The following is a 72,089-nucleotide window of genomic DNA, read 5'->3' as shown; positions in this document are numbered from 1 at the left end:
TTATACCCAGAAGGATACTGACATCTTTTATTGATCATAAAAAAAAAAAAAAGTCTTCGGCCAAAAGAAAAACATCAAAAATGTTGGAAAACATTCTTACGATTGCAAAGTTCTCATTTTTAGCATATCAAAGTTTCAACAAGTTGTCTGCGATGCGATTTTAACATAATAAGACAGTTTGTTGGCATAAAGTTTGACCAAAACTTTGAGACAGTGGTTATGAAAAGCAGAGATGTCCATGTCATGAAATATTTAGGGCAGTGAGAGATTTGCTACAACAGAGGCCACATTTCAACCAAAGAGTAGGGAAAACTATTTAAGAACTAGGAACTATTACAGAAGAGCTAAATGCTTTTTGGTGGAAGGTTCAACAGTCTACAAATTTGTTCATTAGTCATTTTGTTGAAGCATGGTGATGGGATGGATGTGTTCCTGTTTGATGGAGATCACAGTGAGGAGCAGGATCTTTGAAACAGCTTTTGTTCCTCAGTGTGTGGTCACCTCAGCCGGTGACACGTTACAAAATGATGGTGCTTGAACTTTTCTTAATACCTGACTTTCCCAGAGCAGCGGTTCCTGCTCGCAGCGTAACCCCCAACAGGCCGTCAGAAGTGCCGAGCAGATGGAAAAAATAGCTGTCACGCAGGGGCCCACCGCTCTCCGTCTGCATCTGCTCTCAGGAGACGGCCAGCTGTGGACGCCGTGTGAGAAGTTGAAAGGAAACCTCAGCCGCCTGGCGAATCTCACACCATTACTCAGGATGAATCAAAAGAGGAACACTTCAGTCGGACAAAAGGAAAAGCAGAGAGGAAGACAGGGTGGACGAAAAAGTGAAACCAGCTGTCTGGACGTGCCTCATCACTTCACCGCCGGGCTGCGGCGCATGCTCGTAGCCGCGTTAGCTCAGCTGCTATCAAACGCTCAATTTATCTTTGCAGGAATATCAGAGATGTTTTTTTTCTCCTTCCCTCTGAGGGACAAAGTCTGAGTGAGGCGGCGCTCTCTACTCGCGCCTTTAAAATATATATGAGGTGTACCTCGCGCAGACAACAAAGGCCTCGTCTAATTCTTTCCTTTCCTGAGGGGTTAGCGAACACACTGTGCCCACATCAAGCCTCCAGACGAACACCCACACCCCCACTGCGCTGTACAGGTGCGACTTTAAAAGACTTCTCAGTCAAGGACGCCGTCAGTAAAAAAAAATCCCCTCCTCGTCTCTGCCCTCATGTTTTCCCACATCTTTCCAGCACTTTCTTTTCCTCGCTGTGATCAGGTCAGGGGAATATTCTGTTGCATGTGATGCCAGAGAGCTCCAAACGCTGACGTTTGATTTCTGAGGAAGAAGATTTACTTTGAGTCAAAGAAAAAGACCTTCAGCAAACATGTGCTCAGTGAAAGTGCTCTTTCTAAACGACTCTTTCCTTCCGCTGCAGTTGAAGGTTTAAAGGTTTATCTTATCAGGTCTTATATAACTTCAGGGTAACTCAGAGCAGCTTTGAAGGCTCTCTGACACCTTTGGCCTGAGCTCTTGGAGCAGATCCTCTGGTTAACACTTCTTTTCTCTTTCAAGACAACTTTTTCCAGGATGCAAAAAGACAAAAGTGACAACAATCAAACTTTGTAAGATCAGAAAAAAATCCACTCTGGAGGTCATTTTAAAAAGTTTTCGTTTAGGCCGGCTTAAACACTGTTTCTATGTAAGCCTTTTTGAGCCTTTCTGTGAAAGGTGCTATACAAATAAACCTTACTTTCTTATGTACAACAGCTGACAACATTGATTTGCAAAAAACCACAACGTAAGTGAAAAGAGGTTAGTTATCCTAACGGACACAGAAAAGTTGTGAAAGCTATGATATATATGGTATGGCTGTTACCCAGGGGCTGCATAAGGGGTGAGCCAAATAGTCCCAGGCCCACCCACTTTTTCACAAGCCTGCCCTAAACTTTTCCTAAAATTTTCTGTCTTCATCAATTAATTTATGTTTTATTTGATTTCATTTAATTAATACTATTTTATTTTATTCTATTTTATTTTTTTAATTTAATTTAATTTAATTTAATTTAATTTTTTGTTGTTTTATTTTAATTCAATTTATTTTATACAATTTGTAGTATTGCCCTTTGATTTTATTTTTCTGTTTTATTTATTTTATTTAACTTTGTTTTAATTTAATTTATCTTATTAAGTTTTGTATTATTTTAATTTGATTTAATTTATTTTTATTTTATTTTTATTTATTTTATTTTATTTTATATTTTATTTTATTTTTTTCATTTGGTTCAAAAGTAATATTGAATAATTTTGTCATTTTACACTAAATTTGTTTTTGTTGGCTGCCCTGTCTTTAGAGAATGAGCTTTATTTTATATATTTTTTGTTTTATTTTAACTTAATCTAATTCAATTTAATTTAATTTGATTTAATTTGATTTTGATGGGTTCAAAAGGAATATTGAATAATTTTGTCTTTTTACTAAATGTGGGCATCTTCCATCTATTAGAAAACAAAACTCAACATTAAACCATATATTTTATGTGCCAGGCTGATTTTGGGGAAGACTGGAGATTTTTGTCTTTGTTTGGTGAACGAAAGCGCTATTCTTTGGCCAACACCATGAAGTGCAGCAGAGGTAGGTCTGATGGTTGCACTGATGCATCATAGAATACAATCAAATATTAAAAGATCAAAAGGCATCCAAATCTGCTCTAAAACAGTATCTGTATCTTTAAAGTAATCGTTTTATAACTTTTGTCATTTGAAGCCCACCCAGAATCGGTCTGGCCCACCTCGAACTGAAATCCTGGCTCTGTCCCTGCCGTCACCTTGTGATTATCTTCATAGTACTTATATTCCTTTTATTACTGTTTACTGTTATTTATCACAGCTGAAGTTTCAAAAAAAAAAAAGTCACGTCCTACCAGAGCTCATCTACCAACTCCAGCCTCACCAAGCAGAGCTAACGTAACCTGGCCCTTTATTTTATCGACTCTCAGTGGATTCTGATCACGTCAGTTTGAATTGAGGATCAAAACCAGGAAAATATATAAAAGTGAGACAATAATAAAGTCTTCACCGTGCCTTTATGTAAAAGCACATCATGAATTCAACCCTGTCAACACCTGCACATGTCATCAGCTGATCGCACTTTCCCTCATGTGTGTGTTTTCTCCTTTGGACTTTGTGACGTCCTCTCCTCTATCTGCAATCGCAGTCGTCCGGATGCAATTAAAACAGCAATAAACAGCTCGATTAGCAGGAACTGTAGCTCGTCATGCTAAAGGTTGCTGCTCTGTGGTGACTCTGCACCAGACGAGTTGATCTAGTGTTGACCCTGATTGCTCTGTAAAAACTGATAAGGGTATCTGACATCCTGAGGAAGAACACTCCATAAACACTCTACGAGTTTACGGGCAATAAAAGAAGGGAGAAAAGTTGCAGAGGTCACGAATCGAAGGAAATAAAAGAGTTTGTGATTTCAGATTTGCTATTCTGAGCATTTTAAGACTTCTTTTTGCTAGTTTGGGTAAAGTTTCAGCTTATTTTCCTTAAATAACTCCAGAAATGCTCCTTTAACGACCTTTTAAACATTTAATCTCCTTTAAGTGTAAATGCTTCCTCGTTTCCTCTTTGATAATCCTCCAATCCATCATTTCCCAGACTTTCAGACCCCTGAAAAAGGAAAAGCCAGCTAGCCTTGAATGCTAATGAGACGGGCTAATCAATGGTCAGCCATTATTCAGGCAGAGGTCGCGCTCCCTGCAGAGGAAGTGCACCGCTATCATCAATCTGCTCACATGGGCCCGCATGAGAAAGGAGCTGGAGGTCGTGGGCGGGGTTAAAAGTTTAGTGCACTGTAGGTGCCAAACAGTACATTCACTGCCTTCACACCCCGACACCACCACCATCTACATGTCAATGGACCCTGCATGTTGACTTGGTATGTTCCACTTCCACAGCGGCCCACTGAGGAGCCCGCGTCATTTATCATCTCCTCTTTGTCATCCTCCTCTTTCTCACTTTTTACCAACTTGTCTGTCTGATTCAGGAGGGAGGGCGGTCTGCAGGCAGAGGAGTGGGTGCTGCGGGTGGAGGGCTGAAGGAGGAGGAGGAGGAGGAAGAGGAGGAGGAGGGGGACACATTGAGTTTGCCAAGTCAGGCAGAACGATCGACAGGAAGCGAGGCAGGAAGGAAGACGAGACTCTCCCCATGAAGTGCCATTGTTTGTGTGACGTGACTTGAAGCAGCCAAAAGTGACTGGTGGTTGGTGGTGGGCTCCTCCGCGGCTCTGACCCACTTCTCAGAGGGGCCACAAAAGAGCCGGCCTGCAGAGGGGACGTACAAAAGAGGAGCTCTGTTTCTACTTTTCAAATGGTTCAAATGGTTCAATACCAACTTTGGGAAATCCAAACACTCTTTTCTTTCCTCCATGGGAATTTAAAAGTTATCTTTACTTTTGAGGAACTTCAGATGAATGAATTCTACTTGTTGATTTAGAAACATGATGCAACAGAGTGTTTGTGTCTTCACTAACTGTTTAACAACTTTTCACACGTCGGTTCTTGCTCTTTGTTCCAGCTGTGATGATTGTGAGGGAACTTTAATCCAGGGTTTGGGAAAAAGATAAAAAGATAAAATCTAAGGATCAACATTAAAAATGACCTATGGCTGCTGTTTTAGTTCAGTCATGGGACCCCAGTCGATTCCCATTACCTATGAACGAACATGAGGCCCACTTTTCCAGAAATTTTGCCAAATTTCAGAAGTTCTCCCCAATTTTATTTTATTTGATTTAATTTGATTTAATTTATTTTTTGTTATTGATTTCATTTAAAGGGACAATGCAGATAAACCAACATTTCTGTAAATATACCATAGTAAGTGAGACACAGTACAAACAGGAAGCAGCATGAAGTGAATGTTAAAAGCATGACATAAAAAATGGACTGATTAAAAAAAAAAAAAAAAAAAGAAAAAAAGAAAAAAGGGAAATAAAAAATAAATTAACGAGTAAAGAAATATATAAATTCATAAATAAATTAATCCATCAAAAAAAATACCTAAAAATAGGTAAATCAAACAAAATAAGCCAAAAATAAATAAAATGTTAAAAAACCAGGGAAATAAAAAATAAATTAACAAGTAAAAAATAATAAATAAATTAACCCATTCAACATAAATTAATACGTAAAAATAAAAATAGATTAATAAAACAAAATTAGCCCAAAAAAAATGAAAAAAATAATTCAATGATTTTTTTACATTTATGTTACACCTTCACCTGTGATGTACTTACAAATTTTTCCCTTTTCAAACCATTTTTAATTAATTCAACAGTAAAAGAAAAATTAATACAAGAGAGCCATAACTCCTCTGTAAACTAACACTATCAAATACCTCATGGAGTCTACAAAGTGTCTAAAACCAGTGATCTTATGTACTTGCCTGTTTCCACTTTAAAGCTCCTGTGAGGAACTTTGGGCTGTTTTTATTTGGGCGCCCCCCTGTGGACAAATAACATCTTATCCTCTTTCTTGGAAATCTGCAGTATTTGTAGCATTTTAATCTCTCCATGCTTTATTTTAGTATACAAATGCCCTGTGTAACTCCTAGAGATGAAAAATGTCTGAATGTGTCTTTTTCCCAGTTATTTTACTGAATCTCTGCTTCTGCACAAAGTGTCAGACATAAACACAAACCACAGAAACGTCTCTTCATGCTGATGTCCTGGTTTGCTCTTATAGCTTTTATAAAGACTCAAAACACAATATCAGCTGTTTTTTATAAACCACTAAAAAAACTCCTCACAGGAGCTTTAAGTGCGTCCCAGATCTACTTTCGAATCACATTTTTCAGTGTATATGAAGAAAGAAGCTGGGTCGTTTTTTGATTTCATGCAGTTTACAGGTCTATTGAAGCACCAGTGAGAACGTTAACATTTTACTCGCTTAATTCCTTTTGAATTTGGTAAAAATATGTTTGCAAACCCCCTGATTTCTTGTCTTTATACAAGAAACAAAACAAACACTTTTTTTTTCCCTCATAGGCAGATTTATATGCCCACCTCAGGCTTCATTTTGGTCTTAAAATATCTTTAAAAAAAAATAATAAAAAATAAAATCTGGACTTGCCAGGTGAATGTGGCTGCAATTTAAGTTGTTAGTTGCAATATAAACTTTTACAAAAAATTAGACAAACTCTTGACAAACACAGGTAAACAAAAACCTTACATTTAAAAAAGGATGTTTTACTTTTTTTGTTTTCCAATAAATATCATTAATTAAATTAAATAAATGAATTAAATAAATAAATACAAAATTAATTTAATTTAAAAAGGAAATTAAAAACAAACTAAGACAATGTTTAAAAAAACTGTAATATTTTTATTTGCTTTTTTCTGAATTGATTTAATTTCTTTGAATATCCTATACAAAAAAAATACACATAAAATAAAAAAAAAAATCAATTTTATTTTTCCTGCGAATTTACATTTATGAACATAGAATATTCCCATAATGAGAATATTTATAATGAACTATATTTCCTCAGTTAATTACTTAAAAGGACCCAAAACAACAGGTTTTTCACACTTCTTCAGTGTTTTTTTATTTATTTTTTTTAGAAATAAAATCAAATTTTTCGTCAGAAATCCTTCACAGCTGGAGAAAACAAAACTCCAAATCCAGCCTTTGTAGTCTGCAGCCCCTGAACTGGGACACAGCTCTGTATCTGTGAATTTCCAGGGAAGTTTCAAATAAATGTCAAGTTTTGTGCTGGTGCATCCAATACTTCACTCAGAATTTCAAATAAACCCGACCAAATGTTTTGCATGTTCTCTTTTTGTAGAAAATCTTTCCTTATCTCATCTTTTCTCTCGTCCTCTCACTTTTTTTTGTTCCTCAGGTTTGGGAAAGTTGAGACAGTTCACCTGAACTACAGCAGGAAAGATGAACTCTCCATCTGCTCACCAGTCCACCTTCTGGAAGCTTCTCCAGCTTCTGTCAAGATCTTGGCTTCGTCTTCCTCCCCGACTGAAGATCAGCCAGATAACATTACCTCCCGACCAATCAGAGGCCCGGATCCCTACCTCATCCCACAGGTAGGCTTTCCAGCAGACGAGCCAGTGGAAGAGCGATGCTTTTATTTGTAGCCAACCAATCAGAGGGCAGAGTTGTGATCCAGAGCGAGAACAGGGCCAACCTGTGTTTGGTGGAGTGTGTTGAGGTAATGTTGAGTCCGGGTGGCATGTCAGCGTTCAGCGTGCTGATACGAGCTGAGCCTCCAAGCTGTGGCGCTTCCTTTGTTTGTTCTTGTTTCTGTTTGCTTCAGATGTTTGAAATGCAGGGAGGATGTTTCTGTAAAGCTGGTTTCTGAGACTTCAGCGCCACGTGAACATATCTTAAGTTATTTCTGTAGTTTGAGAGTTTTCTTTCTCCTTTCAGGCGACCTTTCTGTGTTAATTTCAGCTCATTTAGAGTCTCACGGTGAAGCAGTTTAACCATCAGATCTTTTATCTCTACAAACATCCACTTCCCCGCGCTCGCCTGAACTTTCTCTGCCCCTCGCATCGTCCAGAGCGGAGCGCCCTCTCCATCTGGAGCCTCAGCGGTGTCTAACACTTCATAAAAACTTTCTGCTAATATTATTTGACCCCGGCCGCTCTTGCGAAACACTAACCCAGGCAGTTTGCTGTTAAATATTGGACTCTGGTCTTCAGAACTGAAGCGTTGGCCCCCCTCCTTCATCCCCTTTGGTCCCTTCACCACCTCCACCACCTTCCTCCTCCTCCTCCTCTCGCTCTGTGTCCGAACAGACGGCCTGTGTTTGTTTCCCCTCTGGTCTTTCCTGATTGCGCGACCAGGCAGATTCCGGTCGTCTCTAATCTAGCAGCAACCAAATTAACGAGAAAACCCATTTGACACACATGCTTCCACTTTTCTGTTTGTTTCCTCCCCCTGAAGTCTGCTTCATTCGTACAATTTCGCCTTCATTAGGCTGCATTTCAAGCTGCAGGGCACAGGTAATGCAAAGCACCCCCCCCCTCCCGCCCCGCCTCGTCACATGTAGGCTTTGGTTGCTAGGAAGTGGAAGAGCCTCAATTGCAGCCATTTCCTCGCCAGTGCACCGAGAGGTCCTATTACAGCGGTTAGGTCAGGGCAATTGGTGTCATTACAGGCAGCCAACTTCCCTCCACCAAAGTAATGAATTAGCCAGAGCTATTTGGGCTGTATGATTGCAGTTGCCAGGGGAGATGAGTATGAAGTGGGGGGATAATTATGGTATGTATCCCTGAGCGGATGTGTGCCGTGTGGGCCAGCCACGGGGGCGGTTTCCCCCACTTGTGTAATGGCTTAATGTAGCTGCTGACAGGCGGCGGCGCAGCATGGAAAGGTGCTACTGTGCTCTGCTCGTGGACTGTGACGGGCATCCCCGACCACGCCAAGTCGTTTCCTTTTAATACTCTTTTTTATTGAATTTCTAATTTTATAAACATAAACGTTTCATACAAGAAAATGAGTAGATGAAAATGAAAAGGCAACAAGAGACGGATAAAGAAAAGCAGATCCCTGGTTCTCCTGAACTTTTCTAGTTTTTGATCAAGGTCATGAGTCAGTTCTCAAGAGGAACAAGGCCAGAGATCTGTGAGATCCACATGTCGACTGTCGAGACCTGAGGGGAGCCCCTTTCAGAAAGTTTGAATGCGGTCACATGACCAAAACTAGACAAACTCTCAGAGAGCGCAGACCTCCACCAAGCATATTGTGATTAGTCCGACTTTAATGTTATACTCCCTCTCAGCAGACTGTCTGCTACAATTTGGTGTTAGTTGCAGGTTTGTATGATAATTTGTTACCTGACAGTGTTGAAAATGATGATGACCCAGTACATATTTCATATTGCCAGGATCTGGATCGTACTTTTACATCTGTCAGAAATCATGCTGACCTTGTCTTGTATTGTTTTACAAAGCAATCTGACCATTTATGGAGTTATATACACATATGGTGAAAACAGCCTTATCTCACAATGTTAAAGAATCCTTAAAAAAAAAAGTCCTACATCCAAACGGTGATCCGGATCACCTCCAAAATTTAATCACTACTTCTTTATCCCATTTGGAACATTTCCTGAAAATTTCATCAAGATCCATTTGTTACATTTTGAGCTATGTTGTTCAAAGATAAACAGACAAACTCTTCCAAAAACATAACGTCCTTGGTGGAGGTAACATTTTCTGGAGGGGACCAGGTGTGTTGTAGGCAGTGTTGATTTTGTCAGTGAAGACTATTACTAAAAATGTTTGTCAACAAACCTTTTTCACAGATGAAAAGAATAAAACAAACTACACAAAAAGTCAGACATGATGACGAAGACTGTGACAAAAACATAATAGAGACGTTCATCTACAAAAAAAGACAAGACAAGGCACGCAGTGGCTCTGGGTGATGTCGCTGTCCCTGGGCCGCCTACATCGGCGGCTCTTTTTTCCCCACATACGCAATCACCCAATACCTTGACAACACATCCGTGCACACGCTCACACAGCAGTGCTTGTCAGAGAATCATGAGAACGAGTACAAACCATAAATTTTTTTTTTAAAAAGGAAGTCATCTTGCTTGGCTAAATGTGAGGTTGCCACAAAAACTGCTCCCCCTGGTGGCTGGCTGCAGCATAGGTCAAAAAATCCATCTCCCCAGTCATGCCAGATGGGCTGTGGTCAAACTTAAAAAAATTAATACACCTAGCAGAAAAGTTTCTCACGTCTGATTGTTGTGGTGGTTTGAAGATATCATTTGGCTGTCTTGTATTGAAGTCCCCTTTTTTTCTGAAAAGTCTCGTTTTCATTAGTTATAAGAGGTTAAAAACGAGGCTTTATGTCACGTTTAACGATGATTGACAGCTGACGTTCTTGAGTATTTTTTTCAGGGATTTTAAAACATGTTGGGAGGTAGAGTCAAGAAGAGATTAGACTCTAGAAAAGAAAAAAAAAAAACTATTTTTGGCACAAAGCTCCACTCTGATTCTCATATAGTCTCTACTGCACAGACTCTGGCTGCCAATAGTGGCGCCTGTGATGGGGGAATTTTGGCTTCAAATGGTAAATAATGGTTTACATTGGTAAACGGTAAAGCCACGCTGTCCACTCTATATCCAGTCTATGGTACAAACACAAAAATATGGACCAGAAAAAGAGCAAGGGTAGAGCTGAAAAGGCGAGAAATAACAGAAGAAAAGCACCAGACGCCAACACGTGACAAACTTTGGGACTTTTTCATCAAGACGAACTGAGAGATGAAATAGAAACTCCAACAACGCTACCTCAAACCACCTCCCACTTTACATTGTCTCTGACTGAAATCTGATGGTATTTGGTCGACTAAAACTAGACTAAGACTGAAAGACTTAAGACTAGACTGAGACCAAAACTCTTATAGTAATGAGTCGACTAAAACTAAATAGTGTGTTATTCAAAAGGCTAAGAATGAATCTGAATTTGCTGTCAAAATCAACACTGGTAGTAGGCTTGGTGAAAAAATGTCACCTCCAGATCACGCTAACGGATCAGAATAAAGCAGTGGATTATCGATCTTGGAAGATTTTGCCAGAAGTATGGTGTTTTCCAGCTCTGACAATCTCAAGAGAGACCCTGTGAAATGACGCATTTGGAGATACTTATAAAAATCTTTGTGGGGAAAATTAACATCATGACCACGCCAACCTGTTTTAACCCCACGGCCCATTTACTGCGAACGACTCGGCCCTGACGTCCAAGAGCCGATCCCACACCCAACGGCTCACCAGGGAAGAATAAAGCTGATTGAAAATAATTGTTTACAGGAGGGTTTTAAGATCATTTGTATGCTAATGGAGTGTAACTTTATATTATCAGAGCTCAGGCTTCATTAAGAGCCCCAGGTCTTTACAAGCTGTGGAGACAGGCAAGGAAACCATTAACTCCTGGAACACTGATAAATTACCCCGTAATAAAACAATAGTGAACTCTGATTGCACGGCCCATTCATAAAACGAGCTGAAAACAATAACCAGGAGGTGCTGTTTAATTCACACCAACGACTCCTGGAGGGGGGCGAGCCCTGCAATAAAAGAATCAATGATAAAAACAAAGTTTATTAGCTTTAAAACAGATGAAACAGACACAAACCGAATAAACAAGTTTGGCTAATTGGTTAGAGAAAACAGGCAGGCCAAAAATCCTGTGGTGAAATGTGTGTGTGCCATGCTCGGTGGTGGTTTCAGGGCAGCGTTTGGTGTGTGTGTGTGTGTGTGTGTGAGTGTGTGAGGGGTGAGGTGGGGGGTGGATGTTTTCTCAATGGGAAGTCGAGCGCTGCAATAGGAACCCTGCCAAAAAAAGGCTTCGACAAACAAAGAGGCCGGGAGGAAATAATGCTGGTCCAGGCTTGTTGGGCCATCCGCGGGCTCCTTTCCAAGCTGCTGTAACCAGCTATAAGTCTTTTTATGGGGACACCCCGAACAGGGGGCCCCCGGCAAGGACAGGAACTTTTACATTTCTGCCTGAATGGGACCTCTGCCAGGGGCCCGGTTCAAAGTGCGTTTTCCAGTCACTTGATTTAACTGCGTTTTCTGTTTGATAGTGGGAGAAATATCCACTGGAGAGAGGACGAAAGGTCTCACACTCACCTTCACTTTCTAACTTCTGCTTTTCCTCTTCATCCTGCAGATCAAATCTACGGAAGAGGATTAGGGCCACTGATAAAAAAAAATATGTCCGATATTTATTTATTACTAATTTTCTTTAAAAAAGTCAGAACTATGATTTTTTTTTCACTGAAAAAAATAGTGACAAAAAAAAGAATAAAATGATAAAAAAATAAATTGTTTTTTTTCTTTCTTTCTTTTCTTTTTTTTTTCGTGGCTACTATCTCTAAGCCTCTTATGTACATATCTCACGTCAGTGCAAGTAAAAAAATCTCAGCCTGTTTTTTTTTTTCAATACACACCCCATGTATCTGCTACGTAAGAGAATGAAAAAGTAAAACAAAACAAAACAAAAAACAAACATAACAAAACAAAACAAACAAAAAAAAAAACGTTGACGTTAACTTTTTCGATTGCAATTTTTTTCCTGAGAAAAAAAATCCCAAAAAATTCTCAGAATTCTAACTTTTTTGCTGAAAAAAAAACAGTAACAAAAACAAAAAAAAATGAACAGATTTTTTTCCCCAATTCTAAAAAAAACAAAACAAAAAAAACCAAATACATTTTTTAGATTTTTTTTCAATAACTAGATTTTTTCCGATAAAAAGTCAGACTTCATACATGTTTTTCTCCAAAATCCGAAATCAAAGTCAGAATTCTGATATTTTTCTCTGAAAAAAAATATTAAAAATAAATCTATATATTGTACTTTTTTTTCCAGTGGCCCTAATCTTCTTCTGTACATAATCCATTTCAGTAAAAACAGAATAGTCCCAGCCTGATTATTTCCTAACATTAACCCCATGCTATGGAAGACGATGAAGGTCACTGTAAAAGTAAAAAACAATAAACAAATACATTAATTTATTTAATTATTATTTTAATTATTAGTTTTTAAAAAACTAGATTTTTTTAGGATAAAAGAAATCAGAAGTCTGACTTCGTTTTTTCTTTAAAAAAAAAAAAAAAAAAAAAAAGGACTTTTTTTTTCCCCAATGGCCCTAATCTGCTTCCGTACATATCTCATGTCAGTGCAAACAAAAAAAGTTCCTGGCTGATTATTTCTCAACACTTACCCCATCTGACCTGAATCCTTAAATTTCTCACACCACAGATGCTTTTTCCTGCACCTTTCATAAACCTTTCCTCATTTTTCTTAGAAAAGAAACATGAGATATAGATTAAAAACTTTTACAAATCTTCATTTTTTACAGAGTAATCCCTCCATATTCAATCTGTAGCCCACTTAACAACTTCCCCTCATCACTAAGAGAGTGAGCTTACACTCAAATCAAACTTTAATCCCTGAAATCCTTTGAAACCAAACTTTTCTTCCCCCTCACAGCTTTTTCATATCACAGCCCACCCTGGTTTTGATCAGCAGATGAAAGAAATCTGGTTGAAAACAGTTGCAGCTTCACGCTGCGGCACTTTCTGTAGTTTTTTTTTCTCTCCTCAGTGAAACGGATCATTTGCTGAGCAGTTGCACATCACGCCAGCGATCAGCTCGAAGCCAAACCTTCCTCCTATCTCTGTTTGCAAACCACAGTTGGGAGATTTCTGCCAAATGGCACCAAAAGAAGGAGGATCTGCACGACGCCACCTGGTGGAACATCGCTGACCAGCAGGTTTTTGTCTGAGGACACCAAACCCTGAGTCCTAACTGCAAACTCCAAACTGAAGACTCATGTGTTAGTTATTTTATTTCCAGCTGGACTTTTGAAATATCATTTTTTACATGTTGAAGAAAAGAAAAACTGCCCTAAATGATCCTGTGATTACTGCCTCTCCTGAGTTTTATGCTTAATTTAGCTCAAATCAAGTTAATTCCAAAACACAAACAAACCACATGGACAGAAAGTATGATTCAAAACACTGAATGTAATCCCTCCTGAGTGGAAATTCATTCATCAGACTGAAGTTTCACCGAGACTTTTGGCAGAAGAGTGCATCCTATGAAAAAAAGAGATATATGAACAGATCTCTGCTGCTGCATTATTTCATCTTTCACCTCCAAGAAGTTAAGGGACGATTATGAAAAGTGATGCTACAGCAGAAGTCGACATAATCTAACTTCTCTCATTCATTAAAATGACGACACGTACATTTATCACACGTCATGTGATGTAATGTTTCATACAACAGAGGGTGAAAGATGTGGTTAGTTGGTGAAACCAGTGTTTCCCATAAAAATCTGATAATGTGCAAAAATGCTCCTCTGAATATGGTTTTATCAGTATACTACACTGTAAAAAAAGAAATCTAAACAGATTTTAAACCAACTGAGCCAGCCAAATGACCGACTCAAAAACCATATCACCAAGTTTAGAAATGGAATATTTTAAAGGTATAGTCTGCAGAGTTTTCCTAAAAAATAAATGTCAACTTTCGCAAGAAAAATCAGTGTCTGTGTCGGCCTTGAACCCTCTCCTCAGCCTGGATGTTGATGTGTTGGTTGCATCAGGATGTTTCTGGACTAAGAGTCCATGTGGTTACCTCAGCCAATCACAGAGCAACTAGTGCGCAAGTGACTTTGCATGCTGATTAGCGAGTGGAAGAAGCTAATCAGAGCAACTACGAAAGCGGACGTAGCATGGAGGAAGAAAAACAACCAAAGTGAAGCAAAACGGCAAAGAGATAAAGCTTTTTTTCTAAACGAGGGTGAAGCTTGACTCAACTTTCACTCGCTTACAGGAACTTGGAGAGCAGCATGGTACGAAGAGTGACGTGAGTTAGCTTTCTGCTAACCAGATATGTGTCAAATACCTGTGATTAGCTTGTGCTAACATGCTAAGTCAGGTGCACAGCCCTCAAGCCATATAGAAATGCAATGCTATAGGTGGTTACTGGGCTAGAGAGTGCGTTCGTGTAGTCAGAGGCTGTGGGTGTGTGCTGCTGCTGGCACTGAGCCCAGGAGGAGGAGCCTAGTTTGAATGTTGCGTTTACTGACAAATAACGGAAACTTCTGCAGACCCTACCATTACATCTACTTTGTGATATGTCATAAAAAAAAATTTATCTCATCAGAACAGCATCATAACTTCTTGAAAAATGAAATCTTGAATACTTGTCGTGTCTTTTTTTGCTTTGTGGTTACAATATTCGACAGTTTGATGGGTCTGATTCTTTAATTGGTAAAAATGGTAGAAATGTCATAAAACAAAAACGCAAACTACACATGTAAAAAAAACATCTTACATGTTGTTTGAACAAGTTTAAAGCAGATATTTTTGATACCAACCCTCATTTATCCCTGTCCTGAGAACATTAGGAGAAATATTTCACTAAGGCCCCGTTTACATGACGCCGAAAACGGCCGATTCCGCAAACATTTCGTTGCGTCTTGGCCTTCCGTTTAGACGAGACCACGTTGCGTTTTCAGTGAAAACGCAAACTTTTGAAAACGCTCCCCAGAGTGGAAAGATCTGAATCCGCTCCTCCATCCAGCTTCGTGTAAACACAGAGCGGAGCGTCTCAGGGTGAAACGCTGACGTCACCGCATGCGCACTCGCAGTTTGCATGCGGTGACGTCAGCGTTTTGTGTCGCAGTTTATGGTTGGATTGCCGACCGTCTCACACAACAAAACGGCAGAAAAAGAAAGAACAGAAGAAGTGACTTGTCCTCCTGGAGTCGTATGAACGCGGATCGTTTTCACGCCGTCCTCATGTAAACGCGGGTGGCTTTTGAAAACGCAAAGGAAGAATTGTTGCGGGAGTCTCCGTGTAAACGGGGCCTAAGTTTCATGGTCAACAAAGTTTCGTTTTTCAAAGTATTGATCAAAACTTAAAGGAGACTGTCTTTGGGGATAATGTACATTTGGTGTGTCCAAGCTTTCTTGAAAACATCAGCAAACTCTGCTTCTGACCAAGGAACATGTTCTCCATTAGGGGGCGATATGGGGGAAATATGTCAGGATTGTTTTTATGGCAGGATCAGGATCTGGATTTGATCTTTCAGACTATTTTGACCTGCAAACAACATTTTTAGAAAAAAATATGCACCAGTTTTAGTCTTCCCTGCTCCATGCCCTCACTTTAATCTGGTCTTCTGTCCTCCTCAACATCATCTGGACAGAGAAAGCTAAAGTTCACACCATTTCGAACACATTCAAAGGCACAAAACCACCAAACACTGGAGAAATTGTCAGTCAGTGTCATTGACCCTGATACGAATCCTGGCCAATTCTCAGGTCTTACTCCCAATAAGGGGAATCATCCTTTAACACAAAGTGAAACGCTCCCGTCTGTGTGAAACAGAGCTGATGGTGGAGCGTTGGAGCCGAGCAGGTGAGGATAACAATAAATCACAACACGTCTCAGCACACGGCGGCTGATGCCAAAGTCAAACCCAGTCAGTGAAGCGCAGAGCGAGGAGGAGGAGGCGGGCTCCGTGAAGAGGAGTGTTTTTCTTCCCCTCTCTCTCCCTGTGGGAAAAAAGGGGGCTCAGGACATGCTGGCATCTCTGGAGAACACTGAGAGGGGGCGGATGCTGGGTGAGGTGGTGGATGTGGCGGTGGGGTGCATTTTCTTTCTTCCCCCTCTTTCCTCTAACTCCACTCTGCCTCGCTGCCCTCGGCTCCGCCCCTTCCGTGAGCTGGGAGGTGGTCAAAGTGTGTGTGTGAGTGTGTGTGTGTGTGTGTGGAAAGTGTCGGGGGGGCTCTTATTGAAGCCGAACGGAGTGGAACCTCTTGTATTGTCTCCCCTCCTTCACCTCCCCTCTCCCTGCCTCACCCCCCTCGGCTCCCTCCTCCTTTCTCCTGGGACAAAGAATGCCCTGAATGCCTGGCGTCTCCTGCAGTGTCAAATAACTAAAGGATAGGTGGAACTGAGCGAGGGCCCAGGAAGAAGAGGAGGAAGAGGAGGAAAAACACCAATCAGAGGATCCATCTTTTTATCCTTTCAATATCAGCAGATCAGAGCTTTCTGCTGTGATATCCAGCTCTGTCACCTCTGGTTTTAAAGTGTGGGCAGCAGAATATTTAGCTCATCAGTTCATCGATGTGAGCAGAAACCACCTTTTAATTCACTCTGACTCTATTTTAAGAGGCAGGAAATGTAGAGAGTGAAAATGCAGCTTTAGAATCAGACTATGAGCTTAATCAGCTCGAGATCAGACTATTGAAATGTGTGTAAACAGCTTAGTCAGAATGAAATCAGACTGAGCATAGCTCGATTGACACATAAAGATAATGTGATTGCTACCGGACTGTGGTTGGACTCAGCAGGTCTCAGGACGCCTCTGAGGAACTAGATGACCCTGATAAAAAGGGTCACTGCTCAAACAGTCTATGGCTCCAACACATTGAACAAACATCAGTAACACCTTAAACATCCAAAATCCTAATTAGCAATACAAGATTTCAGAAACAGCTGATACAAAAATGTGTTCACCTGTCTGCCCATCGTGTGGATGTTAAAATACTTGAGAAACAGAGTCATGAAACTACGATGGCTGGTAGGTGTCAGCCAATTTGCAAAAGCAACAACACAACAGAAGTTAAGAGGAAAGTAATCCTAATTGACACGGAAAAGTTGTGAAAGTAGGTAAATGATTGTTTTCTTCTCTAACTTCATTAATAGCTGTGTTTCCATTACACCTAGAATTGTGCAAAACGTAAAAATCGCAATCCAAAAATGGTAATGGAAGAGCCACATTTTCGAGAAAACTCTCAAATTTCAATAAAAAGTTTTAACGCTCTCATGAGGTGATTTTTTTTAGAAGTTTTGATATTGAAGCTTCTTGCAAAAGTGCAATGGAAACACCTTTTCCACAAAAACGTCACATTGTCCTAACAACGCACCTCCCTCACCTCGTTGTACGTGTCCACTGACACACAAACAGACTCTGGCAGGACGGCTGCGAGCGGGTAAGAGAGAGGGGTGGAGGTCTGTGTGAGTGAGAGTATGTGAGCTGGAGATGATGATCTTTATTCAGTGTTTTGTTCGTATCTGTTTTGAGTTAGTGTGATCACGGCTGAATAAAAACACTGATGTTCAAGAATCTGCATCATCATGAGTGCAGTGTCCGGACGGACGTTATGTTTTACTTTATTCAAGTTGTGCACAATTCTGGTCGTAATGGAAAAACAGGCTAGGCGAAATTGTTCTTCATTGAAACTTCAAAAATATCACTTTTATTTTGCAAAAAAGTGTAACGGAAACACAGCTAGTGATAAATATAGCTCAAATACTAACATCAGTCACTTACTGATTCATAAATAAGATGACAAATCACTGGTAAACAAAGAAAAGTACCATGAAGGATGGGATAACTAACCCCTTTAAGCTTCTGTTGTGGCCATTGCAAATCACCTGACACCTACTGGCCACCATATGAAACAGCAACATGATTCCATATGAGTGCATTCTTGTAGGTTTTTGGAGAAAGTTAGCGCACATGTGTTGTAAAGTTTGACTTGGAAATCTACGCAACTTTGTGAGTGAGTGCCTTGTACACCTGGAATACGCTCAGCTCAGCTCAGGGAGCGTTACACTTACCTTTCTTTTAAAAGAAATTTAAAATTATGGTTGAGAGATGGTCAACTGTGTTACTATCAGGTCTAAAATTTTATTTTAATTCAATTTTATTGAATGTTTTTTAATGTATTTTATTGCAGTGTATGTCATAATATGGTTATAGTTCTGTTTTATTTAGCTTTTTTAACGCATTTTATTTATTGTAGTGCTCATGTCACCTGCTTAGAGACTACAGTTAAATATTAGCCAACTTGGCTAAACCCGCATATTTACAGAAACGTTTAATATGTATTGTCTCTGTAAATTAAACCAATAAACAAATCAAAATTTTAGCAGCCTCACTCCCTTGCATGGTCTTTTTTCAAGCGGAAAATTTCCGTGTCCACAACCTCTGAAAATTTCTAGTTTCTACAAGAGATGCATGGATGAGCAGTGTAAACAACTTCTTCTACTTTAGTTTAGTGCCGTGGTACACATGCATTTCTGAAACACTGCCCCCTGTAGTTTGGGAACAGACGCCGCACAGAGTGTTAAAAAGTGTGAAAGCCACACGTGTTCTCTCGTCTCATTTCAGTGCATCGCAATCGTGCAGGAGGTATAACCGACGCTGTGTGCCGATCACGTGTCAGTGTTCCTTCAGTTTGGAGTTAGAAGAGCCAAACTGCAGTCGTCCCATCCCGTTTGATTGATTATGGGAGCGGATAGCTTCGTTTTTTAATTTCATACAGTGAATGAAATCCAATGATTCATCAGATGCTTTCTTGTTTAATTCATCGAACAGCTCTGGATTGTTCGCTGGCAGAGCCTCTCCTCGTATTTCACTTGTCACTGCAAACATTTGCCAAAGCAGTCTTATGAAACTACAAGTGTGGTTTTAAAATTATGTCCCTGGAGGTTTGACATTCACATCTATAAACAAACACACACTGCAGCTCTCTATTTCACATGTACACACCCACTCACACACACTGCAGCCCTATCATACAGCGGCTGTAATGGGTGACTGTGCTAATTACCGCCGCGCTGCAAAGCAAAGAGAACAGCGCGGCCTCACAACCACATGAAATCATCTTATTCCACAAGCAGTGTGTGCAGAGAAAGGTCCATCCATCAAGCTGTCAGGCTAACCTCAGTCTCTTCCAAAGGTAGGAAGTAAACTCTCCTTACACACATGACTTCATCCTCACAGCGCACCATTCATGACAGGCCTCAGCTGGAGAAGAGGCCGAAATCAAATCAGTTTGTTTGGAGCGCCGGGTGAGTGTGTGTGCTTCTGTCTGCAGACTGTTGAACAACGCAGGGACCTTTAGTGTTTGTCAGGGTGGAAATCATCATGTTATATATTTATTTTTTTCCTATTTTGTTCTTTGTTTTGAGGAAAATAGGATTTTTAAGACTGGCAACAACTGTTGCCAGTAATCACTCAGCTTGTTTTGAGGTCACCTAATAATTATATAGGATGTGCACACTTACAATTTGGCACAATTTATCTGATTTAACTTCACTCTCCACTTTAAGAACCTTGAATAACTATGATTGTATAAATATTAAATCCCAGTTTGTTTAGTATTAAAACTGTATCATACATAATGCGCGTCAGCCAGTCTGTTATTTTAAAGCAGTACTTTTTAGACAAAAATTGGTCAGATAAACCTTTGAATTACTACAAAAGGGACATTTAAAACAGTAATAGCAAGAAGATATCTAATGAAAAAACCCGGTAAGTGCAACATATTACTCAATTAATCACCATATTGATTTGATAGACACAGAGGGCTCTAATTTCGTGGCTATTTTTATCGTGCTATTTTTTTTGACATTTCAAACTTTTTCCTAATTAGTTAATTAAGTTTTTCAATTTTTCACTTTTGCTCATTTATAAATTTTTAATTTCTGAAATTTTTTGATATCAAAACATTTTCTGCATTTTTTGTGATTTCAAATTTTTTTAAAAAAAATTGAAAATTTTTGTATTATTTTCCTTTTTTGTATAAGTTTATAAATTTGTTGATTTTTTTATTTTAAAATCTTTTGAGAATTGTTGAAATTAAAAGAAGAGGTTTTTTATATTTATTTATTTTTTTTAATTTACGCAATTTTTTCAAATTTCCAAATTTTCAACATGTTTTTTGCAAATTTGTCTAATTTTGAAACTATTTGAAATAATTCTTTCTTTTTTTATTTTTGATTTGTTGAAGTTTTATTTTTTTTATTCCAAAATCTTTTTGGAATTTTTGCAAATTTTTTTAAATTTTAAAAACATATTGAGCTTGTAAAACTTCTGAAATATATGCATTTTTTAAATTCAATTAAAAAAATAAAATAAAATTTAAGCAAATTAAATTTATTAATTAAATACAAAAATCTAAGACATGAGATTTGCAATTTTTTTAATTCAATAACTTTATAGTTGTGATAAGTTTTCACTAGCAACAGGAACACCTGCTCGTGCTCCGTACCTCCCTGTGACGTGCAGATGTCATCTGATCGATGCTTCCCAGCTAATCAAAGAGAGGAGTGTCATCCAAAGATCAGACACAGACACGAAGAAGTCGTTGGAGGAGGGGCAGGACACCGCGCTGCTGAAACAGAAGAGGTGCAGGTGCAGAAACTTAATGGTTCCTACTGAAAACGAAAACCATCTCTGTTCCTCATTGTTCTTCAAAAAGATCATCAATCAGCCGGGCAGGAAGGACGAGTCGAGCTGTGGTGTTAAAAATCCCTTTCATCGTGGATTACTTCATCTGACAAAGTGTTTCTGGCTGTCAAACACTTTTTTGTGTGGTGTTGTTGCTTAAATTTGTGGGATTTGGTTCCTGAGTTCTCACCAAAGCAGAAACAGAGAGTTCCTGTCTTTCGCCGTGGTTTTGTGTCCGTCTGAGAAAGTGTTCCTGACTTTTTGGTCTTCACCTCCTGGAGAAAATCCCATTGTGCGAAGGGGAAAAGACGATAATAAGCGTTTCTTCTCTCCACTCCTCAGACGACACGTTTTGCAGATATGTGGGTTTTCCGTGACAGCGGTGATATTTCTCAAACGCGGGTTTATGGTTTCACCCGGCAGCTCCAGAAGAATGTTAATATTCAGGTCAGATAAAAAAGCAACTCCACGTTTCCGGCCACAGCTGTAATTTTTGCGCCACAACGTAACGCTGGACGTCCCAGATGAGGCTGAGGTTGGCTGACGTCGCTCACGTTCATGATTACAGTCTTTAACGTGTCTTTAAAAGACCATCGAGGATGGAATTATTTTATGCTGGATTATTTTTACATTCTGCTCGGGCTTTTTGACAGATTGAGGCACATGTATTACTGGCTGCTGCGTTTTCCTCGTGTTTTCACAAAGATTTGTTGGTTTGTGCTCAGCTTTCACTGTAATGTAAGAGACGAAGACGGTTGGAGCTTTGTCGTAAAGGTCATCTTAAAGGTCATTCATCGCTTTAAAGCTTTAATACTTCATGTTCATGGGTCAGATTGTCGTTCTCATTACATTTTTGATTCATGATTCAAATTAAGCTGATTCCATCACTTCCTGTTGCTATTATTCTGAGTTTTTTCTACTTTATTAAGACCTTTTTCCTGATTGGTCATGTTATCTCTACCAAAGCTGTTTTAACAACATCCTCTAGCCCCTGGCATATCAGTAAGTTGTCAACAACCAATAAATAAACAAATGAATAAATAAAAAACTTTTGGGCCCCCTAAAAACCGCAGGGCCTGCGGGCCCCAAACTTTTAAGAAAGCAAATTCTCTGAGACACTGGTCCAAATAAGAATGAAGAATATCAACGAGGTCCAAACTTGTTTTCTGACTAACAGGCCTTCTGGTTTTCTTTTTTTAGCTCGGTTTATAGTTGATGTGTCCAGGGTTTCCCCATGGCCCTGTGTGGGTAAATAATGTGATATTAGCATCTTTGCCCCCTCACTCAGTCCTTTTCAAGAGGAAAACTGCCACGTCGCACACCTCTGGAAATTTAAAACTCCCTGATCGCCGTGATAACTGCCAATAAAATGTTTTAAACCGTGAAAACAAATACAAACTTCTTCTCTAGTTTAGTGCTGTGGTACCAGAGGGTTTGCAATACACCGTCACCAGCAGTTTGGGACACGGACAAGCCCAAGTGGCAACCTCTGGTCTAAGAATATGAGACAATGCAGAAGTGCTAAAATCTGCACTTTCTCAAGTGTTCGCTTGAGGCTGGCTCTGGAAGTGCAGGAAGTCACAAACACACCAAGCCAAAAAAAGCTGCTTTCAAAGCAGAAATTAAACTATTTACAGCCTGGTTCAAAAAACTTCTCCTGTCTGAGTCGCCAGTTTTATTATCAGCACACACTAACTCAGCCGTTCAGAGGATTTTAAGATCGGGAGCTCGCCCAATCAGAGGTACAGCTCAGGTTAAGTGACCGACAGGTGCCCTATAGCTATACGCGAAGCCCTTGCCACTTCCAATATGGCCTCTATAGCCGATGTGTTTCATTTACCATTTCAGAAACAGTCAGGTGACGTCAAGGAGACCACGTCCATGTTTTATACTGTCTATGGACAAGCCACACACATTCTCTTGTGCTGATTCTGCATGTCTCATTTCCATATGCCACGTTCATACGGAAACCATAATCCAGCCTTCCCTTGTCCCATGACTTAAGCCACGTTTCCACCAAGCAGACCAGTTCGGTTTGTCTCGGTACGGCGCGCATTTTGTGGCGTTTCCACTGACAGATCCCTAAAAACCGAGACGAGCCTCATTTTTTGGGACTCTTCCGTATGGGTGCCAGACTGAACTGATCTGCTCTCTGAAGGTGGAGCTACGACACTGCAGACCGTTGATTGGTCTTAAAAGAATTGTCCCCGACGTTACCCTGATATTGGCTGTATTTCTCCTGGTGGCTCACAGACTTCTCTGAAACAAAGCTTGATTGTTCTTCGTATCAAAGAGCTACATGACGACCACAGAGAGGACGAAATGCTGCATGTCTTCATCTCTGCTCTTTGTTTACTGTGTCGCGTTTTCTTCTTTGTTGGATTTATTAGCGGGATAAACTGTGTCGCGCTGGTATGGCGTTACACTATTGTTTAACAGCTGCGGCTTCCGACATCCGGCTTACACGCCCCCTACCACGAGAGGGCACAGTTTGCTGTGGAAACACAAACAGGATCAGTCTTAACTGTACCAAACCGTGCCAAACCGTACTGAACTGACCCGGACTGTTTGGTGGAAACGTGGCTTCAGTTTCCATGTTTACACGGAGACTCCCGCAAAGATTCTTCCTTTACGTTTCCAAAAGCCACCCGCGTTTACATGAGGACGGCGTGACAAAGATCTGCGTTCTTACGACTCCAAGAGGACAAGTTACAACGATGCAGTGACCATGCCAGGCCAGTAGTTGGCGATGTGGATATATGTGTGTATATATGCTACTCAGAAAGCAGCCATCATTGTTGTGGTTGTTCTTTCTTTTTCTGACGTTTTATTGTGTGAGACGGTTGGCAATCCAACCTTGAGGCGAATTACCGCCACCAACTGGACCAGAATGGTTTAACTGGAAGTTGTGAAACTGCAAGTGCGCGTGCGGTGACGTCAGCGTTTCACCCTGAAACGCTCTGCTCTGTGTTTATACGAGGCTGGATGGAGGAGCATTTTGAAAACTCTACACTCCGGAGAGAGTTTTCAAAAGTTTCTGTTTTCGGACAAAACGCAACACGGTCTCATCTAAACGCAACAAAATGTTATCGGATTTGACCGTTTTTGGCGTCGTGTAAACGCAGCTTTAATCTTGAGAGTTAATTTAATAATTTGTTATTAGTGGCTTTAACTAACAAAGACAAACAAAAGCAGAGGTTAACCACCAAAAAAGCACAACCTTTACCTAAAAAAACCTTCAATTTGACGGATGGTAAAGGACTCCACGCTTTGTGAGAAGAAGACGTCAGTCAGCAGACAGATATTCAGTGGACAGACACTCAAACATCAGGATGTAGACTTCAGTCAGAAAAAAACAGAAACCCTCGCAAACTTGGGTCATAGTAAAGGATCCAGAAAACTACATCTATACAGAAACCTGGTACAGAGCTCTCAGAATAATAATGATTTGGTGTTTTAGGATTGATGATTATCAGAGTTAATAGTTGGATAACCTCGACCACAAACCAACTTTTTGATCAACCCACAAAGTGAAACTGGATCCAGAGTTTCATCAGTCAGACCTGGTGACTGAGGCTGATACACAAACAGGTTTAATAAGTCTAAAGTGTGACCTTGTTAACTGGAGTCTTTTAGCTGACAGTCACTGACAGATTCAACTGAGGGACTCCAGTTAGCACGGTCACACTTTACGCCAAAACACCAGCTTCCTTGTAACAGTTGTGATCCTGTCAGAATGAAGAAAAACTTTCTGACAGGCGATCACAGAAAACCAAACATTTTTCTGCTGCTAACTCTTTGAATCCAGAGTTTAAAGAACAATCATTCTCCAGTGTTGGCGCTCTGTATGTAAAGGTGTTTGGCGTGCACCAGCTGCTCCTGTGGCGTCTCTGCATCCAGCTGAACCGGCTGACCGCACTTTGCTGTAACATGTCTTTAGTTTGTTTGGAATAAGTCTATATTTAACAAAGTGTGTATGGATGTATGTGCAAGTGTGCACAGTGTGAACGTCTATGTGTGTGTGTGTGTGTGTGTGTGTGTGTGTGTGTGTGTGTGTGTGTGTGTGTGTGTGTGTGTGAGTTCCCGGCCTGCAGATAATAACACTGCTCCAGGAGGAGGATTGTGGTCTGCATTCTGGAACAGTTTATTAGGGGGAAGTCTGCAATTACATATTTTCTGGGTAAACATTAACTAGCTCTCTATTGCAGGCCTTCACACAGCAGCAGCAGCAGCTCGGACTGACACACTCAGGCCGACAGCGCGTGTGTGTGTGTGTGTGTGTGTGGGTATGATTCACTTTTACTAAAACAGACACCGCAGAAAGGGCTGAGCGAACAGTCTGCTTTATTTTAGCAAACTATTAATCTAATCCCAGCAGTTTCCAGAGGAGGATATTTTTACTGCATTAGGGTTTGACCCAGAAAACCTTTCAGCTCATGTGATTACAGGACGATATTTTTAGAAGCATTTTATTACTGCAGCCGACTGCTGCTTGTTCTGGAAATACTATCCCTGCTGTAAATTAGCCTCTGGAGGATTTCTCTAAGGATAATTTCAGTGTTGGTCGTCTGTGTAATTTACCAGCACCAGAGGTGACCACAGGTTATTAATATTCCAGCTCATTTCTGGGGGAAATTCTGATTTTCAGTCAGTTTGTTAAAGTGGACGTCTGAAACATTCATCACATGATGCTGACTTCCTGGAAGTTAGAGGGAGAAGATCAGCTTCTTGGTTCAAAACTGTCAGAAGAAACTTTTTCATTTCAGTTTCTACTCTCTTTACATTAACTTTTGGAACTGTTTTGGGCTTTTATTTTGAAGGCTGGGTTTCTCATTCATTTACAGGAAGAAAGTTAGAATTTGGACAAATGCCGGTGTTGGAGAAGCTCAAGAGACCAACTATACCAGGGGTCTGCAACCTTTACTTTCTGAGGAGCCATTTCACCTCAGCCAACCTGGATTACTCCTTCAGAAGCCACAAAATCTGCTTTGTCTTCAAAATAAAGACAAATTTAAAAATTAAAATTCTTAAATTTTAAAAAATCTGGTGAAAACGTATGACAACTATAAGGTTTTATTGAATTAAAAAAAAATGCAATTCTCATGTCTTAGATTTTTTTTGTATTAAATTAATTAATTTAAATGCATACATTTTATTTTAAAAAATGGAATTTAAAAAAATGCATATATTTCCAAAGTTTTGCAAGCTCAAAATGTTTTTGAAATTTAAAAAAAATTAGCAAAAATTCCAAAAAGATTTTGGAAGAAAGAAATAAAACTTCAACAAATTAAAAATAAAAAAGAAATATTTCAAATAGTTTTAAAATTAGAACAATTTGCAAAAAAAACATGTTAACAATTTGGAAATTAGAAGAAATTGCGTTAATTGAATAAATAAATAAATATCAATATCAATGTCATTTTTGTTTTAAATTTCAACAATTCCCCAAAAGATTTCAAAATAAAAAAAATCAACAAATTTAAAAACTAATACAAATAAGGAAAAAAATACAAAAAAAATTCAAGATTTTTAAAAAATGTTTTAAAATCAAAAATTGCAGAAAATAAAATTTTATAAATTAGCAAAAAAAAAGTTAAAAAAATGAAAAACTCAATTAATTAATTAGGAAAAGTTTGAAATTTCAAAAAAAAGCAGAAATTAATTTATGATTTCAAATCCCAAAACATTGTAAATGTTGGATAAAAAGACCTTTCAAAAATTTCACAGTAGTTTAAAAAATTCCCAAAACAACAACAACAAATTAAAAACATGAACTTAATTACATATAGGTCAATGTTAAATACCCTCTGTAAGAAAAATTGAAAATTCTTCATTTCAGTAATATTTTTTAAAGCTACAAGGAGCCACTGCAAAGAACCCTTGGTCTAGACTATTCAACACACCTGGAGCTCCACATACAAACACACTCAGACTTGCACGTACACACACTGCTGAATCACTATCAGTTCCCAGCACTGAGACACAACAGGACAGTAAATATCCTGTCTTGAAATAGCAACATGTGAGCGTCTACGGGGCAAAATTTACCCAGGAATAGAAAATCCCGAGCAGGAAGGAGAGGAGGGGAGGAGAGGAAGAAAGGCCGGACTTAATCACTTACAAATGTTACTTCCCTCTTCCTCTCCCTGTGTGTGTGTGCCCATCTGAGGGCAATTTCCAGAGCGGAGCGGTAGTGATGGATCTCTGCCTTTCAGGTGTAATTATTTTAAGAGAGATTGAGCTGTTAAGCACTTGAAAAACATCACAGAGGCTCAGCGAGTGTTTATGCTTTCCGTTCTGTGTCTGAGGTCCCAGCAGGGGGACAGGCTCCCTCTGCACGTCCCGCTCAGCAGCTCCCATTCATAACCTGCAGCCTGCGTGTCAGGCATCGAAGGGTTAAAGCTCCTCTCTGACACCAGTTACAGCAGTTACAGCAGAGTGACGGGGATCATTTCTTTTCCCTGGGTCGAGACGCCGCACATCTACATGCTGCCACCGTGTTCTTCGTTCATGCATCACCAACTGATCCTCAGTCGTCTCAGGCCTCGCTTACACAGACGCCTCCCTCCGTTGCCATGGAGCTGTTTGGTGCTCTGTTCAGCAGTGGATCACCCCGGGCCTCAGGACAGGGTAAAAAAAAGAAACCTGCTGCTGTTGGAGTTACTGAGCCCAGCATATTAACCCCCTCCACCCCCCACAGGAGCTTTCATTCCTCTGATCTTATCTCGAGGAGAGGAAGTTGGCTTGGATGACTTCCACGACTGAAGAAAAGTGCAGAGTAGATTTCATATTCCTCCTCTTTAACCTCCCAACCTACCTGCTGTCACCCTCCTTCCCCCTCTGTGCCCCCACATCCCTGCCACCTCCTTTTTTTCTCCTCTTCCCTCTCTGGTACTTAATCTACAGCATGAACTCCCCACAGCAGGTCAGATGTTGGAGAGTAAAAACCACAGAATGTCCCTTTAGTCATGTTTTACAAAGATGTAACTTTCCCCTGGTTGTTAAGTCATTCTGAAGACTTTTTGTGTGCTCTTAAACCTCAAAAAAGAAGCTTTTAAAAACAACTTCAGAGAGGGCATATGACCCCAACCATCTCTGATAGGAAAAAGTGGAGAAACATCCTGTCCTGCAATCCAGACACTCTACAACTCTACAAAGTTAAAGCATCCGCAACAGTGAAACAACACAACACTGTGACATTTGCTTCATTTATGTTTTGCTAGCTTTAAAACATTGAATATTTTGTCAATAAGAAAAGGTCAAAGGTCAAAGGTCAGCCTGTGCCAGTGTAGCAGCTGCAGTAGGAGTAGCTCTGTTTTTGTGAATGAGCTACCGCTCCACGTTTTTTCTTCAGTAGGACAGAGAAGAGAGGAGGTGTGATTGTTTATGAGCTAAATTTAGACTCCTGTTTACCACACGGGACAGAGCCATTATTTATTTGGGTGGAGTCCACATTAGAGGGCCTTTGACACGCTGTTAGCTTAAACGTCAGTCACCTTAATGAGTTATTAAGCTTTGGTTGTTTTTGTTTTACTGTCAAAGCTTTCTGACAGCCGGCCCATTGTCCCTCTGTTTGTGACAAACCCCGCCCGTCCAGGACGAGCAGCAGACGCAGATGCAAACTGTATGAAAAAGAATTTGCAAATGATTTCTGGAACAGGTCTGAGCACCACGCCACACAAAAGAGCTCAGCAACAAAACAACTGGAAATGTTTTGAAGCTGTTTTCATCTTTGGATGAGCCACAGCTCTGCTCAACTTTCATCACTTGTGATTTGTTTCCCCCTTATTAAGCAACACAAGATTTAACACATATTGAGTGTGGATCCACACCAAGGGTCTTAAACCTGTGGCTCTTTGACTCTTTGCAGTGGCTCCTTGTAGTTTTTAAAAGAATACTATTAGAATAAAGAATTGTTATTTTTCTTCCAGAGGGTATTGATGATTAAAGACACTGTCACTAAATAAAATCCTGTGTTAACATTAAGTTGAACTAAATCTTCATCCCATCTGTCAATAAAGCCTGCCACCGCTCTACTTCACCTCCTACAACATCAACAGCCCACCAACTTTCCATGCACCTGTGGCTAAACTCAAGTTTTACAGCCCTGGGAAGGTAACAAGATAATAAGTTCAGTAAGTTTTCCATATATGTTATCAAACTCTAGTATTTTTTTTTAAATAAAATATGTGCCAAATTTTGAAACATCAGTTTTTAAGTGATATTTGTATTCCTTAAATTTCAAACTTGTTTTTGCAAAATTTCTAAATGTCAAACTTTTTCTTATTTGCAATTTTCTCCTAGTTTCAAAGTTTTCAAAATTTACAAAAATTCAATTTCTTAAATTTTTGCAGTTTTTTTTAATCACAAAATTGTTTGAAATTTTTGCAATTTTTTTTTTTTTTTGTTCTAGACAAAATTGTAAACACCCACTTTTTAAATTTTTGAAATTGTTGAGTTTTTTTTAATCCAAGAACTTTCTGGAATTTGGGCAATTTCTTTAAACCGCTATAAAAATTAAATTAAAAAACTTTTGAAATTTAAGTGAACTTTTAAAATTTCAAACTTTTTCTAATTTTTGACAATTTTCAAAAATAACTTGCTGGCTAAATATACATGATTGATATGTGGCAAGACATTAGCAAACAACAAAAAATGATGAGTTGAGCAATATCATGTTATTAAGGTAAGTTAATTTTTTATTTTATTTTATTTTATTTTTATAATAATTTTATTTTTTTAGTAATTTTTATTTTGCATTTTTATAATTGTTTTTATTTTGTTTTTTATTTATTTATTTTTCATGAATAAAAATAATTATAATTATTTAATAAAAAAAGATCATGTACTTTTCAAAAGACGCTGAATTTTTCCAAATTTATTAATGTTTTTTTTAATCTTTGAAATCATTATTTTTTGCTTTGCAAACTTTTAAAATTTCTAGAAAAAATAAGAATTTCTCTTTTATATTTGAAAGTTTTTTGTTATATTTTTTGTAATTGTTTAAAAATTTTCCAATTTTTTTCTATAAAAATTTTTCAAATTTGTGCAAATTTTTCAGCTTCAAAATTTTTCAGAATTTTTGCAAATTAATTAAAATTAAAAACTTCACATGTTTAATTTCATCTATTCAGAACTGTGGATTTAGGTAATTCTTTACTAGATTTTAACTGTGTTTAGAATTTTTTGCTCTCAATACTTTTTATTGTGCAGATTAAGTAGATTTTGTGGTTTCTGAATGACTTTAATCCAGGTGAGCTGAGGTTAAATATCTCCTTAGAAAGTAAAGGTCACAGACCCCTGGCCTTCGTGATTTAAAAGCTGTTAAATATCAGTAAGCAATGCCTTTCAAATGAAAACAAAACATGTGATAAATATTTACTTGTGTATCTATGCATGAAGCCTGGATGTGTGCACACACGTCTGTTTCTTTGTCCTTCCAAAGTGTCTTTTCTTCCTGTCGACTGGAAACACCTTTCCTCCTCTTTCACCTCTCACAATGGCACAGAGAGAAAAAAGGATTTCTGTTTGTCCTCGTCTTTTGTCCGGCTGTATTAGTGTTATTTCCCCCCACCTGATCCTCATCGCGCTCCATCAAGAGCCATCTATACACACAGAGTCAAAATCATTCCATTAATAAGTAACCTCCGCGGTATTTAAGTGAAGCTTGGGATTTAAGACTTCCTCTCCGCTCGCTGGAATTCGCCCCGGCCTTTCGTGGCTACCTTTGTGTGACTTATGTGCCTCCGGTGGATTAGGAGTACTCAAAAGCCATTTAAATCACAATCCTCTGCGTTCCAAAGCAGTGCTGCAAGGACAATGTAGCGTGGTGAAAAAAAAAGAGCCCAACAAGTACGAGGCTGATAGTTATAAAGCAGCCATATTCCAAAGACGGGCCCATGAATAAAAGTGCAAACCCCTCTATTAGGGGGATGTGCCTGAACTTGAGCTGAAAGGAATGTTTTGGATTCACAAGGATCCTGTGTGTGAGACTCTCTGAGTGTGTGTGTGTGTGTGTGTGCTGCAAAGCTCTGCATGAATAGATGAATTGACCCCGGGTTAGCATGTTCCATGTAAACGCTGTACTCCAAACTGGATCTTTTCTGCACAGCTGCAGCCTGCTCGGTGTGACTGACTTTGTGCATATCTGATATAGTCATGAAAGATGTCCTCTGTGCAAAGGAACATCTGTGTAAAAAGTTATGCATGCTTCCAGCCTGATTTGGCTGTGTCTGTGTCTGTTTTTATCATGAGGGACTGTTTGTGTGCCTCCTCACAGGCTTGTGTTTGTGCGTCGCATGTGTGGTCAGAAAAAAATCGAGGCTGTTTCCTTCTGAAAAATGTTGGGGAAAGGGACATAAATCCCCCCCTCCAACCTCCCGCCAACCTCCCGCCACCCCGCTCTGACTCCCTCCGGTGGGACGTCACGGAAAACGGAGACCTTAAAGGCAGGCGGGCTCGCAGCACAGGGGAGGAACGCAAACATCAATCGTGGATTCCATGGAGAACGTGTTCTGGGTCCTGTCGGATGCTTCGAAACCAGGCCAGGAAGTGTGTGTGTGTGTGTGTGTGTTTGTGTGTGTCTGAGCATGCTTGGCTTTTCTCTCCTTCTCTCTGTTGGTGATGGATTTGTATGTGTGTTGATGCACGCTGAGTTTCTGTGTGTGTGCGTGAGCGTAGACGAGCAAAACGCCTTCCCAGACTCCCCTCTTCTGGGGTGGAAACGGGCAATAAATAGCAGGGTATCTCCTGGCCGCCGTCCAGCAACCGAGGCCCTGGCAAGGAAGTGACTCATTTCAGAGCAGAGAAAAGGAGGGGAGGGGGGATAAGAGGATTTTTGTGTCTCTTATTATCAGTCAGCCAAGGCAAACCACACTGGCAGGCCAAAGAGGGAAGAGAAGGAGGTGGGGAGGAAGTGGGAGGAGGAGGAGGCCCCTGCCAGAGAGATAGGGCCTCTGCTGCTCGGCTGGTGTTTGGCTCTTTCAAGGAGCTGACTTGTGACCTTCTGCGAGCTGCGAGCCAAGGAGCATGCTGGGACAGTGTGTTTGCTAACACCTGAGCGATGAATGCTCGGCTGCATATTCAGTTTCAGCTTTATGTAAAACATCTTTGGTGGAGAAAAGTGTCGCTCTTTGAGATGTGAGTTCATGAAAAAAGAAAAACTTCAGACTGAGCTGCTCCTGTTTCCAGAGCCAGAGTGTTTCAGGTAGGTAAGTAAAACACCTGGGCAGACAAGGAAGCTGTTGAATGTTTGTGTTTGTGCGGTGGGAGCTGGATGAGGGGCTGCAGCTCACGTCAGTCAAACACTTCCAAATTTAGTCCTGGCTACAGATAAACTGAGGATTTACACCTTTACCCGAGCATGAAATCAGATTCTTCAAGAAGTTTTTAGCATTAATTCTCCTGCTTTGATTAGCAATTCAAGGAGTAAAGAGTAAGAGCATTATTATTCTAAAGCTGGGGTGTCTGATATTTTTGAATGACCCCAATCAGATAGTTTGTTTCTGCCAGAATCAGTCTCAGTGAGCTCAAACCTCCTCCTTGTTCCATCATCACAGACTGATGAAACCAAAGGTCAATTCTCTTGACCCCAGATGATCAGGGGTCAGTTTTCTGCAGTGTTACCTGCTGCGTGAACATCAGCAAACTCTGCTTCTGACCAAGAAACATGTTCTCCGTTAGGGGGAGCTATGGGAGAAACATGTCAGGATGGTTTTATGGCAGGATCAGGATCTGGATTTGATCATTCAGACAGTTCTGATCTGAAAACAACATTTTTAGACCAAAACAAATCTTACTATGCATCCTAAACTATTCTTTTTCAACATCAATTTGTCTTCTCTGCTCCGTTTAATGACTTTTATTTTTTGTTGTACAAGTAGTGTGCATCTGTTTCATGAATAGCTGTGTGCATAGGTGTGATTTGTAGATGTATGCAAGAGTGAGAGCTGAGGGTTTGTGTGTGTGCTCATTTTTGGAAATGTGAGCTTGAGGAACCCTGTTAAGAGCAATAAGTAGCGTCGGATTAGCATCCTTAGCCTTGTTGCCTTATAGTCATATTGTAAAGTTTTAGAAAAAGAATATTTTTTCAAATGTATATTTATTTTATTTATTGTTTTTTTCATAATAAAATATCCTATATTATAATTGTTATACTTATTTAATTAAATTTCTTTAACTCTTGATTATTATTATTATTATTATTATTATTATTATTATTATTAATAATAATAATAATTATTATTATATTATAATATATATATATATATATATATATATATATATATATATATATATATATATATATATATATATATATATATATATATATATATATATATATATATATATATATATATATATATATATATATAATAATTATTATTATTATTAATATTATGATAAGGTTAGGGATATTTATGTTGTGTTAAGTGTAAAAGCCTTAGCATTAACTTCTGCCCTGGAGCAGACCACTCAAGCCCTGTTTCCACCAAGTGGTCTGGTGTGGATCAATACATTTTGGTACAGTTTGGACCAGTAGAGTCTGATCCTGTTCACATTTTTACAGCCAACTGTGACCTATTTGTAGGGGGCATGTAAGCCAGATGCTGATAGCTGCGTCAGGTTTGTAATATCATGACGGCATAGCAGTGTGACACAGTGTACCTCGCAAATAAATCCAACAAAGAAAATAACATGACACAGTTCTGTTTCGCTATTTTCCAAACAAACAGAAAGTTGTCTTCAGGAAGTCGACTGGGGATTTAAACAAGTCAGGGTTATGTGATGTCCTTTATTACAGCTCATGCACAGGAAGTGACGATTCTTTCCACCAATCAACAAACTGCAGTGTTTCTAGCTCCACCTTCTGAGGTTGGATCGGTCTGGCACCCCAACAGCAGGGTCCCTAAAAGTGACAAACAGTCAGTCAGAAGAAAGCATACAGTATGTGTCTCTACCACAAATTGGCTTTCTGGTGCCAAAAAGAAGTGTTTGGATGGGTTGGAGTTTCTCAGATTAGATGAATGATGCTGCAGCAGAAATACCAAAAAAAAGGGGAAAAAAAAGTAAATAAAAAGAAAATGCCTTCATGATGCTAACTGAAAAACTGACAGCATTTGTAGGAACTGAACTGAAGTCAGACTAATAAGAGAGAGCACTCGAGATGTGAGGAAACATAAAATCCTGATGATAATCTGTCTGATCTGCATGGTTACACATTCATCTGCCTGTGATCTCCACAGCAGCAGAAGGATCCTCCTCTCCTCATCATCGACGCCACACACCCGCTCTGAGCGAGGCCTTTTCACCCACGCCGTCACAAGCCACACAAAGAAAAAAGCCACCGCCGTGCACCGACACCTACACCTTCCTCCGCTCTGTCCCCTCGGAGCTCCCAGGTGGGTGTACAATATGGCAGACCTTTGTTCTGTGTGTGTGTGGAAAAGCACACACTGTCAACACGGGAGAGAAAAGCTAATATTTACCACGTACGGCCTCGGCTTTAATATTAGCAAGGCGCTAGTCGAGGGAGAGCAGAGGTCTCACTCTGGGCTCACTTCCTACTCCGGGAAATATCTCGAAACATAATTTTTAAGTGTTTTTTTTTCCCATCATTAGACAATATTTTTGATGTTTTTAGCTTAATACTCTGAGTGAAAATCCATGATGTGGAGTTTCTGATAAAGGAAGCTTCAGCAGCCCTGGGATCTGCAACAGATTGGATGAAAGATTTAAACAATTTGCAGAAGTTTAGAATAAAAAAATCTCCTGAATGATCAAAAATCACATTAATCTTCTTGTGGATGTTAAATATGCCTTAATAAAGCCTCTCAGTGATCTCCACAGCAAGTTTTCAGCCCACATTTCCCCTCCTCGCTCCTGATCCAGGATCCAAACAGGAAATGATCTTTGGTCTATTTCTCTCCTCGCGCTCCGGACCAGCGCTGAGCACATTTAAGACACTCTGGCCATGTCCCCCGTCTCAGGAAAGAACTCCAGACGAGTTCTTGTCCAAGCATTTCGGCTAAATGCCGCATGAAATCGCTGGAGGATTTCAAATGAGTCAAGCTGTGGGGCTCTGGCGCGGGACCCACATCAATATCCTACTTATGGCGGCGGCCAGGTGTTGAGGGGAAATTCTCAATTGAATATTGTATCCAGCTTTCTGGGAGCTCAGGGAGCTGTATCTTGTGTGGATTTTGGTTTCTCCGCCTCGCTATGCGCCCCGTCTCCTCTCCTTCCGTCTTGTTTTTGGCATTCCTCCGATCCGGGGCTGGGTGCAGTCTGCAGCGGCTCCCACTCGCACACCTGCCACGAAAAAGCAGCTGTGGACCGGCACAACATCATTAGTGCAGCTGAAAGAGAAGGAAAGGCCTGCGTGGCCGTCCCCCCCTCTGTTTACGCTCTCCAAGAGTTCAACTCCAGGGCATCTGTACAATGAACAAACATTTTTACGATAAAGACGTGCAGAAGTCGGCCTCCTCCCTGCAGCTCGCAGCTCGGCCGTGCAACACGATCAGGACGAACCTGTGAGAGTGTGTGTGTCTTTGGGGTGTTTACTCCCCACAGCTGTACGCTGAATGGCTTATACAGAAGATTACTTCATAGCAAAGCGTAAAAAATGACCTCCCCAAATGAGGTTTGACCCCACAGGCCTCGACCTTTCCTCATGCGAGGTTCTTACAAGCAGCGGAGAAACCTGGGAATGTAGTACGCGTAAGACTGTAATGGATACGTCCTCAGTGCCCGTGGAGGACGGCGAGGCAGAGAGGAAGTGCTTCCATTGATTTGCAAAGATACTGCAGTGTAGGCCTCTCTTAACAGCCTCTGTTCTTCCAGAAACCGAGGAGGGAGATTTGACCCCTGTGGGTACCAAGGGCTGCTCCGGAGCACAGACGCCAAGCCACAGACCCAAGACTCCACTGTAAAAAATGTCTGTTAACAAGTCATTTCTGTGTGTGTGTGTGTGTGTGAGAAGGGTTAAAGCTCATTATCCATCTTAAGTCTCTTTTCTGGCTGATATTGAGAAGTTATGTGTAAAGGTGTACTGACAGTGACTGATGTTGGTTTAAATAAAGCTCATCGTTGCATCATCATTAAGTGCTCATATGTTTATTCTAATTATCTTTGGTCAGACTGAGAAGTTGCAGGTCCAAATTCTCCAAAAAGACAAATTTCTATTTAGCCAATCAGTCTATAGGCAAGAAAAATCATTAAAATGTACAATTCGGGAATGTGGTCTGTGTGACATCACCCATCTGTTTCTGATACAGAGTTTTGAGCCTTCTGTTGTTGGATGCCATAGAAGAAATTCTGATCTGTACCTAACTTTTGATGAAGCAGTGTGAGGGAAAGAGAAGGAGCTTAGACAGCGTTAAACAGAAATTTGGGCAATAAATTATAAAAATATGTCAGTAGGTACGGAGGACCAAAACTACCAGAATTAAAAAAATAAATAAATAAAAGTCAAAATAAAAAAAACATATAAACATAATTAAATAAATAAATAACAGTAAAAAAAATAAAAAATAATAATAATAATAATAAAAATAAATAAAAATAATGATAATAAATGGATTTAATTCTATATCCACATTTAGTTTTGTATTTATTTTTACTGTTAATTTTACCTTTCTTTTTTCTTTCTTCCGTCCTTTAATATTATAAATATTTTTTATTTTTTGTTCTTATTTTCACTTTCATTTAGTTTTAATTTTGGCAGTTATGGTCCTCCATACACAAGTGCAGATTATTTAAGAGTTGTGAAGCTGAATCCATCCAAAAACAAACAAAATGATGCGCTCTGAAGATAGCCCGAGTGTTACATATGACTTGTTGGAATGATGAGGTCATCACATTAGGACAACACTGCCAAGGGACTGCAGATGTAAACTAGCTTTAAGCTAACTCTGGTACAATGCATCAAATGGTGACATTTATGTTAAATATTGTACATTGTCCCTTTATAAATAAAATAAATTAAATTAAATTTCTTCACTGGTTCATGACCCATTGGGGTAGCAAGCTTTTAACACCAATATCTGCACCATAGACCACCAAGTGGTCCGGTACAGATCAGTCCAGTTTGGTACAGGTTGGATCAGTAAAGCCTGATCCTGTCTGCCTTTCCACAGCCAACTGTGCCTGTCTTGGTGGGCGGCGTGTAAGCTGGATGCTGATAGCTGTGTTAGCAACATAATAGCATGACGCCATAGCAACGCGACACAGTGTACCCTGCTAATAAATCCAACAAAGAAGAAAAGCACAACCTTACCATTTTCCGAACAAAAGGAAAACATCTTCATGAAGTCGACAGGAGACTGTTGCACGATAAGTAACGATTATTTCCACCAATCATCAGGATGCAGTGTTTCTAGATCCACCTTCTGGGGACGGATTAGTTTGTTTGACACCCCAACAGAAAGGTACTAAAAAGTGGGACCGTACAGGTCGGTAATATGGGGACCTGTCTCAATTCTTTTTTTTTTTTCTTTTTTTTAATTTATATTTACTATTTATTATTTTTGGGGCTTTTATGCCTTTGAATAGTAGAGAGGACAGTGGATAGGGCAGGAAACAGGGCAAAAGAGGAGGGTGACATGCAAAGAGGCCACAAGCTGGATTCAAACCAAGGCCACCTGCATAGAGGGCGACCTAAACCCCTAGGCCATCTGAGCTCCAGACCTGTCCCAAGTCTAGTCAAAGGAAAGCCCACAAAATACGCGCCATACCCAGAGGAACTGAACTGAACTGATTGGTGATCAGATCAGATCAGATCAATAAACTCAACTACTTTCACCTTTCTTCCTCTGCAGGTCATTGGATATGAAGCTGGTTAAGATGTATTGTGTAAAATAGTTATTGAGTTGTCAACAAAATTTAAAAAAGTCATTGGCGACTTTTAAAGGTTGATGAAAGTTGTGGCTACTATTTCCTACGTTAGGATACTTTATTTAATGAAAAGATTTGGTAGCAGAACATAATCCCATTTATTCTTTTCACAGCAGCTTCACTTATTATAGAAATGTGAAATGATTGGAAAATGTTATTTCAAATGACGTAACTTGGCTCAAGAATTCCCTGGAAACAATCATCCGTTTTTCCTCTTAGCTGTTTTTCTCCTTCTAAGAAAGCAAAAAAAAAAAAAAAAAGGAATGGGCCACTTCGCTTTTAAACTCAGCACTTGATTAAATAACTTGTTTAGATGAATATTTCTTACAGTGGATCCCTACCGGAGAAAATCAATCCGTCACCACGCACACAGGAAGGAAGCCTGGGCTGGGGAGAGATACTGCTCTTAATGACATGTCTCTGTGTGCCTGGACCAGAGGGGGAAGTAACCGGATATTTAAACAGAGATAAGAGTGTGTGCCAAAGGGGCCGGGACTGGATATGACTGGAACCCCATGGCAACCAGCCGGGGCTATCGGATATGGAAAGGTAAATAGTAATGCAGCCGTAGCATGTTTTAATGCTGTAAATTAAAAGCTCATGTAACATTCATATGCGGGTGATATATGGCTGCTCGGCTGCGGCCAAGTTTTCATTAGTGATTTCCTCTGTGCTTTTAGCAGCGCGCTTGTTTTAAATCAAGATTTGGAACATGCGTTTTGGCTCATCAGGATCTGTGAGTAGGAATCAGAGAGCCTGTGTTTCCAGGCAGGAGCGTTTACAGCCACGCAGCGAGGAAGGAGACGCTTTCAGAGAAGAGGAGAGAAACGTGCAGCTAAACTAAAAGAAACAGGAACGTTATGAGTCCGTCGGCTCAGTGTTACCACTCTATACATACACTGACATAATCTTCTCCTATATTCCCAAGCCAGGCTTTAACATCTCCCAAAGGACAGGCCTGGACCTGTTGTCTCCAGCTGTGTTTTATGAGTTACTCATGGCCAAACCACAGCCTGCATCATGGCTGATCTGTAGAGGTGAGAATAAAAGCTGGTATCTCATTTTACCAGAACCAGAGACTCTCATTTCTGATTTTTAATCAATTTTCCAAAGAGGATCTATGGCAGGGGTCTGCAACCTTTACTTTCATAGGAACTATTTTCCCTCAGCTCAGCTGGATTAAAGTCATTCAGGAGCCACAAAATCTACTTTATCCTTATTATATATTATATTTATTCCTTGAATTATAACTATGAAGTGTATGAATTCTATGCATATTTATAATTTAAGGAATAATTACCTAAACATTTTTTTTTTAATTATAAAATAAAACGTGTAAATTAGAAAAATTTGCCCCCCAAAAATTCAAAATGTTTTAAAAAATTTTGAAAAAAATGCAAAGATTTAATAATTTAATAAAACTTTAATAAAACTTTAAAAATTAGCAAAAATTTCTAAATCAGGTGAAATAAAAAAAAAAAAATTAAAAAAATTGGAAATTAAAAAAAATAGAAAAATTTGCAAAAAATTAAAAAAAACTCTGAAATTTCAAACAACTTGCAAAACGTTTGAAAAAAATTAATTGAATTCTGCATTTTGATAAAAAAAACAATTTGAATGTATTTTTTTAAATAGTAAAAAATATTAATTTAAAAAATGAAAAAGTTTTAATATATATGAAATAAAATAAATTATAAAAATAAAACAAAATGTTTGAAATAAAAAAAAATAATAATTGCAAAGTTGCAAACAATTTCTGAAATAAAAAAAAATCTGATATTTCACCAAAATTAAAACATAAAGAAATTTATAAAATCTGCAAAAAGTTCTGAATGTTAAGAAATGATTAAACTTAACACCATTCTCCGTGTTCTTGGACTCTGGACATTTATGTCTAGTGAAGGCAATTTTGTTTTAACTGTTTACTGCGTCTATAGAAGTAGATTACGCTTTTTAGCGGGGGGAGACAGGGTCTGACGGAGCTTGTCAATCAAAATCCTGCTCATGAACTCCTGTGGGTGAGAGTGGTGCACTCCTTGGATGAGAGCTCAGAATGGATATGAGGAGAAGATGTGAGATGACAGAGGTGTAGCAAGACGCTACAAGTCAGAAAAGTTCAGGCAGCTCACGCTCCAACTGAGGATGTGTTGAGGTAGTTCAGAGAGAAAGAGCGGCGCCATCGTGAGAAAAGACTACGGAAATCATGGAGAAGATCAAAGGATGGAGCGTCCAAGACGAATGCGATCAAAAAAATTAAGTTTTTTTGATGCTAGAGGTAAACCTGCTGTGCCTTATGGGAGCTCCAGAGGTGAAAAGAACGTTTATGTGTCTGTAACGAGGGAAAACATCCGTGTCATCTTTGCTTTTCCTTCCCTTTCCCGCCCTAATCCCTGTATTCCTCGACTCTGTTCAGTGTTTGTCTGCAAATCCAGATTAAGTTCCCTCTCCACGTTCAACTGTTGTAACACGAGCAGCTTTGTGTTTCTGATGCAAAAATACACACGTCACACATGTGGAGCTGAAACCATGCAGAACTTTCCCTTCCTCTGTGGTTTGGTGATAATGCTGCCAGACAATGCAGGCTGCGCCAGAGGAAATTATTAAACTGTGTTTTGTGGCGTGTTTGTTTTTGTTCAGGCCTTTGAATCATTAGTCCTCCTGGAAAACTGTGAGAAGTATTTCTCAAGTCTCAAGAGGGCGTCCAGAGTTGTTGACATTTTGTGTTTCATGAACTTGGCTCAAGCTTTTTTAGAGCGGCGTGTGCTTGGAGAGCGGAGTAAACTACAGAAAAGGGATGTTAAAGAGGACTACAACAGTGCGGTATCTCAGAGGAAGCAGAGCTGGATCTGAATCAAGGGCACGAGGATATCTTGAAATATTTGCTCGACAGATGGGTTTGAGCCACGGCTGAATGTCATCGATCCCTCCCGACCCCAAACACACGCACACTCTGTCCGTGTTCAGAGCAGCTCCAACCGTTGGCAAAGCTGCAGACCTTTCCTCCGCCGGCCTTGGGATCAGGTGATGCGCCGCAGAAAGGATTAGTGGCAACCGGATCCTTTTGGCATGGGCGCAGGAATTTTCATTACAATGATCTTGGGTGTGGTGTGCCAGGAATGCATCCTCAATGGGGAGGAGAGGGATACACCGAGGCAGCGCAGGGAGGAGGTGGGCGGAGGGGGTCGCTTTTCTTCACAGTCCAATACCCTGTTGTAACACTCCTCACCTGTGGGCTTCTTCTGCTTCACAGTCTGGGTTATACAAACCTCCAAAAACTGTCAGTGGTGGGTTCCTCCTGTGTCAGCTTCAACCCTTTGACGTCTGTTTTGACTCGTGCATCTCAACATGTAGACGTGATGAAGATCTGCTAAAGTTCAAACCAAGCATCAAAATAGAGAAGAACGGTGATCTAAGAGACTTTGGACGTTGTTGTGGGCGCCAAACAACACGTCCAACTTTGACGCAGACAGACTACACCAGCAGAAGACCTGTCAAGCTTTGGACTCGAAAGTTCGAGAAATTTTCCGGCAACTGCTGCAAGCCGTCCATCCTAGGTAAAAAAAAAAAAAAAGAGGATAAAATACAATCACTTCCAAAATTGACATTAGGGATTTTTTCAAGGTATTGGTACTCATGAAGGCTGCCGATACTCAAGGCAAATACTTGCTACGGTTTAACACCACAGCAAATATAGGTCGGGTCCTGTTCAGACAACATGAATGAACCAGAGATTTAGAATAGAATAGAACTTTATTGTCATTGTAACAAGTACAACGAAATAAAAGTCACAGCAGCAATCAAGAAAACAAAAGTAAGAAAGTGTATAGAAAGTGCAAAAAGCTCCATAAGAAAATAGATGCTGACAGCTTGTCCATCTTTGTCCAGTCAGCCAGCCTCCACCTCCACAGGGTCCAGGACTGAGCTTCTTCAGCAGTCTGTTCAGTCTCTGTCTCCTGGATCCTGTCTGCTCACAGCAGGTGAAGCTCTTCCAATGTGGCCTTGGTGTCTGGTGTTAGCTCCGTTAGCATGTCTGTGAATAGCATGATGCTACTCTGCCCTCTGGTATTCCCTCTGTTGCTGGGTTAGCACAGCTAGCTCGTCCATCTTATTGGAGATAGATCTTACGTTCCCAATAACGATGGATGGAAGGACAGGTCCATGTCGTCACTTCTTAGCTCACACCTGAGAACCAGCACGTCGTCCTCACCTCCTTCTCCTCACCTTGTGGGAAAACATCCGGCCTAGCACCAGCTAGCATTGACATGCTACAGGCTGCTAACAGCTGATTTCACATGTAAACAATGCAGCCATGGTTACATGTAGGATCTCCAGACAAACACAGGAGCAAAAATAGTAAAAATTTCACTGAAGACAAAACCATAAATATTTATTTAAAAATAAAAAAAAAAACTCAGAGAGAATTTCTGTGTGTTATTTTGTACTTAATGTCAATCTGATTGTGCTGTCTTTGATCAAAACGATCTGTAACTCTGAATTATAGTTTTATGTATCAAAAATACTAGTAGCATTGGTACTTGGTATTGGTGAGTACTCAAGAGTGAGTACTTGCTCTGGTATCGTTCTGAAAAAAGTTCAGAACAATTGATATTCGGGGCCAATACCAAATTAAAAGGTTGATATTTGGAGCCAATATTCACTGCAGTAAACACTTAACTTCATTTAAGTTTATGAGACAGCTCCCAGGCTCAACAGCTGTCTTATGAAGTTGAACAAATATAAAATATAGCTGCTTTAAGTTTTCTAAAGTAAATTAAGTTTTCCCTAAATTTTAATGTTATGACAATAAAACTGGACTGAATGAGTTGTGCTGCCTTTTATACGCCTTTAGTGCAGTTGATTTACTTTTTTCTGTTTGTTTTTTTGTTTGACTTTAAGTGTTTTGGCCTTCTAGGGCCTCCATAGTGCAGACAGAGAAAATCTGTGCAGAGAAGCAGCAACAAGCAGTTATGTTTTTGTAACGTTATTGTGCTCAGGTGTGCTGGTGGTCAGTGTTGCAGGTTAAGGAGCTGAAGTGGTTCAACCAGGGCTCAGTTCAGTCTCTAACTTGTGCAGACACAGTGTAGCTGCTCACACTGAAGGAGACACATTCCTCTTTAGTGAAGCTCCCTCTGAAAACCTGCCCTGTCACCCGAGGGTACGTCGTAGCCAAATCACAGGAAACGGTGCTGCAGCGTTGACATTTTGATGTGTGCGTCTTCCTGCATGTGGCCTCGACATGTTTGTAACAGTTCACTCAGACTTCACCTGAGTCAGTTTTTAATCGAATTTCCACCTGAGCGGTCAAACAGGTGTCTGTGTTATAATCTGACAACTGACAAGGCATTTAACAAGTTTTTCACACTCCGCTCCCCTGCATCCAAACGTCTCCCTCTTTGTTTCCTGCTGTAACGCTATCGTGGCACCGTGTGCTCCCTCGGGGCTGACAAGCAGGGCAGCCATGGCTGAAATGTCTTTCCGATTGCAGGTCACGATTTTAGGGGAAGGGGGGAAGAAAGAGAAAAACCTCATGGGGGCACAGCTCTGGAATTACCTCCACAATCGCGAAGTGAAAGCCGTCCTTAGAGGGGGGCAACAAAGAGCTCTCTGTCCGGGCAGCGCCTTTTGGCCAAGGAGAAATACTATCTACTGCCACGGCCCCCCCATCCTGCCTCTTGGGCTGATTACGACATCGGGGCAGGGTGGGCAGAGAGCCGCTGCGCCTGTGCCACATCCCACAGCTCCTTTGACAATTGTTGCAGTTGGTTTTTACCCATTTGCATGAGAGGGAACAAAAACAGCTGCTGTAATTATCTTTAGAGGTCATTAGTTAACGCTGAACCTGTGATATCTGCAGAAACTTAGAGGAAAATAAGAGATTATAATTATGATTAGTTATCTTTGAATTTTCTAATCAATATCAAAATAGAAAGACAGCAGGAAATCCACCAAAATGAAAATGTAGAGCTAATATCATAGATCGTTTTCCACAGCACTATAACCACCTGCTGTCACTCCATAGTTGGTCTTTAAATCCTGCAACAACATACATGTGACCCTGCTTCACATCGACAGATAGGATTCCTTTTAAATGATAGAAAAGTGAGACAAAAGTCATTAGTGCAAAATTACCGTATTGACCTTGATGTAGGACAACCCCCATTATAAGATGGCCCTTCCTCTTTTCAAAACCAGCCTTCAGGAAACAGACTCTGATAACCAAATTTTGATTTGTTTAAAAGTTGTTTTCATTAGTGAATCTGAAATAATTATTAGAGATTGTTTTCATTAATTTTTGTTTTTCATTTTTTTTGTCTTCCTGACAGTTGTTTAATGTTTCTGCGGCATTATTTCAAAATTAGCATCATAATTAGCTATGGACCATCTCCTGTTCTTCGCTACTTTCATCACTGCTGTGACTGACAGATGTCCACCATAGACTGTAAAAAAAAAAAAAATGGATGTCATCTTGCTTAGCTCAAAGTGAGGTCTCCACAAAAACTGCTCCCCCTGGTGGCTGGCTGCAGCATAGGTCTCAAAAATCTATCTCCCCAGTCATTCCAGATGGGCTGTCAAACCTCAAAAAATACAAACACCTGGTAGAAATGTCTCTAACATCCGATTGTTGTGGTCATTTAAAGATATTATTTGGCTGCCTTCTATTCGAGTCCTCTTTGTTTGTGAAAGTTTTGTTTTCATTAGTTATAAGTGGTTAAAAATGAAGCTTTGCAGTGATGATCAACAGTTGATGTTCTTGTATATTTTTTACAGGGATTGTAAAATATGTCAGGAGGGAGAGCCAAGAAGAGATTAGACTGTAGTCAGAAAAAAAACGTTTTGGTTTTTCTGTCACCTGTAGGAACATACTGTATAATGGTAAAAGGCAAAGCCATGCTGTCCACTTTATATACAACAAAGCCTGTATGAAACATTGACGTAGCCTCCGCGATGTCACCCGTCTGTTCCTGAAACCGTGAAATGAAGCCAATCCGCGGACGCAGCCATGTTTGATATGACACCAACTGTGAGATTTTCTTCAAACAGCTACAGGGCGCTCGTCAGTCACAATCCTAAAAACTTCCAAGCGAGGTCTCCACAAAAACTGCTCCCCCTGGTGGAGGGGGAGCAGTTTTGATATGACACCAACTGTGAGATTTTCTTCAAACAGCTACAGGGCGCTCGTCAGTCACAATCCTAAAAACTTCCAAAACGCAAAGTCAGAAATCTGTGTTATAGACCCAAGCTGTTTTTTGAACCAGGCTGTAAATATGTTTTTTTAATGCCGTAAAAGTCTGTTTTTATGGCTGGGTGTGTACGTGACTTCCGGTCTTTCTGCAGCCTGACTGAAGCAGATTCTCATTGAACAGCAGCTTCCTGCATTTCTGCATTTGAACTGGATGTTCCTCTTTAATATACAGTCTATGATGACCACAGTCACTGTGAGGTCACTGTCAAAAAAAGGTGGCGCCCTCTACTGTTGTGGTCCTGCAGCGACCCAAGACAACTACCAGCATGTGTCAGTGGTTAGAGACTGCAATTGAAAGACGATCCCCACTTTCACCATTAAAAAAAAAAAAAAAAACAATAAAAACAACAAAAACAAAACAAAACACACACAACACAGTAAAGCACAAATTATTGACCAGAGTCAAAAACATTTAGGTGTTAAGATCAAATAAAATGATAAGAGTTGATGCTGTGTCGCCTAAAGACAATAACTTATACATGTCAAAAAAAAGTGGGCCTGAAACCGAACCCTGGGGGACGCCACAGCTTAATTGTAGACACATGATTTTGTAAGGTGGTATTCACAACAACGCACAATGACATAAGTCAAATTTAATGAAGCATAAGTAAAAAATGATGTAGCTTAAGTATCAAATGTTTCCCCTGGAGCTGAAAGTTAAATTTATTCACATTTTATCTTGTAATACTCACTACACGTTAACTATCGAGAACATTTTTAGGGGATTAAAATAAAAAGGAATCAAGTTCCATCTGTTTCAGAAACAACAAAGAGAACATCAAAGTGGGGCTCACGTTGTTTTCCAGCAGCAGGTGATCTGTGGGAAGAGAGCTCTGACATGTTGAAATTATCGGTGTCAACTCTGGAGTTCTTATGAGACATCTTAGCATGGCAAAGGGTCAGTAAATGGTCAGATTACACGCTCAGCGCTGGTGAGAAGGACATTATATGTCACTAGCTGCATTTAATCCAATTAGTAATCCTTCACCTCACTTTCAAAGGCATTACGTGAGGAGAAGAGAGGAGAGGAGAAGGTGCTTCTAATCGCTGAGGAATCTGCAGAGATCCTGCAAAACACCCCCCCTCCCTTTCTCCACACAGGCTTTTCCTTCTTCTAACGTGCAGATGGGAACAGCTGTCCAAGGACGGGCTTGAGAAATCGCAGCAACTGGAAAAGCATTTTCTTTTCTGCGATGTAAGGTGACGTGACGTGTTGTCCAGAGGCTGTGAGCGCAGGCAGACGGTGGGGCAGACGGGGGGACGGACGGCTCTGCTTCCAGATCAGACCTTCGACTATCGATTGGAAATATGAAGCATGATATTCCTCCAGAGTTTCTAAACACAACTTGACCATATGGCTTTAGGAGCATATTTTCTTTCAGCCTGAACAAATTATTCATTTTCGAGATAAAACTTCAGTGTAATGCTTTGAATCTGAAAAAAATCAAGCATAAAAATGTGTTGCAAGTAGTAGTCAATAAATTAAGACGTGATAATCGTTTGATAGATAATAAGGTGGGAGAAAAAAATCAACTCTAGAAATTAGAATAATAAATGTAGGAGGTATGGCGGCGTGAGACCCAGGTGGTGTTGGTAGGGGTCTTGAGAAGACTGGATCTTGGAGATTCGGTGAGGACTGCAGGCTGAAGAGCAGAGACCTGAGATGAAGACTGGACGGTTGTGTCGTGAGCCTGGACGACAGCTGACAAGCAGAAGAGACAGCATTTACACTTAGACAGCTATGAGATGATTGGCCGATGATTGGAGCTGAGACGATATGATTGGCTAGAGAAAAACGCTGACACGCTCCCGGTCAGCTGATAGTGAAAAGCGGGAAAGCGTGAGTGAAAGACACAGACAGTCTACCTGACTACCTGAATTTTCGTTATGCTTCATTTTTTTTTTTTTTATAATTTTTTTTTTAAATAATTTTTTACAATTTGTAAATCTCAATTTCTTTTTGTTGAAAACCAGACTTTTTTTCAAATTTTAATTTTTTAAATTTTAGTTATTATTTATTAGCTGGGTTAAAAATAGGGATGTAATGATACGATTTTTCACAATACAATTTTTTTTAAACATTTTTTGGGGTGCCGCTTTGATTTAAAATGCAATTTTTTATCTTTTTTTTTGATGCCAGACAATGTGAAAAGTTGAAAGATGATGAGAGTCTACAGACCATATTGGAAGCCACATTTTCCCCCAAAAAATAACACATATAAGTCAGTTTTTAGGATTTATTCAGGGGATCTGACGTCACTTTACTAGAGTCAAAAAAAAAAAAAAAAATTTGCCCCCTGCTGGAGAAAAGCCGTGACCTCTTTCCAACCCAGTTTATAAACACAGACTTCAATGAAGGATTGAAATTTGGGCTTTTAAAAATCATTGAACAACATATTTAGATACTAATGTAAATTGTTTTTTTCTCCCACTACAAGAAAAAAAATAGGACTCTTCTCCAGCAGAGGGCAAAACATTTTTTTTTTTTTTTTGGCTCTCTTGTATTGTGATGTCAGACCCCCTCAATAAATCCTAAAAACTGACCACATGTAATGTGCACTTTTGTGCACTGCAGGGGGAATATGGCTCCTGGTGAAGTCTGTAGACATCATCATCATCATTCAACTTTTCACATGGTCTGGGGTTAAAAAGAGAACTAAAAATTGCATAATACCAAAGAAATGCAATTTGAATCAAATCAGCATCCCACAAATCGTATATTGTCCCAGCCCTGTAATAATCGATGACTGATTATGTGCATGTTTATTCATGTGATAAAGGATATTTTCGATGTTGGATCAGACATGGAGGGAACTTTTTGTGTGATACAACCATAGACTGTATAACTAGTGGATGTGGTCTCCCTGACGTCACCCATCTGTTTCTGAAACAGAATTTGAAGCTAATTGGCGATCACGGCTATACTGGAAGCAAACATTGGAGAAACAGCAGATTTTAGCATTTTAGCATTGTCTCATACTCTTAGATTGGAGGTTGTTGCTTGGGTACGACTCACACTACATCTCTACTGGGCACCTTAAATGCTTTTCTGCGCTTTTTCTATTGGTATGACCACTGTAACATACTGCATTTGACTTTTCTCTGTAATTTCATTCCTTTTCTTTTACTGTGACCTCTGCTCAGACCTGCCAGGGGCTACAGATGATAATTAGCCGTATGGCTAACTCTGGCTTATTTACATGGATACTGTGCTGAAGTTTTCATGTCCCTTTAAAAAAAAATTAAATAAACAATAATTTTTTTCCTTAATGTGTCAAGATAGATGCAGGGTGTCAGACACCGTCCCAAAAGTTGATCATTTGTTCACGTGTGGCGTCAATCACAGCTGTATCTGGAAAGTCTCCAAACAGCAAATCCAGCGTGTCTGATTCCTGTCTGCCTTCTGTGATTGGCTCCATTATGTCAGTGAAGTTGACCAATCAGAGCTCAGAGACCTGATGACACTGGGCACCAGTCATCAGGTCTGAGACTTCACGGCAAAGATTCAGAGCTCTGTGGTTCCTGATCAGACAAGGATATATATACGCTGCGTAAGGCCAGGAAGGAAAAAGTTTGAAGCAAAGTTTTACAGAGTTAGAAAAGAAAGACTGGCAGTGCATTGACAGAAGAAGAGAGGAGCAAACTTCACCACAACAACACCAGTCTCCCCCTCTTCTCCTCCTCCTCCTCCTCCCGCCCTCACCTCGGTCCTGAATCGCGTCCAAATCTTCTACATTCACAGGCCGGGGCCGGCCAACTTTCACAGCTGTCACACATTTTCAACAGATTCCAGCAGCCCTGGATGAGGCTGGGGAGAACACATTCCTGCACCATTACACATCGGCTAAAAGGAATTACCGTTAACATCTGATATTGTGGAAGTGGGAAATTTGCCACCCCGACCTTGCCCAAAGCACTCCGGAACTCAGGGTCATGGATTTATTATCTCAGATGGCCCTCAGAGGTCACAGGAGGCCGTTTTTTCCCCCCGCACTGTTCCGGCAAAAACCCCTGCAGCCCCAAGTGTGCTATTCATTAAGTACACTGTGCAGCTTTGTGTGGGGGGGTGGGATGGGGAGGTGGGGGGGCTGACTTGCCGGGGTGGGAGACACATGTTACTGTTGCTCTATGGGTATTTGTCATAGGAACGGCATGTCTTGTCAGACGGAGAGGCCATTCCCAGCTGTTGGGCTGCAGCGCTGGGATGCAGCCTCAGCCGTTCCCCCTCTGGAGCGACCGTGGCTGCACAAACAGGAAGACTTCAATGTGCAATTGCACAAGTGTGGAGGACAAATCCCAGTTCAACACCAAACGTTTCCCTTAAAATGACAACAGAAACAGCTCACTTCATCGAGCGCCGTATTTAGAAAGTTATTCACTAAAAACAAAAACAAGCTTTTCTGACATTCTTATGTTTTTCTTTCTTACCACACACGACAGATGTAATACCAGAGTCTAGCAGCAGAAAACAAAAACTACCCCTTGGCCAAACTACCTCTGCAACATTTCAGAAAGGCAGAAAACTTTGCAGATGACACACATGTCTGTTAAAATGGCAGCAGTCCTGCAGTTAGCCTCATTCACACATGCAGTGATCTCCTGAAATTTAAAGGTTGGGCTACACGTGGAAATCTTATCAAGTGTTTTTGTCCTTTTTTAGGTAAAAATTGTCTTGTTTACTTGAAATTGTCAAATAGTTGTATTGTTGCGAGGCCCTGCCCTGTTGGTTGCAGCAACTCTCTCTTCTTTGTCCGTTTCTTGTGATTTTTTTGTCTCTTTTTCGTCATCTTAACCAAACTTTTTGTGTCTTCAGTGATATTTTTACTATTTTTGCTCCTGTGTTTGTCTGGAGATCCTACATGTAACCATGGCTGCATTGTTTACATGTGAACTCAGCTGTTAGCAGCCTGTAGCATGTCAATGCTAACTGGTGCAAGGCCAGATGTTTCCCACAAGGTGAGGAGAAGGAGGTGAGGACGACGTGCTGGTTCTTTTTTTTTTTTTTTAACATGGACAGGATCTTGAATTCTTTTCTTTTTTTCCTTTCCTTTATTTGGTGGTGGTTTTTAGCCTTTTATACGATGTATTTTCTTCATTCTTCAGATTTCTCTTTTTCTCCTCTTTTATTTCTTTTGCTGTTTATTTCATTTTGTACAGCACTTTGTAACACTGCTTTTTAAGAGTGCTATATAAATAAGATTTATTACTATTTTTATTATTTTAAAAGAGCTAGACGAATAACTCTTGGGATCTTTCAGGTGCCGTATGTTTCTTGTTTTTCAGTTGTCATGTCGTCATCCTAAAGAGTCATCGTTTAGCTTCCTTGAATAAAGTCAAGCTGTACATCCTCACGTGTGTGATCATCATTGAGCTGGGGAAAAACAGAAAACAGACAGTTTTTCAGTGATTTGTTTTTTGATTCAGAATTAAATGTACATCAAACGAGTGATCCACAGATTCATGGCTTCAAACTTTGTTTTTACTTTACGTCCACTCTGCTCTCCCAAACTCTCCATGGTCACAGCCTGGAGCACATGCAAAAGCCTTGAACAGGGCGGTTTTGCACCTGTTACCAACCGCCCACACAATAGATCACCTGTATCACGCCACTAGTGGCAAGTGTAGTTTTTAGTTTTCACACACAATTTAGCGCTAGTTACTTGGAATCTGAGTCGATCAGGCCCATAGTCTTGTTTTTTCAAAGCTAGATGTGACCACATGGTGAGCACACGTCCCTACAAATCTGAACTAGCATTAAAGCTAGCATCATGCTACATTGAAGAGGGCAAGAAATTTAAGATTAAAACCGTGACTACTATGAAAAGGTTTGCCAGTCAAATGAGGAATTGTCTAAACAGGTTTTTAAAACTTTTTTTTTTTTTTTCTGACTGGTGAATTCCCCCCCTGGTGGTCGTTATAAAAATACATGCATGAGGCACATTGCTAATTGTCTCATAACTGTCATTTAAATACCATTATTGCAATGGACCAAAACTTAACAAGAGAATTTCCCACTGACAAACAATAAATGTTAAACTTAAATTTCACCGAAGCATCTCGGAGCTTTTTGAAACATTTGAAGATTAAATAAAGTTGATGATATCATGACCAGCATTGCCAAATAAAAGGCACAACATTTGAGTAATAAAAACAATTCCTCTTGTTTGCTTTATTTGCTTTCACTGGAAAAAAAAGACAAGAAAATTAATCAATTAATTTATTCTTTTTTTTTCCTGCAGTTTGAGTCTTCTACAACGACCGACCTCCAACAGTCTGCTCCAGTGACTGTTTGGATCCGGTTTTAAAGCACCTGCAGAACTGGCACTTTAAAAACCCTTCGGTCTTCAAAGACCTTCTTCCTGAGCGCTCATAACAGCTAAATATTTATAGAAGTCCGCCGTGCCAAAGTAACCCACCACATTCTCTAAATAAGCCTGATTTGAAAACGAGATCCAGATGTTTCACGTTTCTGGTGCTCGATGCACTCGGCCGTGAGGAGTCGGCGAGTGTTTTCAGCGTTTCCATGACTCGATGATGGTCGTCTTAGTAATTTCAAGGCAACCCCTGCGCTCCACTTCGAGGAAGCGAAGCTGAACTATGCTGCAGCCTGCGTCATCCAGTGAGTCAACCAAACAGTCTGGAGGGATATCTGTGAGGGAGTCCAGACACAGTCATTCCTCCTTCCTCTTTGCTTTCATGACTGTTCAGCTTCCTCGCTGGCGGTACAGTCGGTCCCAAAGCATTCGCCTGTTTGTTGATGTGTCACCCGGACAGAACATCCTCAGATTCCTGGATTTGTCCGATTATAAAACATGAAAAGCTTCTGATGTGTTCTGTTCAGTATTTCCTTCTTGAATAACTCCTTCAGTCAGGTTTACAATTCAAATTCCTGACAGGAACTGATTCATTTCATATTCATTGATTCAGAAATTCACATTCAGACGTAACTTCTTCCAAGAAGACTCGAACAATAACGTCACAAGGGTTTACAGGAATAGATTCCTGCGTTTGAGCCAAACTCACATTGCGTCTGATTGGAAGATCTCAGTATTTGGTTCCCACAATAACTATTTGATGGAATATCATCATATTATGAGCAAAAACTCATGATTTCAAGAAAATGTAATTCATTGATTTTCTAGAGGAAATATCCTGACTGGTATTGGATGCGTTTGCTGCTTTGTTTCACATAAATTTGCTCATGTTCCACTTGTGTTTAATACTCTGAAAACACCCTGAAAGTAAATCAAATATGGATCATTTTCACAAATCCATGTCATATTTTGTCGTAGTTAAAAAGCTTTCTGAACAGTCTGGTTTCACATGTATATATAGAAAATAGCCAATAAAAACATTTGATTCTTGAGCATGCACAAAACCTAACCTGGTAATCCGTATACCAATACTCAATGTTACCAAATTTTGGGCTTTTTTGGGCATTTATGTGGTGATAAATATTCATTTGTTTAATAATAAAATCTCAAAGTTTTGGAATTTAGCATATTTATTCTTCGGTTTATAAACTTCCCATGCTGTGTTCATGTCCAGCATGGAAAATCTCCTACTCTTCCACTCCCTCACACTCACAAGGATGAGTTCAGGAACCAAAACATGGTACCTTTTGATTTTAAGTGAATTGTACTCGTTGCCACAGATAGAATTTGGCCTGAACCCATCGCTACCTGACAGCAAACCATAAAGACTCTTTGATCGGTCCAAAGACATCAGTTAATCGCGATTTAACAGGCATCAATGAGTCCAAAACAAGGTCACACGAGCAGCTACAACATAATACAACAGCAGTAAGACAGTTAACATGACAGACTTTAACACTCACGATAAGCATCGTGAGCATGTTAGACCTCAAGCACCAACACACCTTGATGCACGGACCTGCTAACATATCTGTAGACTATGGTTTGATTGATTGATCGATTTTTAACACCCACAAGTTCAGTCAGGTCCACTTTGTCAAAATGATCTTTATTAACTTGCGCGGTTTCATTTGGCGGTACGGTTCTGTTCTGGGACTCCCTGCTCTTCTACGCGCTTGCGTGGAAATCCTGAGGCAGGAAGAGCACACCTTACTGCCCATCAGCCATTGTGAATGGCATAAGCAGGGAGCACAGCAGCAAAAATAAAAACCCAGACAGAGCAGAGCAATCGACGTGAATACATTGGCAGGCGGAGCTGGGGTGGCAGTGGAAGCAGGGAAGAGGCTGGGCTAAAGGTGTTTAAATAGCACGCTCTGAATGCAATTTTCCAATAGGAGACGGACACGGGAGTCAGCTGATCAATCAGCTGATCTGCACCGATGATGACAACCTACACTTGACTTGTGACCTCAGGAGTTGAAAGGGATTCCAGTACATCACGTTTTCAAAAATTGAATGGACATTTGTCTAGAAAGTTATTTGTCGATTACAATTCCTGATGGCTTCGGAACATAGACTGTAAAAATAAACGTAGACTGTATCATAATGTATAATACCATATAATATATACATCACCATCCATTTCTGACACAGGGTTTTAAAACCTATCTTCAACTGGCGCCATGCTGGAAAAGCTGAACTCAGCCCAGCTTTGCTCTTGTTAGGGTCATGGATATAATTTCGCTCGGCTCAAAGTGAGGTCACCACTAAAACTGCTCCCTCTGGTGGCTGGCTGAAGTTTCTCATATCTGTATGTTGTGGTGATTTGAAGATATTATTGGGCTGTGTTTTGTTCAAGTCCTCTTCTTTTCTAAAAAGTTTCTTTGTATGTTATAAGACGCCAAAAACTGGGTTTTACGTCACGTTTAGAGATGATTGACGGCTGACGTTCTTGTAGAATTTTGGGGAACAGTAAAGAGGCGGGCCTTTAGCTTCTTCACAGAAAGCTACAGGGTTATCTCACCTGTCAGTCACATCCACTATGCCCTTATATGGGAAAAAAACTGTATGTTTATAACATTTTGAAAATAATGAGTAATAACAACAGCTTCATACTTTTCAACCACGAGTTTCCACTTGATAACATGGAAGTCACAAACATGCCCTTCAGTGGAGCCAAAACCTTTAGAGCTCCCTCTGGTGGCTGGTTTCAGTTCTGGTCTCAGAGCCTTCCTTCTCTGTTTGAACATTGGTTGAAATAGAAATTCACATACAGGCTCATTCCTTTTTTTCCAAAAATGCTCAATTTTTTAGAGAAGTTTAGTTTTAATCTGTGACCATGAGAGGATACGGCGTGAAGATTGATAGCTCTGTTGACAAAAGTGGCTCCTGACGCGCTGTCTACAAAGTTAGCAGAGTAGAAAAGGAAACCAGAACATGGAGGATTATTCAGCTCTGTGGAACTTTTGATGATAAAATAGTGAGTTTAATGAGTTTTGGATAAAGGAAGTGGTGCCACATCAGTGCCATAATCCCATTCTGTGTCTGGATATAAGCGATGGGATTAAAGATTAACAAATCAGAGAAATGTTTCTTCTCCTCAGACAAATGATTTTTCCCTGCTGTTTGGGAAATTCCCCTTTGGATCTCATCCCAATCTGTGGCTCACATCTCAGATGAAAACTTCTTCTTGATCACCTGTCGTCTCACTCTAAACATTTCTGAGTACGACGTGAGATCGCGCTACACCAGGCACAAGCTTTGAAGCCGGCGTGGCTGATATCGATATCCCATCAGCGCTGTACCTGATATTAAAGGGATCCCTGCCAGATGACTGAACAGGAGAAGAAGAACCTTGTTATGTGTCTCTGGCTCTCCCATGCCTCCAGGGCTGGCTTCTTAGCTTTCCCTTTGTCTCGGCAAAGATACGGACGAATCTGTCATTTGACCGTCTCCCTCGGCTGTGTACACTTCAGATCCAGGCCTGACAGACTATGAATCATGTGTTAGGAAACTAGGTTAGAGCACAATAGGCTCTTCATAAAGCGAGGCGAAGGCCGGGTAGTAAAGCCGGGGGAGAACATATGCGCGGCGGCCATCTTGGAATTCAAGTGAGGAAAAAGCAGAGGAGGAATCGGGTTTATTTTGCTGCTCCGTCTGTCGTTTTGAAAATCCCCTTCACAGGGAAACACAACCCAAACTTCTAGGAGGTTTAATGAGCTCTTCATTATTAAAATGACCACAGATTTCCAGTTTTAACACAGAAAAAGTTTTCACAGCCTCCTCTCACCACACTTTATTAAAAATACCATCAATATTGACACTGTAGGCTCATAGTTTGGAGAGGCTGGGATTTTAGCCTAAATATTTTAACAACCTCTCTTCGATTTATACCTCTTTCCCCCCACGAGTCCTCCTCTCCGTCTTTGAGGCCGTCTATAACATGGAGTGGCTGGCTGTGCGCAGTGTCCGGTCTACCTTACAACGAGGAAATTAAATGTTAAATATTTACCATTCCCCTGGTATGTGACCCTGCAGATTCCAGCTGTGATGGGTAGCAGCCACATTCCTCCCACATGAAGTTTATTCTTACTTTTTTTCACCTCCTCGCTGCCCTGACAGTGCTTTTGAACATGCCCAGTGGCTGCAGCATCAGCTTAAATCTCTGTCCTGAAACACAGAGACATGTCACATGCGTCACTGCAGCCAGACCGGAGACTTTCCAGGACTAACAAGGTTTTTTTAAAGGCTGGCGAACACACGGGGGAATCTGTCCAGTTCTGCTCCATTCAGCCTGATAACTTCTGTCCTCTGATGATATTTAGCAACCTCAGAGAGTGGATTCACTGTGTCATAGTTTGTGCAATATAAGCAACCAGAGAAACACAACATTCAATAGTGTCTTGACGGATGATTGTTTTGTTTCAGGTTTCATTTGCACAACAATGTTCCATCCAAAAATGCAAAAAAAAAAAAAAAAAAATGCAGTAAACAAAAATCTATGTTTACATAGGAACACCAAAGGCTGTGGTCAGCGTGTCTTCGCCATTAATATATATATATATATATATATATATATATATATATATATATATATATATATATATATATATATATATATATATATATATTTTAAACAAATATACAGTTATGTATTTAATATATAATGATATATTATATGATTTTTAATACTTAAATATAAATAAAAAATAATTATAATAAATATTTTATCAAAAAATATGTATTTATTAAAAAATCATATAAATTATAAATAAAATATTAATATTATATAAATAAGGGTAGCACCAATAAGTTTAATCAAGTTCATCAAAAATAATAACAGTAAAAATATAATAATAATGATAATACTTTATCATAAATATAAAATTGTATATCATATATTAAAATATGTTTAAATTTAATTATAAATACTAAAATATGAATAATAATTATATATATATATATATATATATATATATATATATATATATATATATATATATATATATATATATATATATATATATATATACAATTATAAATTAAATATATGATATATTATATGATTATAAATACTTCAAATAACAAATAATAATAATTAATAAATATTTTATACAAAAATATGTTTATATGAATTTATATATATATATATATATATATATATATATATATATATATATATATATATATATATATATATATATATATATATTATAAATAAAATATTAATATTATATAAATAAGGGTAGCACCAATAAGTTAAATCAAGTTCAACTATATCAATAAATGAAGTTGGTTGATTTTCATGTCACTGTGTATCACTGGGATGAGTAGTTACAGCATTCCTCTGTCTGTGTAAACTGGCAGGAAGGTGAATCTACAGCCCAGTAACATGAATACATGCATATTACTTTTCAGAACATTTGTCCTCACCGCTCTGATGAAGAACACCTTCGTGTGCAGGTGCGTGGTGTTCCTCAACGGTGTTTTGTTACAATGTCCCACCACCGGCGTGCATTTTTGAGCATTCTGTTCTTTTTGCCGCGTTGTGTAAACACAGATATTTCTGTAACACAAAGGAAAGACTTATCAATATTCAACGAGGCGTTCTCTTCTACAAAATTTCACAACATGCACAAAAAGAGGTGTGAAAGCGTCATCCTGCATGAAATAACTTGGTCCGTTGATATTTTCAGGCTTGACAGAAGTCTGGGTCCACATGGACAACATCTGTTTCATTGAAGGCATCTCTTTCTTTTATTTCTCATCAACGGATCCATTAAAACTGCATTTTGGGGCTAATCCTTCAATGGGAAAACCACACTTTTGTCACAGCGAAGAATACGACCAAATTTTGGACATAGTTGGGTTGAAAAGAAATGGGAGTCGTCTGATTTCACAATGTCCCCAGCACAAAGCATCTCTTTACCCCTAAGACCCCGGGCGCCCCACCCCCTCAGATGTAGCCTTTTGTTGTGTGCATGTGACTGTAGAAATGGCTCGGTAGGAAATGCCAGACACCCACAAAAAAAGCGAGAGAAAAATAGTTGTGGGAGCCACCCTCTGCATCAATTCAGCTGCAACAAGAAGCATTTTACAGCTGCTTTATTGTTATTCCTCTGCTGTTTAAGCTGTCTTTCATGTCAAAAGTCTTTTCCTGCTTACAAATCACCGGGAAGCAATCCCTTTGGCCGCACTGCTGTGCCCTAAGCCCCTTCCTAGGGCTCAGGCCTTTGATCACCTGTAACGTTGGCCATCAAGTTAAGAAACGGAGAACCGGGCTGCTGGGATAAGCTTGTGTTCTTGTCTGGAACAGAGGAACCCCCCTCCCTTCTTTTCAGCTATCCCTTTTTCTCTCCCCCTCGATGGGCCTGGGAACAAACTCCCAGGAAAGCAGGGGGGCACTGCGGTTGTTGGATTGTTTGGGGAATGATTATGCTTTGGCTGCATTAACGAGAAGTCCTCGTGGTAAACAAATTGATTAACTAATTAGCTTAGAAATGCAGCGCCGTGTCCCCGAGAGAGACACACAAGCAGCTCCGACCTTTGACCCCGGGCTTTGGATTCAAGGTTAAATGTGCTGCAGTGTCCTCTGAGTGAACACCACTGTCACATCCCGGCCCTGAGTCAGAGGCCCAGACCAGTTGTCACCGCTCCTGAGTTTTAAGACGTGCTTAATTGGCTTCCCTGAGTGCCTGAGGAGGGGAAAGCAGAGAGCTAGCTTGTTACGAGCTCATGTGTTCCAGAGGGAGGGGGGCAGGGGTCCCTTATCAGCCATCGTTGGACACCTCCGGTGGCTATTAATCAGAGCCAGAGCCTGGCTGGAGCCAGAAGAGGATCCATGGAGGGGGGCGGGGGCGCGGGGGAGCTGAGCCTGGAGCCTTCTTTGGGCCTCACTGACACCCTCACATAGGAAACCTCAGCAGACAGACACAAACACTCCTTCCTCCCCTCCCTCGTCAAGTCCCAGGGTGTACACAAGTACACCCCCCCACCGTCGCTCCTCTCCCCCCCCAGCCTCCTCACTCACATTGATTTAGGTCCCGTTTAGCCCCCTCTGGCCAGGGTCCATCCATTCTAGCTGCTGTGACAGGTTTATGTTGCCCCCTTACTGTGTTATTATATTGGTGCTGTGCTGCCAGTTACTATTGTGCTAATGAAAATTTAGCACCAGACGTAATATTCTTTTTCACAGGATGTGCCCCCAGCATGTGAAATATCTCCACAGCGTTTACAGGATCGAACGCGCTCATTATTTTTAACGTTTGCAGCAGAGCGGACTGAAAACGGTTTTATGGACAGGAAAACAACCGTTAGGTGTTGTCAGTGTGGACGTGTTTGCTAAATGAATTCAGTCTCGTGTACGTGCTGGCTCGCTCTTGGCCTTTGACTTTCATCCTGTGTTTCATCATTAAGAGTTGTGTTTGCAACAATGGAGACTCAACGTGTCAGCTGCTTAGCTAGCAGCTCACTGAGGCTGTGCTAAGATACATGCTAACACGCTAACGCACGGTCAAACACACTGTGTTTCTTAGGAGCACTGTTCTCCAAATAGTTTCTGACAGACAACTAAAAACAAGCAGTGAGGGCCACACATTGCTCACAGAGCACAGTCAGGTGTGTTTGTGTGTGTCCCTAATTGCTCTTCATTCAGAGCAGGTGTTGCAAGTTTAAATACGAATATGCTCCCCTCATTCTTTGTAAAAATACTTTCGACCACACGCAGAAGGCAAATCTGCCAATAATTGCAGCTTGACGCATGCCAAACCCATAGGTGGCAGTGTTTTTCAAATGTAAAACCTGTGCCAGCCAATCAGAATGAACTCCTGTCATTCAGCTGTGACGTTTGAGAACCAAAAAAAAACAACCACGATACCATGAAACCAGAGTTTTCCAAAATCTCACTTTGGCCGGAGTTTTCGGAGTTTTCAAAACTTTGTTTTTTTTTCAGATACTCAGCTATGTGTGGACATGGCAAAGGTTGATTCTGTGACATTTGTGTTTGTCTGTAGAAATCAAGATATTGCCTCTTTAAATTTCTTATTTTCATAAAGAAAAAAAAAATGCTTGAATTTTTTTTCTTCCAAGAAACAAGCAAAAAGAACCAAACAAACAAAAAAAAAAAAAAAAAAACAGCCTTTATTTTCATGAAAGAAACCCAGCTTCACCCTCAGTTTTTTTTAAATATTTATTTTACTTTTTTTTCATTTACTTTTTTTTTCTAAGAAACAAGCAAAAAACAGCCTTTGTTTCAGTAAAAGAAATCCAGCTTCACCCTTAAGGTTTTTATTTTTTTTAATTTTAACATTTTTTTTGTATTTTTGTTTCAAAAAAAAATAAATAAATGACACTCAGTTTTTAAATCTTTTTTTAAATTACCTTTAAAAAAATTATAAGAAATTAGCAAAATAAAAAAATCTGCTTTTTTTTGTGTAAAAGAAATTCAAGTTTACCCTCCATTTTTTTCATTACTATATTTTATTTTGTTTGCTCCCTTATTTTTGTAATAGAAACCCAGGTTCACACTCTGTTTTTTAATTTTTTTTTTTTATTATCTTTTTTTAGTATTATTTTTTTCTAAGAAATTAGCAAAAAAAAAATCAGTGTTTTTTTGTGTAAAAGAAATTCAAGTTTTTCCTCATTTTTTTTTCATTAATTTTTTTGTTTGCTTTAATTATCCATTTTATTTTTAATCTTTTTCGTTAGACTCTAGATGTAATGGCTAAAAAAAAGGAGGCTTTAAATGAAGAGAAAATCCAGATCTGGACCCATTTAATCCCCTCATTTGACAGAGTAAAAATCTGACATTTATCTTCCACCATTCTCTTGGACCTGGAAATGTACATTGCTTTTGTTTTATAGGTGTTTAGAACCAGCTTCAGTTTACAAACATTTCTTGGACAGCGTTAAAAGCTGCCTGCAGATGGTTAACTGCAGAAAAGAGAAGATGGTAAGACGTAAAAGTTGTTGTCATCTGTATAAGAATGGTAATTTGCCACTGTGATGCTTTACATGCAATATTTAAATACATCACAAAAAGAATAGGGCCCAACATGGAGCCTTGCAGAACCCCGTTTTATATTCAAAAAAGTGGAAGATAAGCTTTGACCCAATCAAGTCTCAAAACCTGGGAGGGAAGAACTGATACAGACGATGGAGGCTTTTGGAAAGACATGAGTAATGTCTCTTCTCTTTTATAGTGGAAAACGTGAGATCTCTGCTTAATGAGATGGACGAGCTAACAGAGGGGTGGCCAACCAGGCAGAGACCAAGAGCCACAAAAACTACTGTGGAACTACAAAGAGCCACATCACACACGTTGGTCTTAAAAACACACTTCCTCTCGCACATAAATGAAATGATATAGAATGAAGATCAATACAACTCCAATTGTATTGATTAACTGTGTTTGTAAGTTCCATCTTATCTATTAACCTATCTATCTATGAGCGCATGCAGAGAAAAGAAACTGAAACTTAAGTATCAATCTCATAACCCTAGTATTGATCGATACTAATCCCAATGTCGCATCAATACATAAATATTTTAGATTAATCAGCACACCACTACACCTAAAAATATTTTATTTATTGAATTCAATTTAAAAACGGATCGAAGAGTTGCACACTGATAGGCAGGAGCTAGATGCGGCTCGCGAGCCACGAGTTGGAGACCCCTGAACTAACAGGACGAACTAACTATAAAAAAATCATGGCTGCATCAAGTTATACCAAATTTACTGCAACTGTAAACAAAAAGGTAACTGATGAGTCTGGTGTCAACCCACCAAATGATCATCCAACTTTAATCCAACCTATAACTGTTGCTAACGTGGTCTTGACCATATTGGACTGATCTGTAAAACCATCCCAGAAGCCTCATGTCGAGTTAATTTGAACAGTAATTCAACATTGCTGATAACACCAGGAGTCCTCCTCTCCTATAAATGTCTGGATTCTGCACACTTCCCACTGAGACGAGTATCAAAGTGAAAACATGTTTGTAGATTTGTTGTGCAGGCGTCTGAATCTGCTTTAATCCCTCCCTGAGTTTCAAAAAGAAAAGGAACAATCACCATAAAAGCTGTTATCAGCGGTGCCAAATTCAATACCACGTCAGTTCCCACACGAGGAGACGCACGGGGAACTTTCTGATGGATTTCTCCTTTAAATGGAAAGCTTCTGTGGAGAGCACTACAAAGCACCATGTGTAAATATTGAATAATGAGCTGCTTTCAAGTTCTCCACTTTGTATCTGCTGTGGAAAAAAAAGTCATTACTGACAACTTTTGGTGTGGTTTTCATCACAAGAGCCCATGAAACACACTCCCCAGAGATAAATTTGTTATTATTGGTCTCAAAAGGCCTGAGATTTACAAGCACTGGTGCATTTGCGCTCAAGATGTGTTGACACATTTCTCTGAGACACATGTGACAAATATTAATGAGGCTCTCATCTGCTGCTAATGCGCCGCGCTCTGAGTTAGTCACCAACTGGCGCTCGAGCAAAATCTCCCGCAAGGAGCCGACCACTTCTGCTCGGCGTGCGCTGCAGATGGTGTTTGCACAGAAACGTTTGCATCACAGCTTTTTCAATCTGCTTAAAGTGACTCAGCAGTTACACACGAGCTGCTTAGTCATGAATTATAAGACGAGGAATGACCAGGAAGCCCTGCTGAAGAGATGTGACTATTTATGGTGGTCAGAAGAAACTACGCAGCATATTTCCTGCATGATTCACACACACACACAAACATTAGTGTCTAATATAACTTGAGGTCAGGGTTTCTCCGGAATAAAGGAACTGCGTCATGTGAAAAAGCACTTTTACACACGCTCGTTTTAGGAACTGCAGGAGTTGGTTGCCAAGGAAGTTGACTCAGCGTTGCTTGGCACGGCCGTTACTCACCAGGACTCATGGAAATAAGTGTTGAAAGTTTGTGTAATTTTTTTTCCTCAGTCTTTAAACTGATTATTTTTCTCATCCCATGGTCAAATGAACGGCGATGAGTCATGAAGGAGCCATCGAGGAACACTTTGGCTTTGTGAGTAACACAAACAGGTCTCACTCGGCTCAAACGGGGCAGATCCTGGATACGAAATGAACAGATATGCCAAAAATAATAGAATGTGAATATGGTTTGTGTTACTGCTGCATGGAGTCATAACATAACTGGGCCAGTTTGAAGTGAGCTGGCATGTTGCTAAAAGCATCCACTCAACGTCACTTTACAGTCAGCGTAATGAAATGCTTCAGTGTGTAAACACGCGGCAGGAGGAAACTGTCCAGGCTGTGAAATGGTTAAGTAAATTATCTTATTAGGAAAAGGAGCTACGGGCAAATCCCAAACTATTAAGAGGAAGTATTTGAGTCGACTTCGTAGTGTAATTTTTCTACTCTTCAGCAACAGCAGCTCAGCATGTGTCCATATCCTGCACGGTAACACGTTACTGATATGTGGCTGGGCTTATGTAACCGCTGCTTAATGTAGAAGACGTTCGATGACCCTTCTATGAAGTATGCAGCATGTTTTAAATATGAAAGCAAAAATTCAACAAGGTCCTGGAAACCTTCCTCAGAGAGTTTGGTCCATATTGACATGATAGCATCACACAGTTGCTGCAGATTTGTCGTCTGAACATCCATGATGAGAATCTCCCGTTCCACCACATCCCAAAGGTGCTCTATTGGATTGAGATCTGGGGACTGTGGAGGACATTTGAGTACAGGGAACTCATTGTGATGTTGAAGAAAGCAGTCTGAGATGATTCCAGCTTTATGACATGGAGCGTTATCCTGCTGGAAGGAGCCATCAGAAGATGGGTACACTGTGCTCATAAAGGGATGGACATGGTCAGCAACAATACTCAGGAAGGCTGTGGACTTTTTTTTCCCCCTTTTTCTTTTATTTCCCTTTTTTTCTTTTTTTTTTTTCTTTTTTTTTTTCTTTTTTCCTTTTTCTTTCTTTTTCCCTTTTTTCTCCCCCCCTTCTTTTCCTTTTTTCTTTCTTTTTTTGCCCCTTTTGTCCCCCCCCTTGTTCTTCTTCTTTTTTTTTTTTTTTACCTTTTTTTCTTTTTTTTCCTTTTTTTCTTTTTTTCCCCTTTCTTTTCCTTTTTTCTTTCTTTTTTCTTGTCCCCTCTTGTTTTTCTATTTTCCTCTTTTTTTTTCTTTTTTTTTCTTTGGTCCCCCTTTTTTTCTTTTTTCTCTTTTTTTCTTTTTTCTTCTTTTCTTTTTCTTCTTTTTTCCTTTTTCTTTTCTTTTTTTTCCCTTTTTTCTTTTTTCCCTTTCCTTTTTTTCTCCCCCCTTCTTTTCCTTTTTTCCTCTCTTTTTTTTCTTTTGTCCCCCCTTGTTTTTCTTTTTTTCTCTTTTCTTTCCTTGTTTTTTTCTTGTTTTTTTTTTTTTTTTCCTTTTTCTTCTTTTTTTTCTGTGGACTTTAAACCATGCTCAGTTGGTACTAAGGGGCCCAAAGTGAGCCAAGAAAATATCCCCCACACCATTACACCAGCAGCAGCAGCCTGAACCGTTGATACAAGGCAGGATGGATCCATGCTTTCATGTTGTTGAGGCCAAATTCTGACCCTACCATCTGAATGTGGAGCAGAAATCCAGACTCATCAGACCAGGCAACGTTTCTCCAATCTTCTATTGTCCAGTTTTGGTGTTGCTGTGTGAATTGTAGCCTCAGTTTCCTGTTCTTAGCTGACAGGAGGGTCACCCGGTGTGGTCTTCTGCTGCTGTAGCCCATCTGCCTCAAGGTTGGACGTGTTGTGTGTTCAGAGATGCTCTTCTGCAGACCTCGGTTGTAACCAGTGGTTATTTGAGTTACTGTTGCCTTTCTATCAGCTCCAACCAGTCTGTCCATTCTCCTCTGACCTCTGGCATCAACAAGGCATTTTGGCCCACTAGATCTATTTTTGGGTCTATCTCATTATCTTGCCTGGTCAAAAAAAATAAGTAATATTTCACTGGCCTGCTTTAGCTTTGATTATGCCATACATTCGCTGTGGAATTGTTTTGATAAGCTTCTGCAATGTCACAGTATTTACTTCCATCCAGTGTTGCATTAATTTTCACGGGCCTAACACCTTCTTAATCAGACTCTTTCACAAACTTTTCCAGGCACACGTCTTGTTTTTTTGCTCCGTCCCAGAAATAAGACACTTTTCACTTTCTGCAGCTTTGAATTCCCCTCACACACTCACACACTCACACACACAGGCTACCTGAGAAACTGAAGAATGTGACGGATATTAATCACACTCTGGCACAGGAACCACTACAGAATACCTGCCATGGGTGATTTCACCTCCTCTGCATGCTTCAGCACTTTACCTGTACGGCACTCAGAGACCCTGCCAGGTTCAACACACGCACACACACACACACACACACACACACACACAGGCTCTTAATCTGCTCACACAATACACACATGAGCAGAGCAGAGAGACAGGTGAACAGTTACTGTGTATGATTAACGCGGCTAAACGGCCTGCGCGGAAGGTGTGGCTGTTTGCTTTGATACTCTCAGCAGCAACGTATGTCGAGCCATACAATACACCTGTCTGCTCTGCCACAAAGGCCTCCTTCATAGGAAACAGAAAAGACAGGTTAAATAACGAAGCCAGCTTGAGTAAACTTCTCAGTCGTTCAGTTTGTCAGTTATTCAAACTGTGGTTAAGGCACGTTTGACTCTGAAGTCATAAAGTTTCATAAGTTTCTTCTGCTTCACCTTTCTCAGAAGTGCCTTTTCTTTGAAACAATCTCAGTTGTTTCCTAAATGCCCCACAGCCCGTACCCAATTCTTGGAAAAGCTAAAAAAAAAAAAAAGAGTGGCTATTAACTTTGTCCGTGCTGCAGCGATAACTTGAGGGCAACGGTTACGCAACCAGCTCCAAGGCTTGATACGGTCATTGTGTCAGCAAGCGCTCGGAAGTAAACCTGAAAGCCCTGTATGACAAGCAAACAACAGGAAGGAAATAATCAATTTGAGGCTTTTAATGAACAACTCCCTATCTGGGCTCTTTGTCAGAGCAGAATTGCCACACGCTGGTTAAACATTAGCCCTGTGATAGGACAGTTTTAAGGTAGTCGGAGGCAGCCGAGCGAGTCAGCACACAGGAACTTTATACAGAGTGTTTGTGCCCCGGACTGAGAGGAGGAAAACGCAAACGTGGGCCAATGAAGATACTGAGAGCAATAAATTTAACTGCTGGAAGAGTATTTCTGTCAGTGTTGGAGGCACTTTAAAAATCCTCATTGTGCTCAGCTTTATGGGTCGGTTTGGTCACGGTCAGGGGGGCGTCAGTGAGATACAGACTAAACTAAACAAAACCTGAAGAAGAAGAAATGTTAAAGATTCATTGAGGAAGAGTTTGTGTTAAAAGGATCAGGAGCTAGGGTTTTATTGCGAGGATGAACATTAAGCTGCACTCAAGCCGTCTGTGTGTGTGATTTAACCACACACTCTGAGGCAGGGCCTGAATCTTTAAGCTGGTTTGATCCACAGCAGCAGGAGGAGGCTGAGAGCTCGGTTTGCTTTTAGTCCAAATTATGCTTTCAGCACTTAAAAAAAGTGTTTAATCAAATTATATTTTTTTCAATATCGTATTTATTGTATTTCTGACTCAAGGTGTTAGAATTTCACCTGAGTCAGGGGCTTTGTTTACATGCAGTCAATATTCAGGTTAAGGTTCTTCTTCCTGTATCCATAGCAACAGCAGCAACCATAAACTTTATATAGAGTGGACAGCATGGCTCCACCAAAATACTTTTCTAGACTCTAATCCCTTCTTGTTTTTCCCCTTCCAACATATTTTACAATCCCCGAAAAAACACATGTACGACAGCTATCAATCATCGTTAAACGTGACGTAAAGCCTTGTTTTTAACCTCTGGTAACCAATAACAAAACTTTTCCGAACAAAGAGAACTTCAATACAAGACAGCCAACTTAAATCGTCAGATCATTACAACAACTGGATGTGAGAAACATTTCTATGAGATGTATTAATTTCTTAAAGTTTGACCACAGCCCATCTGGAATCACTGGGGAGACAGAGTTTTTGACCAATACTGCAGCCAGCCACCAGGGGGAGCAGTTTTTGTGGAGACCTCCCTTCAAGCTGAGCAGGAACAGTCTATGGCAGCGACAACAGCAGCACGGCAGACTTCATGTAGGCCAAAGACCAAGATTCCTTGCTAACAGAGCATGAGCAGAACACAGATGAATGTTCCTTTGGATGGGGATATCCTGATAGGTGAATATGTGACGCCACTATTGTGTTGTCACAATTGTGATATTTCTGTAACATTTTCCATGCGATGCTAAAAGAGTTTTGATGTGTTAATTATACACAAATTGTTTTGAAGGTTTATCTTTCACATATGTATTATCTGATCAGACAGTAGATTTCTATCATTCGCCAGTAGGAGGCAGTGTTACCCTGTGCAGTACCTGTGGGACTGTCTTTGCAGCAGTCGCTTTACGGCTTTTCACGTCGGCATGCTTCATTCTGTCGAGCAAGGCTGATATGAAGAGATGCTAAAGCGGTGTCTGTGACTATTTTCTCCTTAACAGGTATGTGAAGTATAAAAATAAGCAGTTTAATCTGGTTTCTTGTAGATGAATGTGTGAGTAATGAGAGAGAGAATTTGGGATGAATCTGTGAGATGTATGTAAGTTTAAAACGGATCTTTCAGATATCAGAAGTACCGCGATTATTGGAAAATGGCGCGACAGTTTACTTTCTCCAAAGTCACTCCTCTATAGTTCAGGTTTGGGCTCCAGTACGTTTTAGTTAGCATTGTGATTATTGTATAATGTGTAAATACCATGATTTGTATTTTTCTGAGGTTGGAAAAACAAGTGATTGTTAAAAGTATGTTTGTATAAAATGTGAACAGCACTCAAAACGTTAAAAACAGTTCATGGTTTACAAAAGAGTTAAAAACACTATAAAAATGTTAAAAGAAAGAATATTAAAGCCAGAAGCTCATGTATTAAGAAAAGAAATGCTAAGATGCAGCAATTTTGAGAAGAAAGAGAACTCGAGAATATGATTTCATGATTTAAGTGGAATTTATATGTGAATCTGATTTTATAACAAATTTGATTTGCTTATTTCACTGTGAACATGATATTTTTCACTGACAAGCATGTGTTTAATTTGATCAAACAGAATAAATTCTGTCGAGCACGGCTGATATGAAGAGATGCTAAAGCGGTGTCTGTGACTATTTTCTCCTTAACAGAATCAAATCATCTGTTTACTTGGTGCCAGCCCGGTACCTGTAACAAATACATGAGCAAATATTAGTGTTTTTAAAAACCAAAAAGGGTTATTGGTGTTTACATGGCCATGCTCAACTAATTTATTGTGAATATTCAGAATATGAAAGGGTTAATGATGGCAAATAAATGAAGCAGTTGTCTGCAAGAGAGCGTGACAAGGTGCAAGAAAACTTTGAGACAAACCAAACAGCTTCCCAAAAGAGGAAAAACTTTAAAAATGATGCTTAGTACTAACTTTAAGATCTGTTTGACTCTCTTGTCATTTATACTTAATATCTCGTAATTTCAACTTTCAGTCTCATTGTTTCATTTCTGCAAGTCGCGTGACGTGAAGGACAGGGGTCATGGACAAAGAAACCAACAAAAAGAAAATTTTCACCTTCATGCGAAAACAAAATGAGGCCTTTAGGGTCTAAAAGGTGGAGTGGAGGTTTGACTCTCTTTGAGGAAAAAGACCTCAAACAAAAGGTGGAGTCGCTTGGTGGGGAGAAAACACCAAGCGCGAAAATCCTATTCGGAGATCAGTTCTCTCAAAAAACTCCTGTGTTCACCCTGTTCCCCTCACACATCCACACACCCAAACACTCATCACACAAACCAAGAGAAACCAACTGAAGGTGTTGGCGCTCCGGTGTCACACACTAACTGAGGGAAAGATCCTCCTTTTATAGACTCCCCAGGCTGATGAGCAGCAGCTGGGAGCAACGAGGACAGGTGAGCTGGGGACAGGTGAGCTGAGTTAGAGCTCTTTAGGAGAGCTGGAGGTCACAAAACAACAAAACACCTCCATCTAGAACACCCATAATCACTACTTTCTCTGTAGTAATTTGAAGTTTTAAACTCATTATTTCAACTTTTTTATCTCATAATCTAAATGATCATAGAATTTCGAGCTGGTAAAAATTTCAACTTTTTTTTTTGTATAAGTTCAGCTTGGACCTCATAATTTAACATTTTATCTCATCATTTCAACTTTTAATTATTCAGTTTTTCTAGTTTTTGGTATCTGCTGGTTGTTGGATAAAATTCTGCTCCACAACATCATCACTTCTTGAGGTCTAACTGACCAATCAGAGGCTAGGAACTTGAGCTGCACTGAGTGGTGCAACAAAACACAACATCTAATGCTGCGTTCCAGGAAATTTCCCAGTTGAAATCTCAGAGTTCCAACCTGAAAGTGTTCCTGGCAAATTTCAACTTCAGTTTGAGCGTAAGGAATTTTGGTATGCAAACAAACCAACATGGCCGACATTATAAGCATAAATCTTAATCATTTCAAAAACCGGAGGAGACTGTAACTTGTTCATTCCATCTTCACAATAAAGACAAAAAAGTGTATAAAACTAAATTGTACCTGTAATTTCTTAATTTTGTATTATAAATAAATTGGAAAAATATTAACAAAAAATGAAAAATGTTTAGTCATAACTTTCAAAATTTAGCGCCCCTAATAAAATCCAATAAATTGCATCGTTTTTCAAAAATTTTGAAACTCAATAAAAAAATAAAATAAAATAAATAAATAAATAAAATGTTTTTTTAAATGTACATAAATACAAATACAAAATTTGCTAAAAAATAAAAAAAATGTAATTTTAAAAATGTTGCTAAGATTTCAAATATTTGTAAAAATTTCAAAAGTTTGTAGAATTTAAAATAATGAATTTAAATAATTTGCTTAAAATAAAAAATATGTTTATTCTGCAATAAATTGCAAAGTTTTCAATAATTTTTTTAAATAGAAAAATGTATTAAAACTTTGCAAAAATCTCAAAAAAGTTTTGAAAGCTTTATTGACAGATATGATGCAGATTTAGTTCAAAAAAATGTTAAAGCATGATTTTATTTAGCGTCAGTGTCTTTAATCAACAATTACCTCTGTAAGAAAAATAAAAATTCTTTATTTTGATTATATTTTTTAAAGCTACAAGGAGCCACTACAAAGGAGTCAAAGAGCCACAGGTTGAGGACCCCTGCATTAGCGCATCCCTAGAGGCTGCCATTTTGTTTGGGCTGTAAGGTGACGTCACAAGTTGTAACTCTACGAGTTCATGGATGGGAAGTAACAGGTTGCCGGGAATGCAGCATAACTCCAAGATTTTCACACTTTGGTCACTTTTATGTGAAAAAAATTCTAGTTCTGCCTTAATGTCTACATTTTTATACAGAATCAGAATCAGCTTTTGCAGCGAGAGTATGTGATCACATGTACAGTATCTGACTTCATTAAACTTTAAGCTCCATGTACAAAAATATGTTCTTAAAGATAAATTGTTATGTCCAACACGGAATATAAAATCTGCCCAGGATGATCCTGTTGTCGTCCCCCTCTTGGGTAACTCTTGTTTTTATTTTTGATATTACATTTCCTTTTTTATATATTTTGTGTAACAAACTCAGAGGAGATGATGTCATCGTGTCCAGATGTTCCCCAGCACAGCTGGCACAGCGAGCAGAAAACATTTCAGGGATTCTTTTCTCAGGCTACCAGGGAGAAAGACGAGAGCAACATTTTAAAAAGTCTGATTCAGAAATCAGACTGAAAACATCTGGACATACGACCCCGAGCCAAATCCTGACAGACCGGAGAGTAACAGATCAGACATCAGTCTCCATCACAACCAGAAAACAACACAGGGAATATTTTAACGAGTCTAAGAGGTAAAAAATTAAACTTTACAAATCCATCTAACTCCACCATATCTGTCCTCTGCATCCTGCTCCTTACATCTCATAGACACAGTTCTTGGATTCACAGAGACTCTTTCTTTTGGCAGAGCTGTGAGGATATCACTGATTAATGCAGGAGGAGGAGGAGGAGCAACTCGAAGAAAAGTTGACACACCAGAAAAGTGAATTACAGCACTGCATCCAGGAATGTAAGGAACGCCATAAATTCAGGTCACACAGAGTCAAAGAGACGCTGAGCTGAGGAGGCTGTTTGTTGATGCTCGGACCGTGTTGAATTACTGCTTTATGGCCGCACTTCTCACATAATCCGATTTGTCTTGCAGTAAATCTTTGAACTGAACTGGAGCACAGTGATGAAGGGGTCGTATTGAAGATTATTTGGAACATATTTGGTCGCTCACTGGTGAGATACAAGCCAGAAATGCTGAAGAGAGAGACACAAGAGACTCTGTAAGATCAGGTTTACTGTCCCTGAATCCCAAAAAGAGTGCGGTTCCATCACAAAATACAGAAAAGATCATGTTTGGCTTTAAATTTAACTTAAGTGTTATAAGTATTGCTGTGATTGATTGGAAGTGTTAAGTCCTGTTTCCACCAAGTGGTTCAGTCCAATCCGCCTTGGTATGGCCCGCATTTTGCGGCATTTCCATTAACTAATCCGGAGTTACCGACCCTTACCATCCCACTTTTTGGGACCCTTCTGTTGGGGTGTCACACTAAACCAATCTGACCCCAGAAGGTGGCGCCAGAAACATTGCAGTCTGTTGATTGGTGGAAAGAATGGTCACTTCCTGTGTGATAGCGGCTGTTGTATTTCTCCTGGCGGCTCACAGACTTCTCTGAAACAAAGCGCGTTTTTCTTCTTCATTAGATTTATTATTGGGGTACACTGTTTTGCACTGCTCTGGCGTCATGCTGTTATGTAGCTGATGCAGCTATCAGCATCCTACCAAAGGTCGGCAGCAGAAACTTAAACAGGATCAGGCTTTACTGATCCAACCCGTACCAAACCGTACAGATCCAAACCGGACCCCTTGGTGGAAACTGGACTCATCATTGATCATTTGCATGCGATTGTCATGGACGCTGTAGGAGAGCAGACTAATGTGGTGGGAGACAACACTGTAACTATGTTCAGAACTACACATGAACTTTCTTCTGTTGATTCTTGTAGTTTAGTGACCTTAATGAGACACTCTGATTGGCAGGATGGTTTGTCCAATCCCAACTGTCATTCTTACCACTTCCCCTCGGCCCTCTGTTTTAAGGACCAAGAGAAAGAGGTAAAAAAAAAACATCCCTTAGAAACAAGACACCACTCAATCCCTGCTACGTTTTCACCTGTAGAAGCTCGGTGGCTTTCGTAGGCAGCGCGACTGTTTATTCACTTCCAGTACTCACTTCATGTGATGATAATCTGACGTCAGATTAAGGGCAACAGTTGCACAGCAACCATATCACATAAGTAACTAGACAGCTAAACTATGAAAAGCGAAAGTTAAGCTAATGTAACTGTATTTAGATATAAACTATAATCTATAGCTTTTGTATACTGTTTCATTAAATAAAATCTGCAAATTTGGGGAATTTTTAGAAATATTTAAATATTTAGCAAAATTTTTGAAATACATTTTTATTTTTATTTTTTTAAAAATCACATTTTGTGAATTTTTGAAAAAAACATGTTTTGAAAAATTTTCTAAATTATTTAATTTTTAAAAAAATTGAAATTATTTAATTTTTAAAAATTTTGAAATATATATATATATATTTTAATTTTTTGGCAAATGTATATTTTTTT

This window comes from Halichoeres trimaculatus, unplaced genomic scaffold (genome assembly GCF_033239565.1).
Source record: "Halichoeres trimaculatus isolate MK-OKI-2021-1 unplaced genomic scaffold, fHalTri1.1 fHalTri1_scaffold_7, whole genome shotgun sequence".
NCBI lineage: Eukaryota > Metazoa > Chordata > Actinopteri > Labriformes > Labridae > Halichoeres > Halichoeres trimaculatus.
Note: the sequence above shows the minus strand (reverse complement) of the source record.